The sequence below is a fragment of the Cupressus sempervirens genome, chromosome 7, assembly GCF_028749045.1.
Source record: "Cupressus sempervirens isolate cs-2001-9-10 chromosome 7, ASM2874904v1, whole genome shotgun sequence".
In the NCBI taxonomy this organism is placed as follows: domain Eukaryota; kingdom Viridiplantae; phylum Streptophyta; class Pinopsida; order Cupressales; family Cupressaceae; genus Cupressus; species Cupressus sempervirens.
Window position 1 is genome coordinate 392957235 of NC_143124.1, and position 72089 is coordinate 393029323.

The following is a 72089-nucleotide window of genomic DNA, read 5'->3' on the forward strand; positions in this document are numbered from 1 at the left end:
ATTAAGGCATGAAATTAATGTTGCCCTTGTTCATAATATTTCCTAATGATTTGGAATCATATTCTTCTAGGTACATCATATGGAGATAAGGCCCAATAGAGCACCAAAAAACTTTATAAAATTTGTAGGGGAACGCATCACAACCAAGATCCTTATCATCTAGGCCATGGAAAAAATAGCCTCCTTGAGGTCACTAAGGGTAAGCAGCTACTCACAAAAAGTATGCTACTTAACCGAAAGAAGTTTGAAGTAACAACAATGCACTTCTTCAAGACTTGCTCACACTTCGAAGTGAAATCCCAAGCAGTGAAAACCTTCTCATAGTGGTGAACAAAGGCTTGAAGAATTTCAAGAAGGTTTGAAAGAACCCACTACCCATCCTTGATTCTTTTTATCCCTACAAAGGTGTGACGAGCTCAAAGAGCTTGAAAAAATTCTTTAGAAGCCTAGTCTTCAACCTAGAGCTAGTGAAGGCAGGCTTTCATTTGGGCTCCCCTAGCTGCATAATTATCAACAATTTGCTTTTGACAATGAAGATTGGAAAGTCACACTTGCAGGTATGAATTAAAAGGATTGAAGGCTCGATCATCTAAGGCAATGCACAAATATTTGGTGGTGGCTTCATACAAATGTTTGTGGTACAAAATAAGATGCCTACTATAGATCTGGAGAAATATGGTTGTACAGGTGATGGCATCATTACAACATTGTATCCACCCAAATTGTGTGTGGGGTTGAGGCTCTAAATTCTAAACACATAAAATATTAGCCATAGTGGGATCATGACTCAACAATGACGTGTTGAGAAAAAAATGAGTCTTAGAAGGATGCCTCTAAGCTATTTGTTAGGTGACAGTAAAGAGAATGGGGAAATGATCTAACAAGGTCACATTCGATAGAGGAATGATAGGTAAAGCTCTTTCCTCAAAAAAAGAAAAAAATAATGTGTAGAAATCATCACACAATAAAACCATTTAAAAATTCTATCAAAGCTAGCCCTAAAATTTGACCAAGTGCACCAAATCTCACTAGGTTGGTGGCAATGAGCATTGGGATTAAAAAGACCTAATTTATTTTTCATGTAATACTAGGCCTCCTATTCTGTAGTTATCTAGCAAAATGGTAAAATGCCAACTCAATCATATTAGAGTCCCCACAAAAACCCCAAGTGGCAACTGGAAGAGAATTTGACATTCAACGCCAAAGTTGGGAATGTTCAACAACATCATTTGGAGCATAAACATTAACAATCCCAAAGGGATGATTTTGGAAGGATAACAAAATCCATACAATCTTGTGCATGGGGTCAGAACCATGAGTAATAACAGAAGAAATTAAACGAGATGAGAGAAGAGAAAAAAAACTACCTTGACCAACTTCATATATACTAAGAAGAATATATAGCACTATCTCACCAATAACATGACAAGCAACACTTAACATGAAATCTTAAATCTCAACTTCCTGGAGACAAAGGATATCCAGGATACCAATCATGCATCTAGTATCTTGCACATAATATTTGCAAGAGATGTTGGTGAGACCCCGAACATTTATGCAAACAACCCTTGCATATAATGCTTGTTCCTAAGAGAGGAAAAACTGTTGTGAAGGAATGAACTAGAGGTGACTATAGGGGAGGAGACTCCCATAAAAATGATCCTCTACTTCTCCAAACCAACACCTAGGTCTTTTCCATGACCTTCAGGGCTACACAAGAAACACAAGGGTTGAGACCCATGAGGAAAAACCATAGAAATTGCCTATGAAGTGTGGACCCAAGTAGGTCGAGAAGTGATCATAGTTGAATCCATTCCCTAGGAACTAGGGTTTGAAATGGGTGGTTGGACCACTAGAGTGATAGGTGCAACTGAGGTGGTAATAGGAATAATCTCCAAAGAAGGCTAGGAAGAAGAAGACCCTTGTTTCTTAGGTGGTAAGGAAGTCTTAGTCTTGTGCATCACTATTGTCCACTCATCCTTTTTGTTATTATCAGCAAGTTTTGCCTTGTTGGACTAATCGCCAATGTTCCCCTTCGAGATTCGTGACATGGCTTAATTGCCTCATGTGTTCTATAAGTCTAGTAGTTGTATTGGGCATTAATAGGTCAATCTTTTGGTGCAACAACAACCCTAGATTGTAACAAGTGGTATCAGAGCTTGGTCACAGGTTTGAATCTCCGTAGGTAATGCTGAGGGGGGCATTGTTGGACTAACTGCCTATGTTTCTCTTCAAGATTTCTCACATGGCTTAACCACCTCCTATGTTCTATAAGTCTAGTGATTGTATTAGGCATTATCAGGTCGATCTTTTGGTGCAATGACAACCCTAGCTTGTAACATGTCTATGTCTCCTTAGCAGGGGATGACTTGCGAGGCATGGCCAAGGGGTAGTCCTTGATCTTGTGATCATCCAACTAACACCTGTAACATGTGCTCGACAGGTTCAGGTAAAGTACCTTTTGAGAGAAGGTATGTGCACCAACTTGAATATCCACAAATTCTTTGAGGTCGCGGGAGAGGTCTACCTCAATGCAAACCCTCCTTTAAGGACACGCATTGAAAAATTTTGTTGGCAAGCTACACAAACCACCCTTCCAAGGGTTTGTGCAATAACATGAATAAACTTCTTGCTAGAAACTAGGAGGCCTCAAAACTTGACCTAGACAAGAACTTTTAGCTTTTTATCATCCAACACCGAGAAGTCATGAGAATACTATTGGAAAACTAGCAATGAGGACCTAACTGATCACATCTCGTGGTTGAAATTTGCATTGTCATGGGAGGGGTTTGCAAAGAGGAACAAAAAGAAGCCCTTTACAAGGCTCTAAATGTCGTCAAGCTAGATGGCGGACTCATGAGGAGTCCAACTCTTGGCAACCAATTCTTTGAGCATGCTTTTAGGAGGAGTGTAGCCCACAAAATACCCTATCAAGGTATGATGCTCTAACCATTTGCATGCATCCTCAAACTCTTCAATATTAAGAACAATATCAGGGGAGGAGTGCTTGCCTCATGTAACACTTTCATAACAAACTTTCTTGGCCATTTATTCAAAGGAGGTGCCATGAGCATCAATCGCAACAACTCTAGCACCTACTGGTGCTAGAGTTAAATAGAGTTGTGTAATAAAAAGCCCTATTGATCCTGCAATTAATGTGGTATGATAGGTGTAAAACTAGAAGTGATTTTAGTAAAAATATCGTACAACATGCAAAACCCTAGTAGAGCGATTTCACATCCCAATTATGTCATAATCTAAGTTTTGAAATTAAGAACCATCTCTTATTTTCTTAATTTTCATATCTTTAACTTTGCTTGCAACATATTTAGTCAATCAAATTATATTAATTAAACATAATAAATCAATTTATAAAATTAAGGGGAAAGAATAATATTGAAAGTCAAGGGTAAATAACAACCATTGAAAGAGATCCTAGACTATACACATTTGAGGATCATGTTGCATCTTTAGGCAACTATCATTAGCACGTGAGCTGCTTCTTCATTAGGGTATTCCAATCCTCATTTTCTTCTCTCTTGTAGGGGGGTATTAATTATACTATTGCAATAGAAGTATCCCTTGGGGGCCATGCTGAATTCTTGTTTCCTTCTTTAAATGGTGTATTCATTATATCAACTCTATTTTGGAGATAAGTTCTCTCTCTCTCTCTCTCTCTCTCTCTCTCTCTCTCTCTCTCTCTCTCTCTCTCTCTCTCTCTCTCTTTGTTTTTCTCTTTTTATACATTTTCAAAATAATTATTGGTTTTTACAAGAGTGCCTAACTAGGCCTTATTGTTGAAACCCATCAATTTTATGCTTAGATGTTCTTATTTTTCCCTATTTCTACTCAAGGCACACATGCACATGCATATAGTTGTTGTTTCACACATGTTTTCTCTTGTTGAATATCATAATTGTGCACATGGTCATGCATGATTGCAAATATTTTTACACATGCATGTTTACCTTAATCCCACTTATGAGAGCTTTAGTTTAGTCTAACTTAACCTAGTTCATTCCAGTGGGCCTCTACTTTTCTAGATCTAGTTAGAGTTTTTATTTATTGAGCATGATTGCTTTCTATAAAAGTAATTTGTCTATGTATAGTAATTCATCTCATTATAATACCAGTTTATTTTGTGCAATCAATACATAATGTGTTGAGAAAATTATTTTATTTAATTTCTTGCTGTGACATGTAGAGTGCTTGCAAATAATTCATAACTTGTGGGTTGAAATTGTCATAACATTTAATAATAATCTTTTTCATTTATATAAACTTCAAACAATACCAAAATTTCTTTTTGATTTCTCACTTTTTATAAATGAATTCTTCTTGTTCCTCTCTCTTTATATTTTCATATACTTTATAGTAACTTATAATCATTTATTTTATCAATGCAAATAGTATTCATGTAGACAATTCAATGGGTTATTTTTTAGGGTTTATTTTATGAGAAATATCTTTGAAATAAAAAAAAATTGTGGATAAAATAAAATTTCTTACAACATTTGTTTTTCAAAGAGTATATTTATAGTATAAATAAGTATAAATCTTTCACCTTCTTGATACTCGTATATAACCACTTTTCTCATTCAATTTGATTTAAATTACTTGCATATTCTTATTTAATTTTACATTGCGAAGATCATCCAAATATGCCTTTACAACTAGTATTCTAATTCTAATACAACCTACTTTTATATATATTATTTAACACATATAACATTGATGGATAATTTAATGTCTTTTAAGTAATTTTTATAGTTTATAATTTTTGGATGTATTGATTCACTAGTTTTTATTGAAATAATATTAAAGAAGAATATATAAAAGAAGAGGGCTTCAGTTGAAGAGAAGATGTAATAAGCAACATAATATAGACTACCAAATTCCTTAAATTCCATTATACTCTATAATTTAGTAACAATATTGTCATTAGAACTTCTTAAAAAGATAAAGATCAATAAAAGTACATTTTCTAGAGTAACTTAAAAAGTATAATTTCGAGAACAACTAAAAAGTGTACCTTGTAAGCATTACATAGATCCAATGAGTGCTAAGTGTTTGAAAGATAGGTTTGTGTAAACCACTACTCATGAAACATAGGTCAATGAATTTGACTAAAAGCCTAGAGAGTTGAATCATGAGAACAATATCACAAACAACTATTAAAAATAAAATTAAAAAAATTCAAAATATGAATATTGTACTATATGTTGAACAACACTATCATCTCCTTTGTAAGTGATCTCTCTTTTTCCCAATTACTAGGGTTAAAAAACTATTCCACCATAGTTGGTGTGCTTTATTTACAACAGTACAACGTACCAACTGATGTGGAACGTATGGTCACATAAGAGTCTAATAATACGCTACAGACAAAATACGAGCCTATATATTGTTTACACTCTGCAAAGAAGATGATCCTGGGTTAGGGGGCACTGTAATTTCAACCGTTCCTTCCAGCATCTGGAGCACTCTCTTAATCGACGGCCTGAGAGAGGGATCCTCTTGAATGCACCAAAGCCCCACCAAAACCATTCTTTCCAGCTGCCTTACCTCCATACCTTCGCAATCTTGTTCCTCAACTAACGTCGCAAGTCTCCCACGTTTGAAGCACTCGAACACCCAATCAGACAACATTATCTCATTCTCTGGAACATCCAACTGTAGCATTTTCCTGCAGCAGATAACTTCCAAGAGCACCACGCCGAAGCTATACACATCCACCTTCACAGAAACCGCCATAGTCTTCTGCCACTCAGGCGCCATGTAACCCATGGTGCCACGGGCCAAAGTAAACGTCCTCGTTTGTTCTACCCCAAGCAATTTCGATATCCCAAAGTCAGATATCTTGGCACAGTAATTCTCATCCAGCAGAATATTCTGAGGCTTTATGTCACAATGGATTATATGGGTTCTGCACTCTTCATGCAAATAAAGAATCCCTCTCGCAGTCCCTAAAAGAATCTGAACACGCACCTCCCAATCAAGACCATTCGTGCCTCGAAACAAACAGCCGTCCAGAGACCCATTGGGCATGTACTCGTACACAAGAATCCTATGTGAGCCCTCATCGCAGAAACCATAGAGTTGAACAAGGTTTTTGTGATGACTAGCTGCAATAATACCCATCTCTGTTCTGAACTCTCTTTCCCCTTCTTGAGGATTCTCTTTCTTGAACAAATCGTTAAGCTTCTTCACGGCAATTGCTCTACCATCAGATAAAGTCCCCTTGTAGACCGTCCCAAAGGCGCCCCTTCCTATTTCTACCTTGTATCCCTCAGTTGCGGCGTCTAACTCTTGATAACTAAATGCCCTGAGCCCCATCGGATTAAACCTATGTTGCTCATGAAAGACTTTCAACTTGGGTCTGAATGTAAACAACCAAAGCAATAGAAAAACCACCGCAAAGACAAAGGAACAACCCATCAGGCTTATTCCAACAACTACAAGCCCCGTCCCCTTTTTCTCCTTTATTACCTTTGATGGCGGCTGTGGCACATCCTCAGAAACCCCGCTGAAGACTTTCACATAAGCAATTCGGTCGCTGCTCGCCTTGCCGTTTCTGAGAGGCATGGCCTTCTTCCAACAATTTCCTGAGCCGTTAACAATGGCATAGATTGATACCGTGCAATAGCAATCTTCAATGCATGCCTGCTGACAGGTACTTTGATTTGTGGAAAACATGTGCAAGTAATCGTTATCAGGCCAATCTATGTGCACGATCGTCTCCATTCTTGCACCAGTTGTAGTGCACGTATCTTGGCTGGATGTGTTCTGAAGGCATCCCTTTGACGGGCTATCTTTCTCGACAAAGTCGAATCCCGGAGGACAACTGCAATTGTGGGAAGTGCCGGAGACTCGACAGATTCCGTTGAGCCCACATTTGCCGATCCCATCTGAAGTTCCTTCACAGGGATCATCCTGCTGCCGGGTCAATACACTCATGATCAACAGAAGATATGTAACGCATATGAGATGTAGGAGTGGTCTTCTGAGACCCATACGCACAGACACGGCCATAGCCAAATAATGAATCCAAAGCTTAATTGGCTGATTCAAGATGTTTATTTGAAGGGTTGTTGCAGAGCACAGGAAGAGTCAGTACAGGAAAATGGAAGTCTTGCCGTGAAAGGAAAAAACTTGTGTACGATCCAAGCCCGTCATGGTCCAAAATTATAGGGTTTAGCTGTTCAAATTTTACCCTGCTCGTTATCCCCGAGTCAATGGCTTTTTTCGCGGTCTGTTCCCGAGTCAATGATTTAGTTTACTACACCACGGTAAACTGAGGGGAAGGTTGTTTTAATGGGGATAAAACGTAAGAAGAGGCGGTGGTAGTCTGGTAGTGTACGTGTCACCATTCAATTAACATTTTCCGGTCCATGTCGTGGCATCGTACATTTCATATCGCCACGCACATCATTCAGAAATTTAGCCTTTCAAATTTACCAAAATAGTGCTTTGAATAGGATAGCGATGTTTTGAAACCTTTGCGATAAAGCATGTGACAAAGAGATAAGGTTGTAACAAGAAAAATGAGGTTCGCATTGTTTCGAAAATTGCGAATCTTTTTAAAGGAGATACATGTTGAAAGGAAAGGATTAAAGGAGTCGTAAGTGCTCAGATTTAAAGGTCTAAGTACGAATCTTTTGTTAGAAAATTTTGCAACGTAAGCTTTTTGTATGGGAAAAACTTTAATATTTGAAATTACAATCATTTACTTGGTTTTTTTAAGGAAATTTAAGACATCATCTCTCTTATTTTTTTGCTTGTGTCATGCAATGGATTTTTTTTTTTGAGGGGGTTCGTAAGAACATAATTGTTAATTTTATGAGCTAGTGTATTTTGTTATTTTTATGGAAAAGTTGATGTTGAAAATAGTGTTTTCTAGTCATATATTATATTAGGACATTGATATTCTAAAGTTTATCTGTGACATTATGCTACAATTTAGTTTCTTATACTTGCAGTTAAAGAATAGACAATATAATAGGCATATGGATGAGATCAAGCCCCTGTTCTTGCATCTTCACAATGCAAGTCTGAGATGCAATAGACAACTATAATATTTCTTCAAATTTCAAGGATAATTATGCTCTTCTCTTTATGTTTTATGAGCTCTAATTGTATTTATTCTATCATAGTGTGTTAAATATTTTGTAGATAGTAGCTGGTGGTTTCATTATGTTATTTGTTAGTTGTTTTAACAATGATGTACTTTCATCTTCAGTGACATTGTTGTATATTGTAGACAACTTCTATTGTTATTTATCTTTCCTTATTTTTATTTTTAGTTTTTAGTTTTAAGCTTTGCAAGATGCTTAATTTGTGTTGGAATGTAATCAAATATCATATTCCTAAGAAATTAGATATTGATTATAGTTAGTTTTTAGTTTGTGCATTCTCCATTGAAGATTTAGAACATGTTGTTTGCTTTATGACAATTAATAGAAAACTTGATCTTGATGGACTTTTAGTAGAATTTTAACAAATTATGCGACAACATATTAAGGACAACTTTTATATTATGTATTTGGATGCTTTAGAACTTGGTTTGCTAGGCCCAGATATCAATAGGTGTATTATCAAATTAATTCCTTGAAGGGAAAAAAAATACAAGAGAGAACACCAACGGTACATTTAAGAAGAAAGGTTTTTTAAAAAGTAAACACAAAAAGAGTAAAAGGGTATCCCATCCCAAAGAAAGGGATCACATGTTGACTTTCTATTACTTTATTTAACACTTCTTATTAAATTAATTCTAAAGCTATTTCTACAAGGATTAAACTTGTGACAAAAGGGATTGTTAGAGTAGACAAATTTTCTTGGAGAGAAATATGTTCTTGACAATATAGTCCTTGCATGAGAAATAATAGAATGGCTTCAACATCACTCCAAAATACTACCATAGTCAAGTTGGATTTTGATAAAAACTTATCATGGATGTGGTGGACTATTATCCTCAAAATGTTGCTACACTTTAGGCTTAGCCACAAGATATGTACATTAGTAAATAGAGGTTTAGTCATAAGCTATGCAATTTACTTAATTATATAGACGGAAGAGTAAAATACATAAGTAAATAAGAGAATTAATTCAACAAATTACCTAAGCGGTTTTGTTAGAAAATAAAAGAACAAGATGCTAATTTATTTATTTTTTAATTATTTGATTAGAGATATTAAACCTTTTATAATTTCTTATAATTGCTTGTGAATATAGTTGAAATGTGTCCTCTTCTATGTCATTTTTTTTTCTTGCCTTTATAAGTAGGGTGTTTGTACATTTATTTCATCTTGAATACAATCATCTAACTTGGTGAATTATATCATTTGTCTCCTTTTGTGAAAGTGTCTTCATTCACGGCCCTGACAACTTAGGAGCTTTGCTCCAATGTGGCATTAGAGTTTTATGATCTGCAATATGTTTTGGTCTAAAACCTTAGAGCTTGTTGAGATTTATTAAATTGACGTTTTTCATTTTTCAAAATAAACAAAATAAATTGCATCATTTTATCATTGTTTGACGTCAAAAAATTCAGCTCATTATTATTATTATCAAGAGAGATAAATTGAAGCCAATAATTCTTCTATTTAAAGATGTTATACAAATAAGAATTCAAAACTTTTGTTCTTCCATAATTACATTCAACATTTTTCCTCATTCAAATTGATTCAATTTATTTGACTTATTCTTCGAACTCATACAAATATATACTCCAAAATAATAATTTTAATAAACCTACTTTTAAATATTATTCAATAAACAATATATTAAAAAATAAAATACGCATCTTATAATTGATTTCTCAATTTATGCTCAACAGAGGATGTGATTTCCTATCCCTATTATCATTACAACTGCCCAGACAGTTTAAAATGCTAAATCCGACCTTACTAGCTAGTAACACATGTATGGCTAATCCATATGGGCTATAATTGCTCAAATTTATCGGTACCAAACCATCCTGTCACACCACTGACGCTTTCCGAGTCATAATGTACACATAAAAATGCATAACAGCTAATCTAGTCACATGGGAGTACGCTTCCGACAAGATAGAGGAAATATCAGACTACATTAATGTTTACACTGTCCGACAAAGAAGATCCTGGATTAGGGGGCACTGGAATCTCCACTGTTCCTTCAAGCATCTGAACAACTCTCTTAATCGATGGCCTGAGAGAAGGATCTTCTTGAACGCACCAAAGCCCCACCAACACCATTCTTTCCAGCTGTTTCGCCTCCACAGCTGTGCCCTCCTGCTGCTCAACTAATTTTGCGAGTCTACCACGTTTGAGGCAGATGTAAACCCAATCAGACAACATCATCTGATCTTGATCTGGAACATCCAACTGCAACATCTTCCTGCAGCAGATGACTTCCAAGAGCACAACGCCGAAGCTATAAACATCCACCTTCACAGAAACCGCCGTACTCTTCTGCCACTCAGGCGCCATATAACCCATGGTGCCACGGGCCAAAGTAAACGTCCTTGTTTGTTCTACCCCGAGCAATTTCGATATCCCAAAGTCAGATATCTTGGCACAGTAATTATCCCCAAGAAGAATATTCTGAGGCTTTATGTCACAATGAATTATATGGGCTCTGCACTCTTCATGCAAATAGAGTATCCCTCTCGCAGTCCCCAAAAGAATCTGAACACGCAGCTCCCAATCAAGACCATTTGTGACCTTAAACACACGGCTGTCAAGAGACCCGTAGGGCATGTACTCGTACACAAGAATCCTATGGGACCCCTCGTCGCAGAAACCATAGAGTTGAACAAGGTTTTTGTGATGGCTTGCTCCAATAATACCCACCTCCGTTCTGAACTCCTTTTCTCCATTTCGGGTACTATTCTCTCTTTTCAGCTGATCGTCAAGCCTCTTCACAGCAATTGCTCTTCCATCTGATAAAACGCCTTTGTAGACCGTCCCAAAGGCCCCCCTTCCTATTTCTATCTTGAACCCTCCAGTTGCGGCTTCTAGTTCTTGATAAGTAAACGCCTTGAGTCCCATCGGATTAACCTTATGGTCCTCTTTCGAGGATCTCATCTTGGGTCGGCATATCAACAACCAAACGAATAACACAATTGTTGCAACAACTAAGGAGCAACCCATAAGGCTTATCCCAACAACTGCAAGCCCTTTTCCCTTATTCTCCTTCACCGTTATTACCTTTGGAGGCGGCGGGGGCACAGCTTCAGAAACTCCGCTGTAGACTTTTACATAGGATGTTCGTGTAGCGCTTGCGCCGCCATTTCTGAGAGGCATCGCTTTCTTCCAGCAATGGCCACCGTCGGTAAGATCGGCGTAGATGGCCACTGTGCAGAAGCAATCATCAATGCATGCCTTCTGGCAGGCACTTTTGTTCGTTGATGTTATTTCCTGGTAATCGTTTCCAGACCAATCAATCTGCTCAATGGCCACCATTTCTGCGCCGGTCGTACCGCAGTTCTGTAACTGCGATGCGTTCTGAGTGCAGCCCTTAGATTGTGTTTCGGTGTCCACAAAGTGGAATCCCGGAGGACAGGAGCAACTGTGTGATTGGCCGGAAACTTGGCATATTCCATTGAGGCCACATACTCCGTTAACCTCATCAGCACTAGTGGATGCACAAGGATTGTCCTGAGCTAACAGGCATGTGATCATGAACAGATAGATGACACAGATGATGTGGAAGAGATTTCTTCTGAATCCCATTCTCAGAGAAGTCACACAATGAATGAATGGCGAGTTCAAGTCCCGATCGAATATTGGAACGAGGAGTCTACTTTAAAGGGGAAAAACCTGTTGCTGCACGGCACGGCCAGGTTGTGTGGAGAGAAAATTTAGGGCTTGGCGTGTAAGATTAAGTCGTGTATGATTAAGCCAAGTCATTTTCCAAAAGTCTGTAGTCAAAGTCTTCTGTTTGTCATATAATCTAATTTTCAAATCATGTGATAATTTTTCAAACTTGACCCTTGTCTTTAATAGCGAGGAAGGAACCAGGAAATGACGGTTGCTCAGTTGTCTATTCCTGAGCGACTGACTTTACTAGGGTCTGCTTGAATCTCAATCCGAACGCACAGGAAGATGGTTTGACACGGCATATACATATACTTTCCTCGAGACCATGGTGTTAACCATGTGATTTCTTTGTAGTCAATGCATATACTTTCTTTCTTCCACGTCTTTTTGTTAGTGTAGTTTTTTATTTTTCCTATTTTGCTAGGTTTTTCCTACACTTTTAATAATCTCGCTTATGTTAATAAAGCATGTCTTATTAGGTGAATGGTTATGAGGTGTCATCTTCCTACATGTGAGCATCCATTAGCTATCTTGGGAAGATACTTTGCTATCTTTAGTCTGATAGATGGTTGCTCCTCATTGGTTGGTGTTGCCACCTCCTCCCTCTTCCTAGCCTATATAAGCATGCTATCTGGCTTGTATTTGCATCTCTTGTTTTTGCATCCTCTTAATGCTATTTTGCTTCCAGCGTTTGCATTACTCTCTTGAAAATTAACTCTATGATGCTATTTTGATTTTGTATCATTTGCATTCATAGTTTAGATATTTACTTTTTGCACTAGTTTTCTGGGTTATTAATCTTTTCAGATTCTAACATGGTATCAGAGCTTTTCTATGTGCAAGAGTAGATTTTAGTTTCTTTATTTGAGAGATTTGGGGGGGGCAAATAAACTTTATTGTAGTTTTTTGAAAAACGAAGTATGCTCTTCTCTTGCATCTTTGGATGATCCTGAGAATCAGAAAAGTTTTGACAAAAACAGTTTTTTTTTGGGGTTTCAATCTCAAATCTGACAATCAACTTGCATATTTGGAGTTTTTAATCAGTTTTGCAGGTTCCAGCATGTCATTGATGGACTTAAGAAGCTAATCCAGCATTTGCATGTCAAATTTTGGTTGCTGGGGTCGTTTTCTAATTTTTGGAGCCGTTTTTTACTGTTAAAGGCGTCTGATTTACACTACAACAACATCTTCTGTTCATCAGCAAGAAAAACGTTTTTTGGGTTTTGTTCGCAGCCCCGAAAAACCATCTGGGTATCTTTTAGATTTTGCATGCAAGCTGTATATTTTTCAGGATCGAGCATGCAAAGCTACAGTCATACCCCTCTCCGTTGGCAGCCGCAGATTTGAATGCAGTTTTCAAATGTCTCGTTCTTGCTCATACGGACTTTGATTTTGATGATTCTTGTTATGAACTTGGCTATTTTTTTGTGCTCTATCCACTAGTGGAGTTATTTTTTGATTTTCATGCATGAATTCTTCAGAAATTGCAAATTCTCAGCCGTGACTGTGCACAGTTCTCATTTTGGAAACTTCGGAGGATCATAACTTTCTCATACGACCTCGTATCGAGGCAATTCTTTTTTTGAAAGTGCATGATTTTTCGAGTAGATCACAGTGGTGCTGTTTGTTTCCTTGATTATTGTGCCCAAGTTTCACTTTTAGCATATGCTCTTCATGAGGGTTTGTAATGCATTGAAATCAAGACCACTAAGTATCTCTTTCTAGTGGTAGTTGTAAATGCACTAAAATAAAGTGTCAAATCATATTTCTTTGGGGGGGGTTCTTTGATTGAGTAAAAAGGGGGGCGGGGGGGGGGGGGGGGGGGGGGGGGCGCATTGTCGTGGCTGGGTTCTCTTCTTTTTAGCATTTCTTTGCATTTCTTCATCATGGATCAAACAAATATGCCCATCCTAACTCCATACAATTACTTTGAGTGAAAATCACGCATGACAATTCACTTAAAGAAAGCTGGATTAAATAGGATAACTATGGGACTTGAAACTGAACCTGCTAAAGATGAAGATAAGCCTAAGTGGTTTAACAAATGTGATGAGGCATTTGGAACATTGTGTTTGTCTGTTTCTCCTGACTTGCTATTTCATATTGAGTCTTTGGATACACCAAATGAAGTATGGACAAAGCTAGAAACACTATTTGGCACACAAGATTCAATGAGGGGTCATATGTTGGAAAATGAATTAATAAGTTTGAGTCCAGGCAATTTCAACACAATCCGAGATTTCTTCACCAAATTGAAATCACTAAGGTTGCAGTTAAAATAATGTGGAATTGAAAAGAAAGATGAACAACTGATTCTTAGTATTCTCTCTAAGCTAAGTTCAGAATATTCTGTGTTTGTCTCTACCTTCTATGCTACTAAGGGTGCACTTGGTACTCAATTCACCATGCCATCTTTAGATGATTTTGCTATCAATCTCACTTGAGAACAGGACAAGCTAATCCAGATGGGCATTCTTAAGTCCTCTAAGTCACATGCCTTGGCTGCCAACCAAGGCATAAAAGAACAACAAGGACAAAGTAGTAACAACAATAGTAAGGACAAGAAACAAAAGAATAGCGAGGAGAAGAAGGATCAGATGCCAGTTTTTTCAAAAGCAACTATTGATACACCATCTTCCAAGGGCGATAAACCTAAGAAAGAAAAGGTCAAATGTGCTTATTGTAAAAGACCTGGTCATGATGAACATAAATGTTTGCAGAAACAACTTGATCACTTGACATACATTCTTGAGAAGAATAATATCAGTGTTCCTGAGTCTATCAAACAAAGTTCTAATGAAGGGTCTAACAAAGAAAAAGAAAACACCAAGGGGAAAGGAAAGGGCAAGGCCCTTTTTGTAGTTGCTTCCTCACCATCCACTTGGGTTCTTGATTCGGGTGCTTCACACCACATGGCTTCATCTAAGGAAGAAATTGCATCCTTGGAGCAATGTACTATGCCTTCTATGTTGATGGGTGACAACACTCCTATTGAGGTGTGTGGGAGAGGGTCTGTTGATGTGGGGGATGGCACATTCTATGATGTTCCTTATGTACCCTCATTGTCAACTAATCTCCTATCGGTACACCAAATCACTCACACAGGTTTAGGCAAGCGGGTTGAGTTCACTCCTGATTTAGTGGAGATACGTGAGTTGCACAATGATTCTACAATTGCAGTTGGGAGAGCAGATCATCAGTCAAGACTCTATATGTTTTCTCACCTTGTTCCTGATCCTCCTTTGACTGTTTTTCTCACTCACTCTAATGATGTGAGCAGATTATGGCATGAGCAGTTTGGCCATCTTAACTTCCACTACTTGCATCAGCTTAACCAGCAGAGCATGGTCACAGGGTTGCCTTTTACTTTGACATTGGAGTCACTTGGAATACATGATAGATCTTTTGATGGGTCAGATTCACTTGAGCAGTCTTCTACCTCCACTTTTGATGCAGAGAGTGATTCAGAGGACTCACCTCCTTCCTCTCCTAGTCATCATTCACAGGTTGATGATTCTCCTCTAGATTCTCCATCTTTTGGTCCACTTTGGGCTAGACAGACCTTACAGTTTGCAAGTGATTGGGTTGAGGATCCATCAGACACCAAGCAGACTCGTTCACAATTCCAGGATGCTCTACATATTTTCATTGCTACTGCCTCAAATCCACAGTCCTTTCATGAGGCTTCTGGTATTTTTGAGTGGGATACAACTATGTAGGAAGAGTATAGTTCCTTGATGAGGAACCACACTTGGGATCTTGTCCATTTTTCTAAGGGAAGAAAAATTGTTCGATGTAAGTGGATCTACCGGACAAAATTTGCAAGCTTTGCTGGAGGTGCAGGATGCTACATCTTTTGGGGGGGCCTCTTCCTCTCACTTGGAGTCCTAATTTTCTTTGGGGAGTCTCTTTTCTCTCTCTTTTGGGGGAATTTTATGTACATGGGTACCTCATCAGGCTTGACTTGTCGGAACCCATTTTTACATCCACCTAAGCTTCGCTTATGGGGGGGTGTTAGTGTAGTTTTTTATTTTTTCTATTTTGCTAGGTTTTTCCTACACTTTTAATAATCTCGTTTAAGTTAATAAAGCATGTCTTATTAGGTGAATGGTTATGAGGTGTCATCTTCCTACATGTGAGCATCCATTAGCTATCTTGGGAAGATACTTTGCTATCTTTAGTCTGATAGATGGTTGCTCCTCATTGGTTGGTGTTGCTACCTCCTCCCTCTTCCTAGCCTATATAAGCATGCTACCTGGTTTGTATTTGCATCTCTTGTTTTTGCATCCTCTTAATGCTATTTTGCTTCCAGCATTTGCATTACTCTCTTGGAAATTAACTCTATGATGCTATTTTGATTTTGTATCATTTGCATTCATAGTTTAGATATTTACTCTTTGCACTAGTTTTCTGGGTTATTAATCTTTTCATATTCTAACACTTTTTTCACTCGCTATTATTAGCCCCTGCCTTGTCGAGCAGGAAACTAACGAACGGTCTACGACACTTCGAAATATCAATAAATGGTAAAAAATTATTGTAAATCATATAGTCTTTTATTCAATAATAAAAACATATGTTATTTATTTATGTCCTTAATAAATAAGAATGTTTTTAAATTTAAAAAAATTGTAATTTAAATTTAGAACTTGTTATTAATAATTATTATATTAGTATATAATATATTATACTTTTGTATATATTACTAATTTAGGATATTTAAGTGTAATGTAATGTTTCTATTTTATTTGTTATATATTTATATTAATTTAAAATCTTTCTAAAATAAACTTATACTTAATTTCATTTTTTTGTATGTGTTATAAATTTATAATTGTTTTTTATTTTTTCACTTAGGAAAAAAGTTTCTTTATAACTTCTCTTTGTAAAATAAACTTTTGATTAATTTCATTTTTATGTGTTATAAATTTATAATTGTTCTTTTAGAAAAAAAACTTTTTACATATTATTAATTAAAATTTTTTGAATCTAATTTTTTTTAATATTAATTATTCAAAGATTAAAAATCACAGTCAACTTTTTTTATTCAATATAAAAATAAAAGTATTAAAATTATCAAACCATCATAGACAAATCATATGAGCGGTGGGGGTGACCTCAAATTCAGACCCGCAGTGGCCATGCAGCCATATATTTTCCCAGAAATACTAGTTAAAAAATTGCATTCGGATTCCGGAATTGTGCTGCCCTCTGACTTTTTTCCCCGAAAATCTTGCTAGAACGCGTTTTTTCGCCTTTAAAACAGACTTTCTGCTTGATTTGTCTAAGACGAAGTTGCAGCCTGTGCATTCGTTGCATGGCTATGTCTATGTCTATGTCTATGCCTAGTGTATGGGATTTAAGAGAAGGCTTCTCCATGTCATATATGTTGCGTATCTGCTCTTAGTTACAAGCCTATTTACTGGGCAGCAAGGTAGTCCTTGTGGGTCTGTTATGTGTGGTCTGAATGGAATCTGCCGAGGCTCAGGTAATTGCACTTGTCCTCCGGGATTCCACTTTGTGGTAAGTGACAACCCATCAAAAGGATGCCGCCAAAACACGTTCCCGCTTCAAAGCTGCAGAACTAGTGAGCAAAAATGCATACAATTGAAAAAGTAGATTTTGAGGGCAATGATTACGTGGGATTGAAATTCAGAAATGCAACTTCTTGCAAGCAGGCATGCCTTGAAGATTGCTTATGCGTAGTGGCCGTCTACGCCAATCACAGCAAAAGAGAAGATTGCTGGATGAAGTCACTGCCTATGAAGAATGGCGCTGAAAACAACTTCACAACAGCTTTTGTGAAAATCTACAGCGGAGGCTACGATGCTGCTGCGCCTCCACCCACGCCGTCAAAGCAAGCTGGGAAGGAGGAGATCAAGGGGAAGGGGTTTGCAGCTGTTGGAATAAGCCTCATGAGTTGATCCCTCGTCTTTGCAGCAGTTTTGTTAATAATTTGGTTGTATTCATGCAAACCGAAGGTGAAAGCCTTGCGAGAAGATAGTAAGGCTAGTAATCCAGTGGGGTTGAAAGCATTTAGTTATGGAGAGATTGAGGCTGCGTCTGGAGGATTCAAAGAAGAAATAGGGAGAGGGGCCTTTTGGAAGGTGTACAAGGGCGTCTTATCTGACGGACGGGAAATTGCTGTGAAGAAACTTGAAGATCTGCTAAAGCAACAGCACGATAGAGAAAAGAAGTTCAGAACAGAGATGGGTATCGTCGGGGCATGCCATCATAAGAATCTTGTTCAACTCTATGGTTTCTTTGCCCAAGGTTCCCACAGGCTTCTGATATACAAGTGCATGTCCAATGGATCTCTTGACAACGTTCTATTTAAGGGCACGAGAGATCTCGATTGGGAGCTGCGCGTTCAGATTGTTTCAGGAATTGCAAGGGGACTTCTCTATCTTCATGAAGAGTGTGAAACACCTATAATCCATTGTGATATAAAGCCCCAAAACATCCTGCTGGATGAAAATTACCGTGCTAAGATAGCCGACTTTGATATATCAAAATTGATTGGTGCAGAACAAACGAGAATATTTACTGTGGCCCGTGGCACCATCGGTTACATAGCTCCTGAATGGCATAAGAATGTGGCAGTTACTGTGAAAGTGGATGTGTACAGCTTCGGAGCGGTGCTCTTAGGGTCTGTTTGGAGTGGTGCTCTTAGGGTCTGTTTGGTTCGTGGAATTTAAAAAATTAGGATTTCTACAAATCTTGGTTTAGCCAAATCAAGGTTTTGCAAATCTTCATTCTGATTTTTGGGATTTTACTTGAACCGTTTGTTTCACTCGGAAGATGCGTGTGAAGACACATTTTTATGCATGAGCTTGGATTTGAAAGCAAATTCCAAAAAGTAGTCCAATCTATTGTTTTTACAATCCTTAAAAAACATAACCCGGTTTTGATTTTCAATTCCTACTTGCTAGTAGGAAGTTGGAAAACCCAATTTTGAGCCAAAATTAGAAGTCCGGTATGCTAATTCCATTTTGCCAATTTTGAAACAAACGCAAAATTTTTCAAATCCGGATTTTGGAAAAGCCAATTCTTGACACCTTCCAGGAACCAAACGGACCCTTAGAGATTATCTATTGCAGGAAAATGTTCGAGTTGCATGTGCCAAAAAATGAAATGGTTTTGTGTGACTGGGTCTAAGATTGCTTCAAGTATGGTCGACTTCCAAAGTTAGTGGAGGGACAAGATTGCAGAGGTATGGAGGTAAGACAGTCGGAAAGAATGGTTTTGGTGGGACTTTGGTGCATTCAAGAAGATTCTTCCTTATGACCAACAATGAAAAATGTAGTTCTGATGCTCGAAGGGACAGTTGAGATTCAATTGCCTCCTCTTCTAGAACTCTCTTCTCCATGAAAGTCATACAACCATCGGCTATGGGGCAACTTATATGCACCCATATATGGTGTTAATAGTTCGAAGTATATTATATTATATTTTCATTTCAGAAAGGTACATTCTCGTGACATTGTAGATGACACCACCCATACTTGCTGCCTCCAAGGAATCCGATAACATCTAATTAGAGCTATGTTTAATTTGTTTCTAAGAGTGTGTACGCCATACTATATTCGTATTGGCTAAAAGGTGTTAATTAACCTTTTCTAGGAAGGCTAACTTAGGACCACATTTTAACGACACTTTAACATATAATGTATAACAAGCAATTATATTTTGTTGTACAATGGGTACATCGAAAATGTATGGAAGGGGAGCTTAAATGTGAATCTCTAAATGAATGCAAACAAGGTACATTCCTGTTAATGCAAGGTAGAACTATTTAGTTTTTCATTGGAAAGAAGTAGTATTTTAAATTTTGTTTAGTAGGATAACCCTTTAGCATGTATATGGATGTTAACAATATTTAGTGATGTGACATATCAAAGACTTGCTTTTTTTTTTTCAAGGTAATAATTACAAAACTTTGGAAAGTGGAGTCATTATTAAACAATATACATGTTCTAGAACAAAGACTACAAAATAATTTCATAGTTTGGAGTCACCTATGTAAAGAGAGAGCTTTAAGGGAGGTTGTGAAAAAAACATGTTAGTGCACAATAATACAAGGGTGGAAAATTATAAAATTAAAAAAAAATGATCTTAATTTTTTTAAATATGTAATATTGTAATATTTTAATTAAAAATAATTTAAATTTATTTGAAAAAATAATTGTAGTCTTTTTTCTTTTCTTTTTTCTATTCATAAAATATTTATAATAGACTTTATTAATGAATTTTACATTTGTAATTGTACCACCAATTATTATATATTAATACATTTGATAAAAAATAAAAATGATTTTTATTTATTCATAATTGTTTTACTTATTATTACTATATTTTTATAAAGTAGAGAGAGAAAATTTCAAATAGAATATCTTACAAATTATTATTTAGTAATTTATTACTACCAAAAATAGTATTAAAATAATAATAAATATAAGATAAAAAATAGATTAAAAGAATGATTTGAGTTCATAAGAGCAACAAATCTAACGAAATAAATCAAATTACCATTGCCAAGACATATTTTATTATTATTTTTCATCTATTTGAATCAAGAATGGTCTAAAATAGGCACTTTATGCTTTTAATAACATGATTGAGTTATTTGAATCTTAGAAATCCAATTGGATTATGGCTAGTATCAGCCTAATACAATGACTTAAAGGCTTGGGAGCCTATTTTCTCTCCATTTTTGTTCATATCAATTGGCAAAGTTAGTTGGTGAGCTCGAAGACAAATCTTGGTATCCTTTTAGTACTTTCTAATATGTTGATTTGGGAACCAATAGGATGTAGGATCTAGATGCTTTTGGATTAATTTTCTATGTGAAATGTTATAACCAGTCTTATGTCACAATCAATTTGTGTTATTTTAGGATGAAACTCTGAAATGTTACTTATTCTGATCATATATCTTTTAACCAAAAGGGTCAATGACCATTATTTTGTTAAACTTGATTTAATTGGTCACCTTGTTTTATCATTTATATTGTTCTATATTTTGGATGATTGTATTTATAGATTATCTTACTTTATATTATTTCTATGATCTGGGTGGTTAACTTATGTGTGATGAAGTTGATATTAGAGATAGACAATATTAATGTTGATCTATTATTATGTTAATGTTACTAGACTTTGTGGATTGTTAATATGATTGTAAGATATCCATCATGGGATAGATGATCTTTGATACATTTATATTGAGGTGGATAGTGGATTTTTGTATGAATATGATATTCTTTTATATGCTTCATTATTATAATTTGGTGAATTTTATTATTATTGTTTTATGAGAATCTTTTATGGAATTGATTTATCCTTCTATTTTGGTTTTCTTTGAATGAAGCATTGGGGTGGGTTATCTAGGTGTATAGGGGGCAAGTGGCTTGCAATGGGGGTCGGGGCCCTAAGTGTCTACTAAGGTAACTCATTGTAAGTTGACTTAATATGCGATAACTTAATAAAATTTGGGAATGGGTTCAAATATTAGTAAAATAGTTGTTTTCCTCACTCATACCTTGATTACTAGTATAGCTAGGAATGAAGCTTGAGATGATGATTGATTAAGGTGTTGATGTTAGAGTGATTAGATATTTTCTAATTAATTATAGTTTACTTAAGCTAAAATTTAGGCATATAATAATTAATTATTATCATGCAACCTAGGTTTTACCTCTTAGGGTTTTGATCTCCTTTTATAAGGATTGATCTCTTTGTAATTTTATTCATTCAATTCACTCACTTCTAATAATAGCAATTTCTTTGTTTGCTCATCAAGAATGTATCATCTATGGATCTAGCAATTCCAACCTACATAGCTTTTTGCTTCTCTCTTTCTCTATGAGAAGAATTTGCATGCAAGTGATTCTTGGGAGCTATGGGGTTGATCTTTCATCAACTTCAAGATGGTATCAAAGATCCAAATCTTCATGCCCCTACTATGTTCTTGAGAGATTTGGCATTGGTTTTCATATTTGAGCTTTCAACGATTTTTTATATTGGATCTAGGGGGTCCATGATTTTTGAGGCACTTTGAGAAAAAAATGGACATCACCCTTGAACTTAAAGCACTTTAAAAACTCCATTTCAATATATAATGCATTTGGTTTGGACGATGTTGAAATTTATGGAAAATTTGTTTTGCACCTAGGCTATTTTGACCTAGGCATGCAAAACGAGACGCTGGGCTTTGTATTTGATAAAATGCCAACAATTATTTTGCAAGCACATTTTTTTAAAAATGAAGGGGATTTTTAAGGTATACTGGGCCCTATCCCATCTTGTCGTAGGCCACATTTTTTGGAGGAAGTATTGTTCTTATTTTTGGAGGCCCACATGCCATACTTTTTGATAGTGTGTCAGTACTATCATTTCATTGGGCCCACACATTTCTGTCTTGGCCTTTGTTTGAAAGAAGTACTTTTGACAAGTGACAATCTTAATGCACATGCCCATATTGGATCAACATTACGACCACCCATGCTTTGTAAGTGTTGCGACATCAACTTTAGGTACTGCTAGTTCTTGTCATTAGCATCTACCTTTTGTTTTTTGGAGAGAATTGTGAGTGGTTTGCACTTTTCTGTGGGTTTGGGCCTACCTGTCACCTTCAACCCTACATCAACACTTTATGAGTGGAGGGTGATTTCATTGGGGCCACCTATGATTGATGCAAGAACCTTGATCCATGAATAATTTTTATTACATGCATGATTTTTTGAGCCCATGGAGGATGTACAATGAGTCAACACTCATGAAACAAGGCCCCTTCCTATCAGCAAATTGTGCTTCCCCATGTGATTTGAAGCAATGTGATCCACACATTAAATGAATGATGATATAACACACACAATGAAAGCCGCAGTGTGAGTTAGAATGTATTTCATAGGGAGTTGCATATTTTTAGAGCCTTTCTTAGTGACACCTTTTTGGGATCGACTCCCCCATTAGTGGCTCCAACTTGGTATCAATGCCACATTCATTGCATGCTCCTATTAGCACTTCCAACCCAATAAATGTAGCCTTTTATTTTGGAGACATGACCCAAGATCTCCACGTGGACTATTTTCCACCCCGCTTTGGGAACTCCACTAGTTCACATCAGCATATCTTCTTCTATGATGTCTATTGGAGTGTTTTTGGAGGACCCTCACCTGTCATTGGCCAATTTGTTATTTTTTGGATGGAGTAAAACCTTTTTGCAATTTTTTTAAAGAAGTTCTCAAAATAATTTTTTGACATTCTTGATTGGCCATGGGTATGTGCAGGATCATGGTGTGCCAAAAAGTGGCAATCTGAAAAAAATAGAGTTTGAACAAGTCTAAAAGCGCTTCAAAATCCGCTCTGACTTTTTTTTACCTATCCAAGTACCAAACTTGGAAAGTAAGGCCAAAGCCATATCGGATATCCGATTTGAGATCGGATATCTGATATAAGATCGGATATCGAATCCAATATCGGATATTGGATCTCATATCAGATATCCGATATGAGATCCGATATCCGATATTGGCGGCATAAAAATTGGAGGGAAAAGGCACAAAAATTAGAGGGAAAAATAAATTTGTAAGTGATATAACTAATTTGAGTTATGAAATATGTAAAGATATAATATATAACCTATAAATATATAATATAATAACATAACTATTATATATAAAATTATATATATATATATATATATATATATATATATATATATATATATATATATATATATATATATATATATATATATATATATATATATATATATATATATATATATATATATATATATATATATATATATATATATATATATATAACATAATGTAAAGATATAATATATAATCTATTAATATATAATAATATATTATGTTATTATTATTATTATTATCATATATAAATTATAATCTATAATATATTATTATTATTATTATAATATGTAAATTATAATATATAATATATTATGTTATTATTATTATAATCTATAAATTATATATATATATATATATATATATATATATATATATATATATATATATATATATATATATATATATATATATATATATATATATATATATATATATATATATATATATATATATATATATATATATATATATATATATATATATGATTGTTATACTATATTATTATTATTTTTACTATATTATTTCTAGTGGAGTCATTTAAATGGGTCAAAAGGGCTCACAGGATGACCTATGACCCCTTTCGACACATTCCATGATGACATATGTCCCTAAGGGATCCTATGACCCCTAGGGACATATTAGAATAGTTTATATGGGTCGAAGGGGGTCACAGGATGACCTATGAACCCTTTCGACATATTACAAGACGACATTTGTCCCTAGGGGTCCTAGGACACTTAGGGACATATTAGAATCATTCATATGGGTCAAAGGGGGTCATAGGGTGACCAATGACCACCTTCGAGACATTCCACGATGACATATGTCCTTAGGGGTCCTAAGACCCCTAGGGACATATTAGAATCATTCATATGGGTCGAAGGGGATCATAGGGTGACATATGACCCCCTTCGACAGATTCCACAATGACATATGTCCCTAAGGATCCTAACACCCCTAGAGACATATTAGAATCTTTCATATGGTTTGAAGGGGGTCACAAGGTGAACTATGACCCCCTTCGACACATTACATGATGACATATGTCCCTAGGGGTCCTAGGACACCTAGGGACATATTAGAATGCTTCATATGGGTCAAAAGGGGCGATAGGTTGACTTATGACCCCCTTTGACCCATTAAATGATGACATATGTCTCTAGGGGTCCTAGGACCCCTAGGGACATATTAGAATCATTCTTATTGGTCAAAGGGGCTCATAGGGTGACCTATGACCCCCTTCGACCCATTAGATGATGACATATGTCCCTAGGGGTCCTAGGACCCCTAGGGACATATTAGAATCATTCTTATGGGTCAAAGGGGGTCATAAGTTTCATAGGTTGACTTATGACCCTCTTCGAAACATTACATGATGACATATGGCCCTAGGGGTCCTAGGACACCTAGGGACATATTAGAATGCTTCATATGGGTCAAACGGTGTCATAGGTTGATCTATGACCCCCTTCGACTCATTAAATGATGACATATATAGCTAGGGGTCCTAGGACCCCTAGGGACATATTACAATCATTCTTATGGGTCAAAGGGGGTCATAGGTTGACCTATAACCCCCTCTGACCCATTACATGATGACATATTTCCCTAGGGGTCCTACGAACTCTAGAGACATATTAGAATGTTTCATATGGGTCAAAGGGGGTCATAAGTTGACCGATGACCCCCTTCGAACCATTAAATGACAACATATATCCCTAGGGGTCCTAGGACCCCTAGGGACATATTAGAATCTTTGACCCATTACATGACGATATATGTCCCCAGGGGTCCTAAGATCCCTAGGGACATATTAGAATCATTCATATGGGTTAAAGGGGGTCGTAGATTGACCTATGAACCTGTTCGACCCATTACATGATGACATATGTCCCCAGGGGTCCTAGGATCCCTTGAGACATATTAGAATCGTTCATATGGGTCAAAGGGGGTCATAGGTTTACCAATGACCCCCTTTGACCCATTTAATGACAACATATGTCCCTACCGATCCTAGGACCCCTAGGGACATATTAGAATTGTTCTTATGGATCAACGAGGGTCATAGGTTAACCTATGACCCCCTTCAACCCATTAAATGATGACATTTGTCCTTAGGGGTGCTAGGACCCCTAAAGACATATTAGAATCGTTCTTATGGGTCAAAAGGGGTCATAGGTTGACCTATAACCCCCTTCGACCCATTACATGACAAAATATGTCCCTAGGGGTCCTAAGACCCATAGGGACATATTAGAATCCTTCTAATCGGTCAAAGGGGGTCATAGGGTGACCTATGACCCCCTTCGACCCATTACCTGACAACATATGTCCATAGAGGTCCTAGGACCCTTAGGGACATATTAGAATGCTTCACATGGGTCAAAGCGAGTCATAGGTTGACATATGACCCCCTTTAACCCATCAAATGACGACATATCTCCCTAGGGGTCCTAGGACCCCTAGGGACATATTAGAATCATTTTTATGGCTCAAAGGGGGCCACAGGTTAACCTCTAACCCACTTTGACATATTATATGATGACATATGTCCCTATGGGTCCGAGGACCCCTAGGAACATATTAGATTTGTTCATATGGGTAAAAGGGGCTAGAGGTTGACCTATGATCCCCTTCGACCCATTAAATGATGACATATGTCCCTAGGGGTCCTAGGAGCCCTAGGGACATATTAGAATCATTCTTATGGGTCAAAGGGGGTCATAGGTTGACCTATGACCCCCTTTGACCAATTACATGATGACATATTTCCCTAGGGGTCCTAGGATCCCTAGGAATGTTTTAAAATTATTCATGACCCATTACATGATGACATAGGTCCCTAAGGGTCTTCGATGCATTATATGACGACATATGTCCCTAGGGGTCCTAGGACCCGTAGGGACATATTAGAATCGTTTATATGGATCAAAGAGGGTCAAAGGTTGACCTATGACCTCCTTCGACCTATTAAATGATGACATATGTTCTTAGGGGTCTTAAGACCCCTAGGGACATATTAGAATCGTTTGCATGGGTCAAAGGGAGTCATAGGTTGACCTATGACCACCTTCGACACATTACATGATGACATATGTCCCTAGGGGTCCTAGGACCCTTAGGAACATATTAGAATGCTCCATATGGGTCAAACGGGGTCATATGATGACCTATGACCCCCTTTTACCCATTAAATGACAAGATATGTCCCTAGGGGTCCTAGGATCCCTAGGGACATATTGGAATTGTTCTTATGGGTCAAAGGGGTCATAGGGTGACCTATGATCCCCTTTGAACCATTACATGATGACATATGTCCTTAGGGATCCTAGGACCCCTACGGACATATTAGAATGCTTCATATGGGTTAAAAGGATTCATAGGTTGACCTATGACCCCCTTCGACCCATTAAATGATGACATATGTCCCTAGGTGTCCTAGGACACTTAGGAACATAGTAGAACGCTTCATATGGGTCAAAGGGTGTCATAGGTTGACCTATGACCCCCTTCGACCCATTAAATGATGACATATATCCTTAGGGGTCCTAGGACCCCTAGGGACATATTAGAATCATTCTTATGGGTCAAAGGGGGTCATAGGTTGACCTATGACCCCCTTCGACCTATTACATGATGATATATGTCGCTAGGGGTCCTAGGACCCCTAGGGACATATTAGAATCATTCTTATGGGTCAAAGGGGGTTATAGGGTGACGTATGACCCCATTTGACCTATTAAATGATGACATATGTCCCTAGGTGTCCTAGGACCCCTAGAGACATATTAGAATCGTTCCTATGGGTCAAAGGGGGTCATAGGTTGACCTATGACCCCCTTCGACCCATTAAATGATGACATATATCTCTAGGGGTCCTAGGACCCCTAGGGACATATTAGAATCATTCTTATGGGTCAAAGGGGGTCATAGGTTGAGCTATGATCCCCTTCGACCCATTACATGACGACATATGTCCCTAGGGGTCCTAAGACCCCAAGGGACATATTAGAATTCTTTTAATAGGTCAAAAGGGGTAATAGGGTGACCTATGACCCCCTTCGACCCATTACGTAATGACATATGTCCATAAGGGTCCTAGGACCCCTAGGGACATATTAGAATGCTTCATATGGGTCAAATGGGGCCATAAGTTGATCTCTAACCTCCTTCGACCCATTAAATGATGCCATATGACCCCTAGGGACATATTAGAATCATTTTTATGGCTCAAAGGGGGTCATATGTTAACCTATGACACCCTTCAACATATTATATGATGACTTATTTTCATAGGGGTCCTAGGACCCCTAGGAACATATTAGATTCATTCATATGGGTCTAAGGGGGTCACAGGTTGACCTATGACCCCCTTCAACCCATTACATGATGACATATGTCCCTAGGGGTCCTAGGACCTATAGGGGCATATTAGAATCATTCTTATGGGTCAAAGGAGGTCATAGGTTGACTTATGACCCACTTCGACACATTACATGATGACATATGTCCCTAGGGGTCCTAGGACACCTAGGACATATTAGAATGCTTCATATGGGTCAAAGGGTGTCATAGGTTGACCTATGACCCCCTTCGACCCATTAAATGATGACATATGTAGTTAGGGGTCCTAGAACCCATAGGAACATATTACAATCATTCTTATGGGTCAAAGGGGGTCATAGGTTGACCTATAACCCCCTCTGACCCATTACATGACGACATATGTCCCTAGGGGTTCTAAGACCCTTAGAGACATATTATAATGCTTCATATGGGTCAAAGGGGGTCATAGTTTTACTTATGACCCCCTTCAACCCATTAAATGACAACATATATCCCTAGGGGTCCTTGGACCCTTAGGGACATATTATAATCTTCGACCCATTACATGACGACATATGTCCCCAGGGGTTTTGGGATCCCTCGAGACATATTAGAATCATTCATATGGGTTAAGAGGGGTCATAGGTTGACCTATGACCCTGTTCAACCCATTACATGATGACATATGTCCCCAAGGGTCTTAGGATCCCTAGGGACATATTAGAATCGTATATATGGGTCAAAGTGGGTCTTAGGGACATAAGTCCCAAGGGGTCCTAGGGACTAATTGAAATCGTTCTTATGGGTCAAAGGGGGTCATAGGTTGACCTATGACCCCTTGGACACATTAAATGACGACATATGTCCCTAGGGGTCGTAGAACCCCTAGGAACATATTAGAATAGTTCTTATGGGTCAAAGGGGCTAATATGGTGACCTATGACCCCCTTCAACCCATTACATGATGACATATGTCCTAGGGATATATTAGAATCGTTCTTATGGATGTAAGGGGGTCATAGGTTGACTTATGACCCACTTCGACACATTACATGATGACATATGTCCCTAGGAGTCCTAAGACCCTTAGGGACATATTAGAATGCTTCATATGGGTCAAAGGTTGTCATAGGTTGACCTATGACCCCCTTCAACCCATTAAATGATGACATATGTACCTAGCGGTCCCAGGACCACTAGGGACATATTAGAATCGTTCTTATGGGTCAAAGGGGGTCATAGGTTGTCCTATGACCCCCTTTGACCCTTTAAATGATGACATATGTCCCTAGGGGTCCTAGGACCCCTAGAGACATATAAGAATCATTCTAATGGGTTCAAGGGGGTCATAGGTTGAACTATGACCCCTATGACCCCCTTCGACAGATTACATCATGAAATATGTCCCTAGGTGTCTTAAGACCCCTAGGGACATATTATAATTGTTCATATTGGTCAAATGGGGTCATAGTTTGACCTATGACCCCCCTTCGACCAATTACATGACAACATATGTTTCTAGGGGTCCTAGGATCCCTAGGGACGTATTAGAATCGTTCATATGGGTCAAAGTAGCTCATAAGTTGATTTATGAACCCCTTCGACCCATAAGAATGATTATAATATCTACCTAGGGGTCCTAGGACCCCTAAGAACATATGTCATCATTTAATAGGTCGAAGGGGATCATAGGTACCCCTATGAGCCCCTTTGACCCATAAGAACGATTCTAATATGTCCCTAGGGTTCCTAAGACCCCTTAGGGACATATGTCATCATGTAATGGGTCGAAGGGGGTCATAGGTCAACTTATGACCCCCTTAGACCCATAAGAACGATTCTTATATGTCCCTAGGTGTCCTAGGAACTCTAGGGACATATGTCGTCATGTAATTGGTCGAAGGGGGTGATAGGTTAACTTATGACCGCGTTTGATCCACATGAATGATTCTAATATGTCCTTAGGGGTCCTAGGACCCCTAGCTATATATGTCATCATTTAAGGGGTTGAAGGAGGTCATAGGTCAACTTATGACACCCATTGACCCATATGAAGCATTCTAATATGTCCCTAGGTGTCCTAGGACCCCTAGGGACATATGTCATCATGTAATGTGTCGAAGAGGGTCATAAGTCAACCTATGACCCCCTTTGACTCATAAGAATGATTCTAATATGTCCCTAGGGGTCCTAGGACCCTTAGGGACATATGTCGTCATCTAATTGGTCTAAGGGGGTCATAGGTCACCCTATGAGCCCCTCTGACCCATAAGAATGATTCTAATATGTCCCTACGGGTCCTAAGACTCCTAAGGACATATGTGGTCATGTAATTGGTCGCCTATGACCCCCTTTGTCCCATAAAAATGATTCTAATATGAACCCTAGGAAAATATGTCATCATTTAATAGGTTGAAGGGGATCATATGTCAACCTATGACCCCCTTTGACCCATAAAAATGATTGCAATATGTCCCTAGGTGTCCTAAGACCCCTAGGTACATATGTTGTCATTTAATGGGTCAAAGGGCATCATAGGTAAACCTATGACACCCTTTGATCCATATGATGCATTCTTATATGTTCTTAGGGGTCCTAGGACCCCTAGGGACATATGTCATCATGTAATGTGTTGAAGTGGGTCATTTGTCAACCTTTGACCCCCTTTGACCCATAAGAATGATTCTAATATGTCCTTAGGGTTTCAAGGACCCTTAGGAACATATGTCATCATGTAATGTGTTGAAGCGGGTCATAGGTCAACTTTTGACCACCTTTGACCCATAAGAATGATTCTAATATGTCTTTAAGGGTCCTAAGATCTCTAAGAACATATTTCATTATGTAATAGGTCGAAGGGGATCATAAGTCAACCTATGACCCCCTTCGACTCATATGAATGATTCTAATATGTCCCTAGGGGTGCTAGGACCCCTAGGGACATATGTCGTCATGTAATGGGTCGAATGGTGTCATAGGTCAACCTATGATGCCCTTTGACCAATATGAATGATTCTAATATGTCCCTAGGGGTGCTAGGACCCCTAGGGACATATGTCATCATTTAATGGGTCGAAGGAGATCATAGGTCAACCTATGACCCCCTTTGACCCATAAGAATGATTCTAATATGTCTCTAGGGGTCCTAGGACCCCTTTGGACATATGTCATCATGTAATGCATTGAAGGGGGTCATAGATCAACCTATCACCCCCTTTGACCCATAAGAAGCATTCTAATATGTTCCTAAGGGGTCGTATGACTCCTAGGGACATATGTCATCATGTAATGGGTCAAAGGGGATCATAGGTCAACCTATGACCCCCTTAGACCTATAAGAACGATTCTAATATGTCCCTAGGGTTCCGAGGACCCTTAGGGACATATGTCATCATGTAATGGTTCAAAGTAGGTCATAGGTCAACCTATGACCACCTTTGACCCATAAGAATGATTTTAATATTTTCCTAGGGGTCCCAGGACCCCTAGGGACATATGTCATCATGTAATGCGTCGAAGGTGGTCATAGGTTAACCTATGACCCCCTTTGTCCCATACGAATAATTCTCATATGTCGCTAGGGGTCGTAGGACCCCTAGGGACAAATGTTGTCATTTAATGGGTCAAAGGGGATCATAGGTCAATCTATGACCCCCTTCGATCCATATGAATGATTCTAATATGTCCTTAGGGGTCTTAGGACTCATAGGGACATATGTTGTCATGTAATGTGTCGAAGGGGGTCGTAGATCAAACTATGACACCCTTTGACCCATAAGAACGATTCTCATATGTCTTTAGGGGTCCTAGGGACATATGTCGTCATGTAATGGGTCAAAGGGGGTCATAGGTTGACCTATGACCCCCTTTGACCCATATGAACAATTCTAATATGTCCTTAGGGGAGGACCCCTAGGGACATATGTCATCACTTAATGGGTCAAAGGGGGTCATAGGTCAACCTATAACCGCCTTTGACTCAAATGAACAATTTTAATATGTCCCTAGTGGTCCTAAGAGCTCTAGTGACATATGTCATCATTTAATGGGTCGAATAGGGTCATAGGTCAACCTATGACCCCTTTTTACCCATATGAACAATTCTAATATGTCCCTAGGTGTCCTATGACCCGTAGGGACATATGTCATCATGTAATGTGTTAAAGGGGGTCATAGGTTAACCTATGATCCCATTTGACCCATAAGAATGATTCTAATATGTCCCTAGGGGTCCTAGGACCCCTAGGGACATATGTTGTCATGTAATGGGTTGAAGGGTGTCATAGGTCACCCTATGACCCCCTTTGACCCATAAGAACTATTCTAATATGTCCCTAGGGGTTCTAGGACCCCTAGGGACATATGTCGTCATGTAAAGGGTCAAAGGGGGTCATATGTCAACCTATGACTCCCTTTGACCCATAAGAACGATTCTAATATGTCCCTAGGATTCTTAGGACCCCTTTAGATATATGTCATTATGTAATTTGTCGAAGAGGGTCATAGTTTCCCTTTGACCCATAAGAAGCATTCTAATATGTCCCTAGGGGTCCTAGGACCCCTAGAGATATATGTCATCATGTAATGGGTCAAAGGGGGTCATAGGTTGACCCATGACCCCCTTTGATCCATATGAACAATTCTAATATGTCCCTAGGTGTCCTATGACCCATAGGGACATATGTCATCATGTAATGGGTCAAAGGGGATCATAGGTTGACCTATGACCCCTTTTGACCCATAAGAATGATTCTAATACGTCGCTAGGGGTCCTAGGCCCCCTAGGGACATATGTCGTCATGTAATGGGTTGAAGGTGTCATGGGTCACCCTATGACCACCTTTGACCCATAAGAACGATTTTAATATTTCCTTAGGGGTTCTAGGACCTCTAGGGACATATGTCATCATGTAATGCATTGAAGGGGGTCATGGGTCAACCTATGATCCCCTTTGACCCATAAGAACAATTCTCATATGTCCCTAGGGGTCGTAGAGAAATATGTCATCATGTAATGGGTCAAAGGGGGTCATAGGTCAACTTATGACCCCCTTTGACCAATATGAACAATTCTAATATGTCCCTAGCGATCTTAGGACCCTTAGGGCCCTTCGATCCATATGAACAATTATGATATGTCCCTAGGGGACCTAGGACCCCTAGGGACATATGTCGTCATGTAATGTGTTGAAGGGGGTCATAGGTCAACCTATGACCCCCTTTGACCCATAAGAAGCATTCTAATATGTCCCTAGGGGTCCTATGACCCCTAGAGATATATGTCATCATGTAATGGGTCAAAGGGGGTCATAGGTCGACCTATGACCCCCTTTGATCCATATGAACAATTCTAATATGTCCCTAGGTGTCCTATGACCCTTAGGGACATATTTCATCATGTAATGGGTCAAAGGGAGTCATAGGTTGACCTATGATCCATTTTGACCCATAAGAATGATTCTAATATGTCCCTAGGTGTCCTAGGCCCCCTAGGGACATATGTCGTCATGTAATGGGTTGAAGGGTGTCATGGGTCACCCTATGACCACCTTTGACCCATAAGAACGATTCTAATATTTCCCTAGGGGTCCTAGGACCTCTAGGGACATATGTCATCATGTAATGCATTGAAGGGGGTCATGGGTCAACCTATGATCCCCTTTGACCCATAAGAACAATTCTCATATGTGCCTAGGGGTCGTAGAGAAATATGTCATCATGTAATGGGTCAAAAGGGGTCATAAGTCAACTTATGACCCCCTTTGACCCATATGAATAATTCTAATATGTCCCTAGCGATCTTAGGACCCTTAGGGACATATGTCGTCATTTAATGGGTCAAAGGGGATCATAGGTCAACCTATGACCCCCTTCGATCCATATGAACAATTATAATATGTCCCTAGGGGACCTAGGACCCCTAGGGACATATGCCGTCATGTAATGTGTCGAGGAGGATCATAGGTCAACCTATGACCCCTTTGACCCATAAGAATGATTCTCATATGTTCCTAGGGGTCCTCAGGACATATGTCATCATGTAATGGGTCAAAGGGGGTCATAGGTCAACCTATGACCGCCTTTGACCCATATGAACAATTCTAATATGTCCCTGGGTGTCCTAGGACCCCTAGGGACATATGTCAATATTAAATAGGTCAAAGGGGGTCATAGGTCAACCTATGACCCCCTTTGATCCATATGAACAATGTTTTAGTGTTTCCCTTTGCACACACAAGGACCATTGGCAGTATTATATTATTACAACTATTAGACATAAAATTCTAAATAATATGACAAATAGTAAAATATGGTACTACTAATAAATAATGGTGTTGTAGGTTGTTTCCCCTAATCCAATGTGTTTCTCCATATTGTACAATGAAAATATGAGACTAATGTTCTCCACCAATGCGTCAATATCTTTATAACATCTAAGGCTTAGCAAGATGCCAACAATTTAGATCAAACAAGGGAAATTAGAATTTAGACTTTTCTTTGGTAATGGTTATCTAGCTACATCATTTGATATGTTTGGATGGATACTACATCCATCCAACTACCATGCCTATACCATTGTAGTAGTGCATGTTATGGGACAAAGATAGTACAATGGTTAGAAATGTCATGTAGGTTTCAAAAGACTATTTACACAATTATTTAATTTTAAATTTTAAAAACGTACATAAGATTTTCAAGCTTGTATTATAGTTTTATACAATTTGATTCAATATTTTGACCCAAAATATTATATTAGATTTTTTTTAAATAGTTTATTTTATTTTTTAATTTCTTATTTATTATTTCATTACTATTTTAAAGGTCATACTAATAAATTAATAAATATACTATATTCTAATTAATTATATTTTACTAATTGTTCTTAATATTTTGTATGTTTTAATTTATATTTATTTTGATAAAAAATATAACTTCAAATATATAGTTTATTCATTTTAGAATATATATTATGTATAGATTTTAATAATTCTATTATTTAGCTTTTTAAATTGCATCATAAGGTTTTAGTAAATATTTTTAATTTTGACAATATATATTTCAATATTATTTTCAAAACCAATAATCTAATAAACTTTGCTTGTCTAATTTAAAATAATAATTAATTTTTATATTAATTAAAGTATTATAATATGACTTTAAGATATATATTATATCAAAATTTTAATAATTTAACCTATATTTATATATTTAAAAGTTAACATTACACACATGTATATGTATTTTCATATATGCATACATATGCATATAGTATACACGTGTATAGACAGATACATACATACATACTTACTTACTTACACACACATTTATATGTGTGTAGAGTTTACAATTTTATTTATATTGATAACAATATAACATAATTACATAATCTAATTTATAAAAAAAATCAAAATATATAACTTAATTTTTAAAAATTAAATAATCGATAGATCAAAAAAGAATTTGAAAATTTAGATAACATACCTTCAAGAGGAAGTGCAGAAACAGAGCAAGGATCAGCACCATGAAAATATTTATGAGTGATAATACAAGCCCAAAGTTGATGTTGTCCAGAGCACCATCGCCAATAAAGTTTAGTAGCCAAAGCTTGACTACTCAATAGAGCAGATCGAAGACCAAGACCACCCTCCTTTTTAGGCCTACAAATAGTTGCCCAATTAACCAAACTCCATTTAGTATTACGCAAATTACCACTCCAAAGGAATTGTCAAGAAAGAGCATCAAACTCCTTGAGAAAGTAAATAGGTGCAGCGTGAACCATGCTTCGATAAGTAGGAAGAGCTTGGATAACAGCTTGAAGAAGAGTAACCCGGGCAGCAGTAGAAAGCCATCTATGAGTCCAATGATTTACCTTATCCTGAAGCTTGGTAATCAATTTTTTCCAGAAGAGACGTGGCTGCCTGGAAACAGCAATAGGGATGCCAAGATAAGTCAAAGGAAGTGATCCTATCTAAAACCGTAGGATAGCAACAATCCTGTGCTGAATAGAATCAGGAGTGTTAAAAAAGTAAATGGAAGATTTGTGCTCATTAACTTTTTGGCTTGAAGCTGCCAAATAAACGTCCAAAGCATGTCGAAAGGCTTCAGCTTCCTTGATCCTAGCAAGACCAACAAGAGCAGAATCATCAACAAATTGAAGATGGGAAAGAGAAGGTAAGCCATTACCCCACCGCCAGCCTTGAATAGAATTCTGGGACACCTGATGCTTAATGAATCTGCCCAAGCCTTCAGCCATGATGATGAATAGATATGGGGAGAGAGAGTCACCCTGGCGGAGGCCTCTAGAAGCACCAAATAGTTGAGAAGGTTGACCATTAATAAGAATAGAAAAAGATGCAGAAGTAACACAACTCATAACCCAACTCACCCAGTCAGAGCTAAATCCAAAAGAAAGAAGAATACTCCTTGGGAAGCTCCATTTAACTCTATCGTAGGCCTTAGCCATATCCAGCTTAACAAACATGGTTCTCTCCCTTGAAGTAGCCATAGAGTGAATAGCCTCAGTAGCAATAACCACCCCATCCAAAATTTCTTTGCCAACAACAAAACCAACTTATTCTTCTGAGATAATAATGGGAAGCCACCTTTTCAATCTTTGAGCAATCAACTTAGTAATAACTTTGTAAACCACATTACATAAGGCAATTGGTCTAAAAAACTCCAATTGATTAGTACCCTCTCTCTTAGGAATAAGAGTCAAGAATGTAGAGTTCAAAGCTCGAAGCATCTACTTGCTAGCATAGGATTCTTTAACCACCTCCAACAAATCATGATTAATGATGTCCCAAAATTCCTGAAAGAATTCAACTGGACAGCCATCAGGACTAGGAGCCTTCCCCTTAGGCATGCCAAAGACCACCTCCTCCATCTCTTCCAAAGAAATAGGACGCATGAGATAATCATTCATTTCTTGAGTGATAAGGGAAGGAATACAGGACAAAATAAGATTTTCTTCATTATCAGCAGGAGGAGAGTCCTCAAAGAAGAGGGTAGAGAAGTACCAAATAGCCTCCTGGAACAAAGCTGGCAAGGAATTCAGTTGGACACCTTGAGAATTAACCAAAGAAGAGATAGTGCTCTGATTCCGGTGAGATTGCATTGTTTTATGGAAAAAGGCAGTGTTACGATCACCTTCCTGGAGCCAATCAACTCTAGCCTTTTGCTTCCAAAAAATTTCCTCTCGAAGTTCCCATTCTTCTAGAGCTCTAGAAGCAAGGGATTCAGCCTTGCCAAGATCCTCTGAGAAACCTCGATCTCTAATCTCCCTTGTGATGACATCAAGATCTTCTTGAGCAAGCCTCTTCATAAAGTAAAGGTTCCCAAAGCATTCCCTATTCCATATCTTGAGCTGCCTTTTAATATATTGAAGCCTTTTAGAAAATGAGAACATTGCAGTACCATATGCAAGAGCACCATCTTTCCACCAACAGAAAACACAATCATGAAGAGAGGAGTCCCGAAGCCACATCAACTAGAACTTAAAAGGAGGATGCTTCGGAACATAAGCCCCTATAGCAAAAAATTTGATTGGCCAATGATCTGAACCCCTCCAATGAAGGATTTCTGAAGAGATAGTAAGGGTGCCACTAACCCAGAAGCAAGAAATAAGAAATCTATCCAGATGTTCTGAGATAGCAGCAACACCAGTCCTATGATTATTCCAGGTATAGAGACCATTAGAAGGCTTAACATCAGAGAGATGCAAAAGAGATATATGTTGCCAAAGAAGAGCAGAAGAAGGCCCCAATCTAGCCAAACCACCATGCTTCTCCTCCAGACTTAAAACTGAATTGAAGTCCCCTGCTAACACCCAATGATGATAAGGATGACAATTTCTAACATATTGAATATGTTCCCAAAGTTCCTCCTTTCCCACAAGATCAACAGGTGCATACACATTAGTAACCATGATTACCTCTCCTGAGTCTAGAGCAGAAGCTACCATAGAGAGAGCTAAGCGAGAAGACATCCAACCAAGAGGAGAAATTTTTTGAGGATCCCAAAATATAGCTAAACCACCCGCACTGCCTATTGCCCCAACACATTGGCATTGGCCACAAGACCAAATACTAGAGGCATGTTGGACCATAGACTCCACAGAGAGCTTAGTCTCTTGGATACAAAAAACATCAGGGCTATGATCAACCACCAAGTTATGAATAGCCTTTTGTCTAGGGATGCTATTCAACCCCTTTACATTCCATGAGAGAATAATCATCATTGGGTAGAATTGGGAAAATGAGAATCCAAAGGTTTCACTGAACCAGATTCAATCAATATATCTCCTGTGAGTTTAATCTTCTCTTGGTCTGTTTTGCGCCCATTCCTTAGAGGAGGAGTAGAAGAAGCCCGCTTAAAGGGTCGAGACATCAACCCCAAGGGGAGAGGAGAACCCTTGCCCTTACCTGATGGTAGCACATCCTTAATCAAGTCAGCTAAAACAACATCATTATCCTCCAACACTGCAGGAGTCACCAGAGCCTCTGTCACAGGAGCTATAGGGACCTCACAGTTCTGATATACTACAACTTGGGATGCCCCACAAGCATCATTAGGAACATATCTCTCATCTGGGCAAACTGGATCAGAAGAGATAGGAGGAGGAATACCCTCCTCTAGAACCATACTATCCAACACCTCAAAGCGGTTAAAACCTGAATCAGATAATCTTTCTTTCAAAGGCCTCTTTTGACCATGACCCTTAGCACGAGGGCGAACAGGGGTAAATCCATCCTTATCCTGCATTTGAGCCTTACCCTTACCTGTAGCATCTTGCAGATTCATCCCCTTGGTAGTATTAGCCATTTGAGATTGTCCTTTCCCTGTAGTATCTACCAAACCACCAGTATTGCCAGCTGTAGAACCATCCACTCCTTTGAAACTTGAGTTACGGGGGCACTGACGCAGTAAATGACCATACTCATGACAAATCCGACAACGAAAAGGGAGAGATTCATAATCTAACTGCTGCACCCAAGAAAAATCCCCCATACAAATTTCCAAAGAATCTGGTAATGGGTTATTCAAATTAATTTCAACACAAATTCTAGCATAAGAAATAACCTTTTTATCGAGGGATTGATGTGTGATCGCAGTCGGCTTCCCCAACAAAGCAACAATTTGTCGAAGGATGTCTTCACGCCAAAATTCCAAGGGAAGACGAGGCAAGCGAACCCAAACTGGCACTGTTGAAGGGAGATCCTCAGCAGAATTAAAACCTGAATGCCAAGGTTTGACAAATAACCCCAGATGGTTGTAGAAATAAGGGCCTCCTTCAAAAACACGATTCCAATCAGACATGCAAGAGAATACAACAAAAAAATAACTATTCCCCGCCAACATAATCCCCATATCGCCTTCCACCTGCCATGAGCGGCGGATCCATGCCTCAAGAGCGGATAGGGAAATCTGGATTCCAAGAAATTTGCATATCAAAGCAAGCTTGGTCCAATAATCAATGTCCTCCATTACAGCCGTTGGAGGAATAACCAGAACAAGGCGATCATGGCTACGCGGAAAATAACCATTAACTTTTTTCAGCTTGGAGCTCTCCCCTGAATAAATCGATTCAGATCACATTGCATGCATAGTTGGAGAAGAACCATCTGTTCTCACCAATGGAGAAGAAATCCCAGGCCCTACCATGCAAACAATAAAACCCCAATCCAAAATTGACTGCAGAAGATTTCCAAAAACACCGACGCAAATTATGTCCAGTAGCTAGCAATCCAAACAAAACAAAAAAATAGTAAAGATCAAACACCAAGAACAGGCTAGGGGAAAAACCCTAGCCCAGCTGGCAGCCAACGCTTCTCCACATTCTCCCCATTTGGAAAATTTTCTCTTATTGAACTATTTTATTTGGTCAAATATTTCCATTCAAAAAAAAAAAAAAAAAACACAATACTTCCATTAGACATTGAGAGAAAATAACAATGATGCTTCCTCTTATTAGTTCCTATCGTATGCTAAGAACTATAGGCATCGGCTGAAACTTAACCAATTATTAATAACAAATATTTGAACCAATTAAATAATTATTTTTTCTATATGTTTCTAATAATTTTTTAAAACTTTAAGTGAAGTTGCACATTTTATAACAAAACTTACTTCAAAAAATATTTTTCTAAGATTTCATTGGTTAAAACATTTTAGCGATAATAGCCCTTTTTTCGGAGTGCAGTGCATTCTTTTTTCATTTTATATAGTAAACTATACATTTTTATCATGTTGATAATTTCACACTTATTTTATTTCTATTCCATTCATTCAAGCCTAATTCACTAATGAAAATTGATTGTAATTTAAATATTCCAAATAAACTTAAATTTAATAAATATGAGACTTACATTTTTTTATACATGATATAGTACCAAAGATTTAAAATATCCTAATATTCACAATTAAATGTAAACAAAATTTCAAATAGTTTTATAAGTTTTAATAATGTTTCATAAATTTAAATATTTTTAAAAGTCTAGTGTAATCTATTATTGCTATCTTAAAACATTTCCTAACTCCACCAAGGCTTTGCAATTTTATTTTTTCCCTACTATATAGGAGTTACTAAAAGTTAGCTTAAATTTTTTATAATTATTTTCCACAATAGATCAATCCAAATCTTTAGTTTATTGTGAACTTTTTAAATATCAAATTACTTTGATAATTATGACAAAATCTCACTTGAAATGTATCATCTTAATTTTTAATTTGATTCTAAAGTTTTAAAAAAGTAAACCTACATTAAATTCTACATCATAATTTATTTCTCTCAAGATTTATAGTCCTCACTTGCTTAAAAAATTAATGTAAACTAATTTTGATTTGAAATAATAGACTTTTAATTCATTATAAATATATTACTAATAAAATAATATCCTTGATATTAATTAGAAATAATATTATCTCAATATTATAATTCTATTTAAAAAATAAATTAAATTGGCTTTAATGCACAAAAAGTAAATACAAACTTTAAAATTAATTATATCTATTGCACAGATTTATTTAAAAGCAAATTTTAAACAACCCTACAACTATTTTGGCAGGAACTTAGCTGCATTACAGCCTTGCTACATAAAAATATAATCTAAATGTAATTTAAAAAATCCAAGTTATCTCTTCTTATTTTAAATTTTAATATATAAATAATAATAATGAATTATTTTGTTAGAAAAACATAAATAAAAAATAAATAAATATATTTGGATCATTTATTTTGGTCCATAGTTAAAATGGAGAATGAATACAATCAAAGTTTGACAAATTTGAAATTGAAAAAATGTTTTAAAGAATCTTTTGAAACTTACATATATTTTCAAAAAAAATTGCACCCCTTCAAAATAGAGTTTAAATGCATTCTCACAATTGTCCATATAGAATGATATGCCTGTATAGCCGCTACTTCCAAATACTTTTCCCAATCTAACAATTTAGACTGATGTTTCTTTTCTGCAGCACGCTGCTACACATAGGTTACTAAGTGGGCATTTAGGCCCTGTTTGGTTGCTAGAATAGGACTGGAATTGGAAGATAAAATTAGAATATGTTTTATATTCTCTGTTTGGTACGCTCAATCGAAATTGGGAATAGGAAGACATATTCCAATTTTGCCCCTAAAATGAGCATATGTCTATGCCAAAAAATATCTGTTATTGGAATATGTCTTCCTATTCCCAATCTCATTTATTCACGTTACATAATTTTTTCACATCCGGTTGTTCGCGCGCGCAAATAAGGATCCCGCACAAATAATCCTGTGGTTTCATATTTTCTTGCAATTTGGGGTTGGAAGTTTTCAGGGCCAAGTCTCCATTAGCAATACATTTTGCACAGGTAAAAGTTTATTCATTCTTCACTTTCAGAGGAAGTCGCCGTTAGGGTTATTATGGAAAACACTTCGTATAGGCTGCCATTGTGATCTCTTTTTATGCTCTATTAAACAGGTTCATGTGACAATACCGCGCTTGGGATTCGTCAATGCTGAGTTTCTGCAGGTTTTCTTGTGCTTCGCCCACGGCCTCGTGTTTACCTGCGGCCTTGTGACAATACCCAGTGGTTCAAGATATTACCTGTAGCCTTTGATTGGAAGGTGTGTATATATATAACTCAACACGCAAGAACAAGTATCGTGGGATTATTTTTTGCTAAAGTTTAAAAATTTGAAGGTAGGTTAAACAAAAACCCTGTAATCCAGATCCAAGTTCCTGTCAATGAGATGGTAATGTGACCATGTTGTGCTTGCTGTCTAAGCCACTCTACACAAAGAAATCACCAGTTTTGATAACACAACGCTTATTAAGTAGCAAAACTTGATTTGTGAAAAGCAGAGACCAAAACTAAAATGCGAGATAACACAATGCTTTCCCTTGGTGGGTCTTTCCATTCTCTTTTGTCAGTAATTTTTGGTCCATTTCTAATGGGTTCTCCTGATTGTTGTTCTCGAGCTTCTTATACTGCTCAATATTGGGAATGAGGGGTCCCAAGCACGGCAAGTGGTCATGGCACTTGAGAATGATTGTTTAGCCAAACAGAGTTTGATAAGTAAAATAATCGCTATAGCATATCGAGGCCAATTCCGGCTCGTCCAAGACCTCACTCCAAGAGGCCTTTGCCCGAAATAGCACCATGAGGCGCTCTACAGGTATATCCCACCCCCCCCATATTATTATTATTACTATCGGGGGCCCCCGCTCCCGCCCCAGGGTGTACACCCCCATTATTTTCTTGCAACTGTTCCTCCGAAGGTGTTTCAATCTAACGCTCTGCTGATGCATGGTCACTGTCGTGCATGGATGCACTTCATCACTGTGTGGATGCGTGTGTAGATCTTGGTCATACTCTCCACGCTGGCTATAAGCATCCAATTCATTGTTGCAATCAGGGATAGATTGCTCAGGTGAGTAGTGGTTAATAGGAGATGATCCTAGGGTTAGAGTCGTGAACCCTCAAACCATCATGAGAAATGGAGAGACTAATTCGCTATGTTAGGGCATGCTCTGCCATGAGTAATTTCTAATTTGACTATTTGAACAGAGTGTTATCATCTCTATTTTGTAATATGTCATTAGAAGGAGATTGCATAGAACTAGCAAGGAATTTTGTAAACCAGATCTGAAACATTGAGGATAAATTTTTTAAAGGCATATGCGACAATAACATATGGGGTGTGCTCCATATCTATACATGGCCTCCATGCTTCTGACTATTTACAATGACTATTGAACTCTTCATTTGCCAGAAAACTTGTTCTTTTTGTGCTAGGTCAAATCTTACCTAGTTTCCCTGCATTACATGAACACACATTTTAGTATAATTGTGTTTGAGGAGACAAAAGATCTGATATTTAAAATTATGAATTAGTGAAAAAGTTCTTTGTAGACAGATCTAAGAAAGCACTAATTCTAAGCGACATTAGGTTGTAAAATGAATATTTTAGATCTATCATCAAAATGACAAATCGTCTGAAAATTTTACTCAGAGTTCTTAATATTCTCACATTCCATAAGGAATCAAAGAAAATTACTCTACTCTATTATGAAAATGATGAATGATATGAAAAGTTCTCTCAAACAATTATAATCAAAAGCACACTTAATATTTTGACTGTGACTCTGCTGAATTAGGACAATGATGAATTATGAGAAATATTCTCTCAAATAATCATTCTTGAATCTGTTGACTGTGACTGTGCAAGAGAATTTTTTACATCAATACTCTGACCTACCATAAAAAAATGATGAATAATGTGAAAAGTTCTCTCAAATAATTATAACCGGAAGCATTCTTAAATTTTTTGACCGTAACTGGGCAAAGAATTTCTTATATCAACACTCTGGAATCTGGTCTATTATTTCAAATAACATTTACAAAAAGCATTCTTAAATCTTCTCACTAAAAATATGCAAAACTAATTACAAGCATTCTTTAATTTTCTAACTGTGTGAAACAGGTTTTTACATCAATAATTTGTTGTTCTATTATCAAAATCATGAATTATGTCAATTTTTCATCTATCACTAAGAGTCTCCATAGCATTTAGGATATTCAGATATGTAAATGTTTATTTGGAATACACTATTGATTGTAAACGAATAATTCTAGGGTAGAGTGGATGTGATTTTGACTCTTGAGTATAGTTGTATAGTTGCATTGTGTGAAGAAATGTTTGCTAGTAGATTAACTCCATAGTGTGGTTGTAGGTCATTCGATGGATGAAATTGATGATATTGATGATATACAAGTTCAAGGAGCCATTGTCAAGAAGGTCAAGGTAATGGGCATGCTTGTTGTTTTACTTTCCACCCTTGCAGCATTCATTGTAGCATCTTCCGAAGAAGCCAGAATACATAAGTGTAAGCGAAGAAGAGCTGCATATCCTTTTTATAAGCGTATTATCCAATCTAGTAACACAGATTGTCATGATCAAATACGCATGAGTCGAGCAACCTTCTTTTGTTTGGCTGAAATTCTAAGGCAACAGGGGAACATACAGGATACGCTAAACATTACATTACAAGAACAACTTGTAATGTTCTTGCATACACTTGGCCACAATCTAAGGAATCATAAGATTGGCCATAACTTTGGTCACTCCGGAGAGACAGTGAGTCGACACTTCCACAAAGTATTGAACACTATCTTAGCACTTCATAAAGATTATCTTTTACCCCCTGCTCCTACAACTCCTCTTGAAATTTCTAGGAAGGATCGTTTTGATCCTTTCTTCAAGGTAAATATCCGATTATGAAGTATTTTGTTGGTAGAGATTTAAGAGTATTAATATGTATTTGATAAAAATATTCTTATTATAGGATTGTATTGGTGCACTTGATGGAACGCATATACCAGTTACTCTTGATGTGGACATTCAATCAAAATATCATAATAGAAAGGGCAATTTGTCACAAAATGTATTGGGTGTTTGTTCATTTGACTATAAATTTCAGTACGTTCTTGCTGGTTGGGAAGGGTCTGCTGCAGATAGTCGGGTGCTTGCTTCAGCTCTCTCTAGAGCAAATCCACTTGTGGTTCCCCCTGGTATATTATGACATATTTCATATTATTCTGTTATGATTATATTAAATCAATACTTTTATGCTTGTTTTTGACTATATCTTAATTTCTATTTTGCATAGGAAAATTCTATTTAGTTGATGCTGGGTACCCAAATGTACCAGGGTTTCTTGCTCCTTATCGTTGTACGCGTTACCACCTTAAAGAGTTTTGTAGAGCAAACCCAATCAATACTCCCCAAGAGTTATTTAATCACCGGCACTCCTCTCTTCGAAATGTGATAGAGCGCACATTTGGTATTTTGAACTATCCTGAAGCATGCCTCATCCTATAGTATCGTCACCCAAACAAAGATTGTTTTAGCATGTGGCATACTACACAATTTCATTATATCTATATATATTACGTTATTAAAGATATATATATATATATATATACGTCTTTACATAATAATATAAGTGAAATAATTTATAAATCATAAGCTATAACATTTAAACCCAATTTTCTCTCCAAAATGGGTTGGGATTTGAAATTTTCCAACCGCAGCATATCAGATATTCGATTAGGCTTGGTATTTACCAAGCCTACCCAGTCAACCCAAAAGACGTGTTTGAAGAGGGTTTTAGTGATACTCAAACTTCAGGTAGCCGTCTAACAACGTTATTTTGATCAAAATTGAATAAAACGAAAAGGGTTTTTTAATATCACTCTCTAGATTCCATCAATATAATTTCTGTCAAATTCTAAGTTCGATAAGTATTTATTAGTTGATTATGAATGAAGATTATTGTAAAGTTTTGATTGACATACTAATTGAAAAATAGCTATAACTTTCAAACGGTATACCATTTTTTAAATCTAAAAGTTGCGTCACATTCTATACTTTGCCTAGTATAAGAAAAAAAATAAAATTTAAATTTGGTAAAATTTTCTATTAGTTAGGGTGGTCAAACACGAGACTTCTTTTTTTTCAAAATTTTTTTGGTAGAAAATTCATATTTAATTATTTATTTGGAATAAAATACCGAAAAATATGCATCACATCCATGCATGAGTCTACTTTTCATATCTATAATTATATTTAAAAAAATTATGATTTGATTTTGATTAAGGTGGTCAAACATACACCTACTTTTTATTTTCGCCCTGAAATTTTCTTAGTACTACATTAAAATTCAATTTTTTAACCAATTAATTATTTTTTTCTCCTGATAAGGCCTAATAGTTTAGAAGCTACATTCAATTTCCTACAGATTATTTTCTTACAACTTTTTTCTATAAAGTCCATAACCACTTCAAAATTATGTGTCAAGTTGACATAAACCTGATTTGCTGATTTTTCACTGCCACTTAAGGCCATAGTTTGGTACACCATGATCCTGCACATGCCCATAACATTGTGTGCTCCTTTTTTGTGGCCATCCAGGGGGGAAAATTTTTATTAATAATTAAAACTGGCCAAATAGAATATGTTGTTCTAAGATCTCCAAAAGGATTGACACCATCCATTGCTAGAGAAATTCTTGCATTCCTTGGCTCATTTCTCAAATGTGGCAATTTTTCCTCAATCTCTTTCCAACATTTTCTATATGCATCCATACACATAACACCATCTTGGCTCCTCCCTTGTGCATGATAATTCATATATTTTGCCAACTCCTTGCATTTGAACATCCTGTCAAACCTTGGCTTTATTGGAATATGTCTTAGTACTTTATGAGGAACCTTCTTAGATACTTGAGCTTCATGATACCTACCTATGTGACACACTAGGCATTGTTGCAAATTTACATTCTTTCCATAGTACAATATATGGTCATTCGAACATGCATCATATATATTGTACTCCATTCCAATGTATTTCATCATGGAAGATACTTATCTATGAGAATGAGGCAGCTTATTGTCCTTTGGAAGTATTTTTTTGGCCAAAAGCCTATAAGATGTAAAAAATTATTTTTATTTGTAACTTATAGGAGTATTTTGTCGGCCAAAATCCTACATGAAAATTTAAAGTCATCTAGATAATTAACTTATAGGAATATCAAATCCTACCTTAATATATTAGTAAAGCATGTGTTTGTCAATCCATGTGTAACCTTCAAGTTCATCAACAACATAAGTGTTGCCAATATGGAAGTATTCACATTTGGGTAAAGAGGCATCCTAGCCAGTTGTGCTAGGGGTGAATCAATACCTTCTTCAGAAGATGTGTAGAAGTCTTGGATAAATTCATTCACACTAGACTCATTTATCTATGAAGTGATTTCATCCATAAATGTGTCTTCTTCTTCATCTTGGGATTGGCTATCATCAATGACGTCCATTGGTTCTTCAATAATATTTGAAGTTGGAAGCGGCTTTTCATCAAAAAATTGATATTATCAATAATGTATTAAATAGTATGCAATTTACTTATTATAAGAATACTAATATATCAGTTATAATGTACCTCTTCTATAAAAACTATATATTTCAATATATGGATACCAATAAGTCGTCGCTTCTTTAGTTTCCTATTTTAGCATCTATTACAAGAGCAATATATCTTTTCATTGAAGTATTCATTTGTATCTAGAGCGAGCCATGGTGCCCGCTCATCTAAATATTCAGATGGTGATGATGTATTTCCCTAAATCCACCATGTGCTATCAAAAATAAGTGTACAATTTTTAACTTAAAAATGGTTAAAGCCATGAAGTACAGATTCTTGAGTATTAGAAATAGGTCTAATGGTTAAAGCCATGAAGTACAGATCCAAATTTTTTTGTTTGAATATGGGGTTGTTGCAAAGAAGAGAAAAACCAATCCCAAAATTGGTTCTTTGAAGATTTTATATTGAATGCATCTAATTCACATTTCAATCAAAACAAAGTCAAAATAGCAAGTAGGAATATATTGAATAATGAATATCAATCTTTTGGAACGTTGATTAATGGTAGACCTTTTTTAATGAACACATTTGTTTCCAGATTTCTCTTGGATAGTTTAAGATTGAAATCTGATTTGAAGATAATACGATTGCTCTATTTTATGGACATAAAGGATATCTTCACAAATGTTTTCAGTTCAAAATGTTTGGTTGAATACGGTGTCTCCTAAAATTTTGTTTTGTCTCTCGATTCCTATGCAAAATCCTCCATCCACATTAATTTAAAAGTTCATTAATATTTATTAGCATATTATTTTTTCTATTATAACAGAAACTGAAAAGCATATATGGTAAATCATTCTTAACATTATGAGGGAATGGTCACCAAGATTGAACTAAATTTAAAACTATACAATGATAATACATGGTATACAAGATTTTAAGGAACTTTTATATTGAATGTAATGATTTAATAATTATGGGTTTGCCCAGGATGCAACATTGGACTGCCTATAGTCATATCTTGTATCCAAAAAGATGTTGATAATTGGCTAAATTTGAGAGCAATATTCTACATTAATAAAATTGAAAATATATGAGCAAATTAATAGAAATATTCCGCATCAATAAAATTGAATAAATATGAGTATATTAATGGAAGGTTTTAGAAAGAATTTTATTATGAAGAAAATTTGAGCAGAATCGAAAAAGAGAAAGAACCCGATTCAGAAAAGTTTATTGTGAATGAAAATATTGATGAAAATGCTACGAGAAATTTATGGAGAATAAATAAAGATTTGGGAAAATTTCATACACACAAAGTAGAATCTTATTAAGGAATTAAAGGGGTCTAGACAGGCCTCTAGACATATAGTAGACACATATGCCCAAAAGGCCTGTACAAATATACACACACAAAAGACGTCTACAACTTATGAGATCAATAGTTTTATTATTAGTATATTTAAAAAAACAAAAAACTCAGGTTGTTCAATTATCTGAAAAAAGAATGTAATCAAAATGTTGAAGATTACAATATGTTCATAATGACACAAAATAGAGGATGCTCTGTTCCTAAAGCTTTAGCTAGAAATATAAGAAATATCATGACGCAAATATTTTAGTTGTGTTTTGTTACAGCGAATGGTGGTTTCTTCTAATCCATGTTGAATCATATGTATTCAGTATAAAGTAGGATTATAGGATCCGATACAAATGTTTCACACAAATATGTGTTGTATTGTCTTTCATGACTTGGGATTGCTTAAGAAAGATAGGAAGGAGACATATTAAGTTCTAAGGCTGATGTGCTTCAAACAACATCTCATTAACTATGTTTTTTAGTTGGAAATTTCTACTTTTCAGATAAATATGCAAAATAAGACTAGATTCCAACAAAGATACAACTTTATAGGCAAGGTACAGATGTACAGAGAGATAAAGTAAACAATGATAGGTGTTTATTATTAAAGAAACATTCCCCCATAAGTAGGTAGCATCACAAAGGAATTTGATGAGATAATTTATGGAGCTGATTTATGAATGAATGTGATAAAGTTATGGCAGATCAGGTTTGAAAAGAATGGGCTTGAAGTGTTAAAACCCAACTCATAGACCACAAAATTTGTAATTTTCCCTAACTAAAAGTGTTGAGGCAAACTAAACTTAAAGTAGACTATATTTGAAGGTTTTGCAAGTAGCTTTTTAAATAGACATTGCATTCCAGTGTGATGCATTACTTGAGTATTGAAGAAAAGGTTCAGGTGTAAGGAAATACCGTATTTGTTTCATCCACTTTATCTTTCTAGATTTCTTGTTGGTTGTCATTGGTTACTATTAAATCTCTCAAAGGTTGAGCATAATTCAATAGACACCTCTGTCATTAGTTACTATTAAATCCCTCAAAGGTTGAGCATAATAAAATAGACACCTCCTATGAAATATGGCATTCAAATAGTAGGCTATGCTAAAAAGATATAAGAAAGTTTCCATTGGCCTCTACAAAAATTAAAATAATATGAATTTACTACATGCACAACAAATTAAGAAAATCATGTAGGTAAATCTTAACTCACCTAAGTCTCTTGAATTCATCAATAGAATCCCCAAACGATACAAAGCTCCTACATAGGTCTATAGAGATTTAAAAAAATTAAGTATAAGATTAAAGCAAAGCAAAGTTATAAGATACTACCATTGCAATAAGAAAAAATGCAGGTTTAATGAACATTACACCATATATTATCTGGAACAAATGCTCTTTTAAATCAAGTAGAAAAAACCCTCTTATGAAATTCACGATTAATTAAACCAAAACAAATGTGTTCAATATGTACTATTATTATAAAAACAAATATCTAGGGAGAACCCTGTGTAAATTTTGGTAATATGTCTTTTTCCTGAAAAATTGAGTATGTATAAGCACATGGGTTCTCCATTTGAGACTAAGTATAACCCCATAGAATAGAATAAGGGGTTAACAAAGTAATCCAACATAAACTTAAACAACAAACCAACAAAGGAAAGGGTTTCTTTCTTGAGTCAAGTAAGTTGGTGGACTCATTAGACATGAGAGACTTAAGAGCATGTTTCCATTAAACAAAGACGCCATCTATGAAAGAAATAGGAGCTAATCCCTACCAAACCCAACCAGACCAAGCATGGAGGTGACTCCTATGACAATGGTTGGCTAAACTACAAAAATATTTTATTCAGTTTTGGCTATTTTTATGGCCCAACTAGCATATAAAATGGATGAATATGATTAATCCACAAAGAGTGTAGAATGGCTAGAATGCTTGTATGCCATGGGAACATCGAACAAGTGACCTTAAGTCTCATAGAAAAATGAGGGGACAAACTAATAGAAAAATGAGGCATGCTTATATTTATGGTTGGCTGGCATTAATAGAGCACCAATGATAATAGGGAAGAGGGAAACACACAGTGATTTAAGGGATGGAGAAGTGTTGTGGAAAAAATGGTAGAGAAAAGAAAATAAATCAATTAGTCTGCTCCGAAAAGAAAACAAGCAACAAGCTACAATGAAGAGATAACAGAAAAATACCCAATTTCAAAGCAGAGCACCCAAAAAAATTAGAATAAATCAATCAGCCCCCCCCAAAAAAGAAAACAAGCAACAAGCTACAATGAAGAGATAAAATAAAAATACCCATTTCCAAAGCAGAGCACCCAAAAAAGTTAGAATAAATCAATCAGTCTCCCCCCAAAAAAAAATCAAACAACAAGCTACAATGAAGAGATAAGAAAAATACCCATTTCCAAAGCAGTTGCATCCTATTTCAATGCCAGTGCTTTGAACCAATAACCTTGATCGCTCTATCCAAAGTCTTGCACGGAATGGACAATGTCTAATATTTAACATATTTCACATTCTAAAATTACTTCCCACTATTCCTCATTCTCTCACTGCTAAAATGCATGGCATCCCAGCTAAAATGCATGTAATTTTGGCTTTGTTGCTGTTTGCTGCTAAAATATCTTTTAGTCTTAATTTTCTAGTTTAGACATTTAAAATATTGTTATTTTTTAATTAAAAATAATTTAAATTTTAAAGACAAAATATAAATTGTGTCTTAAATAAATGTGTAAAAATGCAATCACGTGTAGTAGTGAGATGATGGTCAATTTTAAGATGGTAAAAGTTTTCTCATTTTATATGTATTCATTTCTTTGTTTATGCTTTTCTTAGCTACGAGAAACTAGACATGTTTACACTAGTGATTCAAAAATAAACAAATTGTACGCTTGACAAAGGATAAGTTATGCACGTATAGCTATTACACATCATCTTTTATTTTGCATGGGGAGCATTGGAAAGTGGAAGTGCATTATAGCACACAATTGTATCAACTAAGATCAATATAAATTGAATGCATTTTTTCATATTAAAGATCGACACTGTATTGACCAATGTATGATGTTTCTTGATTTGATTATCTATGAGATTTTTGCTTTGATAATTTTGAGAAATTTATTTATATTTTGTAACTTCCCAGTTTCATATAACTTTACTTATTCACTATCCTTGTCTAATTCATTTTTTATTGCAATGTGCCTTCCAAATTATATTGTCATGTGATGAAGATATTGCAATAATTTTATTTTCTTACAACACTTTATATGAAAAAATCACTATGAATAATATATAATTCATTATTTAAAAAAAAAAACAATAATAAGTTTAGAAATAAATTAAAAATTATTATTTTTTGATCCAAAATATTGTCTTGAATATTTCAAGGAAAAGTTCTTTGTTCTCAAAATTTGAGTCACATATATATCTAAACAATAATTATGAACATAATATTTCTAAAATAAATAATATAAAAAAATATTTTTTCTTATATAATATTTTTAAAAAAAATAGACCTCTTTTCTAAAAATAATTAAAGATATATATTGATCTAACTTATATTTATACAACTAAAATTAAATTAAATAATTTAATTAGTAAAAATAATGTAATTATATTATTGGCAATTTAAAGATAATTTTTTGTGTTTGTTTGCTAAAGAACTATACATGTCTATAAGTTAAGGAGTTGAACAAAAGTAGAGATTCTCAATTTAACTACTGAATTTTTAGTCTAGATCCAAATGTGATTTCCATGGTTAGTAGGCCTTTTGATGATGGTTGAATATGGTTTTTAATTTGTTTTAGCATGTGGCATACTACACAATTTCATTATATCTATATATATTACGTTATTAAAGTTATATATATATATATATATATATATATATATATATATATATATATATATATATATATATATATATATATATATATATATATATATATATATATATATATATATATATATATACGTCTTTACATAATAATATAAGTGAAATAATTTATAAATCATAAGCTATAACGTTTAAACCCAATTTTCTCTCCAAAATGGGTTGGGATTTGAAATTTTCCAACCGCAGCATATCAGATATTCGATTAGGCTTGGTATTTACCAAGCCTACCCAGTCAACCCAAAAGACGTGTTTGAAGAGGGTTTTAGTGATACTCAAACTTCGGGTAGCCGTCTAACAACGTTATTTTGATCAAAATTGAATAAAATGAAAAGGGTTTTTTAATATCACTCTCTAGATTCCATCAATATAATTTCTGTCAAATTCTAAGTTCGATAAGTATTTATTAGTTAATTATGAATGAAGATTATTGTAAAGTTTTGATTGACATACTAATTGAAAAATAGCTATAATTTTCAAACGGTATACCATTTTTTAAATCTAAAAGCTGCGTCACATTCTGTACTTCGCCTAGTATAAGAAAAAAAATAAAATTTAAATTTGGTAAAATTTTCTATTAGTTAGGGTGGTCAAACACGAGACTTCTTTTTTTTCGAAATTTTTTTGGTAGAAAATTCATATTTAATTATTTATTTGGAATAAAATACTGAAAAATATGTGTCACATCCGTGCATGAGTCTACTTTTCATATCTATAATTATATTTTAAAAAATTATGATTTGATTTTGATTAAGGTGGTCAAACATACACCTACTTTTTATTTTCGCCCTGAAATTTTCTTAGTACTACATTAAAATTCAAATTTTTAACCAATTAATTATTCTTTTCTCCTGATAAGGCCTAATAGTTTAGAAGTTACATTCAATTTCCTACAGATTATTTTCTTACAACTTTTTGCTATAAAGTCCATAACCACTTCAAAATTATGTGTCAAGTTGACATAAACCTGATTTGCTGATTTTTCATTGCCACTTAAGGCCATAGTTTGGTACACCATGATCCTGCACATGCCCATAACATTGTGTGCTCCTTTTTTGTGGCCATCCAGGGGGGAAAATTGTTATTAATAATTAAAACTGGCCAAATAGAATATGTTGTTCTAAGATCTCCAAAAGGATTGACACCATCCATTGCTAGAGAAATTCTTGCATTCCTTGGCTCATTTCTCAAATGTGGCAATTTTTCCTCAATCTCTTTCCAACATTTTCTATATGCATCCATACACATAACACCATCTTGGCTCCTCCCTTGTGCATGATAATTCATATATTTTGCCAACTCCTTGCATTTGAACATCCTGTCAAACCTTGGCTTTATTGGAATATGTCTTAGTACTTTATGAGGAACCTTCTTAGATACTTGAGCTTCATGATACCTACCTATGTGACACACTAGGCATTGTTGCAAATTTACATTCTTTCCATAGTACAATATATGGTCATTCGAACATGCATCATATATATTGTACTCCATTCCAATGTATTTCATCATGGAAGATACTTCTCTATGAGAATGAGGCAGCTTATTGTCCTTTGGAAGTATTTTTTTGGCCAAAAGCCTATAAGATGTAAAAAATTATTTTTATTTGTAACTTATAGGAGTATTTTGTCGGCCAAAATCCTACATGAAAATTTAAAGTCATCTAGATAATTAACTTATAGGAATATCAAATCCTACCTTAATATATTAGTAAAGCATGTGTTTGTCAATCCATGTGTAACCTTCAAGTTCATCAACAACATAAGTGTTGCCAATATGGAAGTATTCACATTTGGGTAAAGAGGCATCCTAGCCAGTTGTGCTAGGGGTGAATCAATACCTTCTTCAGAAGATGTGTAGAAGTCTTGGATAAATTCATTCACACTAGACTCATTTATCTATGAAGTGATTTCATCCATAAATGTGTCTTCTTCTTCGTCTTGGGATTGGCTATCATCAATGACATCCATTGGTTCTTCAATAATATTTGAAGTTGGAAGCGACTTTTCATCAAAAAATTGATATGATCAATAATGTATTAAATAGTATGCAATTTACTTATTATAAGAATACTAATATATCAGTTATAATGTACCTCTTCTATAAAAACTCTATATTTCAATATATGGATACCAATAAGTCGTCGCTTCTTTAGTTTCCTATTTTAGCATCTATTACAAGAGCAATATATCTTTTCATTGAAGTATTCATTTGTATCTAGAGCGAGCCTTGGTGCCTGCTCATCTGAATATTCAGATGGTGATGATGTATTTCCCTAAATCCACCATGTGCTATCAAAAATGAGTGTACAATTTTTAACTTAAAAATGGTTAAAGCCATGAAGTACAGATTCCTAAGTATTAGAAATAGGTCTAATTGATAAGAAAAAGTATACAATCTAGTGGCATCGAAATAGATAACCCATGAGCTACTACCAAAAATTTCTCTTATACATATAAGTCCCAATAAAAATAGCAATGTGCGACTCCAAATACTTCATAGGAATTCAAAACTAATGTTAAAGACTAACTAGGATACTTTATGTGCTCTATGTTAAGTAAAAAAGGTTCAATTGTTATTAGATTTTATGGATTTGATTTTGACATTATTTTATTGGTGTATTGGTGGATACATATATGATTGAGCACACTTGTGTAATGCCATTGTAAGATAGATAGGTTTAATGGAATGATGTTTCAGGAAAGACTGAGATGCTAGAATGCTTTGACAAGATGAGTACGGATAGGCTTTTGCTTTGGTAAATGTTGTATTCTTTACATAATACACAGATCTTATTCATGAATCTCCTTTAGTTAGTCCTAGTTATTAATTTAGATGTTTGGAATGGTTACATGTCACATTTTTAACCAAATGACCAACATCTATAGATGTTGTCCATGGCAAAGTGGGAAGTTTGTAGGCATCATGTTACTGTATGGAGTTTATATTATACAAGTAGAAAGATCCTTGTATTTGATTGCTCTTAGATGCAAAGCATGCAATTGATTCCCTTGTGAAGGACCCTTCATATTACAATGATAATGCCATTATAGAGCTCATTGGAGCTTTTTGAGTGTTTGAATTTTCCTAATTTGAAGTTTATGTTTAATATCCCAAATTGTGTTTAAACAAAGAAAGATTCTCACAAAAAAAAACAAAAGTATGAAGCGATCTGAAATATTTATAAACAAACTTTAAGGTGGTAATTTTTCAAAAACTTTCTAAAAAAATGAGCAAATCTGACAACTACTAGACTTAAATTTTAGCCAACTTGTCTTTTTTCCTTGTGTTTTTAGTGCAAATATCTAGTGATTGTACAAAGTTTCCTAACTGTGTGCTCAAACGTGCTCAATGTTATGTGTGTCATATGGACTTGTTTAGGCATTAGTTCTATCATAATGGTATTTTATTGAATTAAATTATCAACTTGGTTATTGCTATGCATAAGTAATTTTTACAATATTTTTTCATTGAATTAATTGATATTATAAGTACAAATAAAAGAAACATAAATACCTGGTCTTTCATTTTGTATGGACATCAACAATATGTCCTAATATATATATATATATATATGTGTGTGTGTGTGTGTGTGTGTGTGTGTTAGTGTCAATTAGAATCAGTACAAAATTAGTTGATTAATTATATTAAAATATGTATCCCAAAAACTAGAACTCACTTAAAATATCCCAACAAAAAAAAGTTATATTTAGAATCTTCAACTTTAGCTTTATATCAACCCTACAAAAACTAAACACTAGTCAACAAGCTTGAAGAGTAAATGTGTATCCTCTAGCATTTGAGTTTTTCACTCACACATTTTACATACTTCGTGTCTATTCACATTCTAAATTATTCACATTCTTCCAATTCAAAATAGCTTTAAAGTTTGATGTAGTATTGAATTTACCATTCGATTGTACAATCAGAGTTTGAATTCCATGTGCTTAATTTTTCTTATTTGCATTGAAATCTTAAGTCATATTCTAGTTAAATCTGATTTCATTGAGATTGGTTTAAAGAACCATTTCAAAAACATTGCATCAAGTTATTGAACCAAGAAAAAATGATAGAAGAATTGGTTTATAATTGTTTATAGAGGCTGATCCAAAATCAATGCTTTTTGAGTTATTTGAAAACTAAATGACATGGAAACAGTTTGTGGTCTAATTTCTGGTCACTTGACTTCAATGGTTTCAAGTTTCTTGTTTAGAAAAAGAAAAACAGATCCAAATTTTTTTGTTTGAATATGGGGTTGTTGCAAAGAAGAGAAAAACCAATCCCAAAATTGGTTCTTTGAAGATTTTATATTGAATGCATCTAATTCACATTTCAATCAAAACAAAGTCAAAATAGCAAGTAGGAATATATTGAATAATGAATATCAATCTTTTGGAACGTTGATTAATGGTAGACCCTTTTTAATGAACACATTTGTTTCTAGATTTCTATTGGATGGTTTAAGATTGAAATCTGATTTGAAGATAATACGATTGCTCTATTTTATGGACATAAAGGATATCTTCACAAATGTTTTCAGTTCAAAATGTTTGGTTGAATACGGTGTCTCCTAAAATTTTGTTTTGTCTCTCAATTCCTATGCAAAAGCCTCCATCCACATTAATTTAAAAGTTCATTAATATTTATTAGCATATTATTTTTTCTATTATAACAGAAACTGAAAAGCATATATGGTAAATCATTCTTAACATTATGAGGGAATGGTCACCAAGATCGAACTAAATTTAAAACTATACAATGATAATACATGGTATACAAGATTTTAAGGAACTTTTATATTGAATGTAATGATTTAATAATTATGGGTTTGCCCAGGATGCAACATTGGACTGCCTATAGTCATATTGTGTATCCAAAAAGATGTTGATAATTGGGTAAATTTGAGAGCAATATTCTACATTAATAAAATTGAAAATATATGAGCAAATTAATAGAAATATTCCGCATCAATAAAATTGAATAAATATGAGTATATTAATGGAAGGTTTTAGAAAGAATTTTATTATGAAGAAAATTTGAGCAGAATCGAAAAAGAGAAAGAACCCGATTCAGAAAAGTTTATTGTGAATGAAAATATTGATGAAAATGCTATGAGAAATTTATGGAGAATAAATAAAGATTTGGGAAAATTTCATACACACAAAGTAGAATCTTATTAAGGAATTAAAGGGGTCTAGACAGGCCTCTAGACATATAGCAGACACATATGCCCAGAAGGCCTGTACAAATATACACACACAAAAGACGTCTACAACTTATGAGATCAATAGTTTTATTATTAGTATATTTAAAAAAAAAAAAACTCAGGTTGTTCAATTATCTGAAAAAAGAATGTAATCAAAATGTTGAAGATTACAATATGTTCATAATGACACAAAATAGAGGATGCTCTGTTCCTAAAGCTTTAGCTAGAAATATAAGAAATATCATGACGCAAATATTTTAGTTGTGTTTTTTTACAGCGAATGGTGGTTTCTTCTAATCTATGTTGAATCATATGTATTCAGTATAATGTAGGATTATAGGATCCGATACAAATGTTTCACACAAATATGTGTTGTATTGTCTTTCATGACTTGGGATTGCTTAAGAAAGATAGGAAGGAGACATATTAAGTTCTAAGGCTGATGTGCTTCAAACAACATCTCATCAACTATGTTTTTTAGTTGGAAATTTCTACTTTTCAGATAAATATGCAAAATAAGACTAGATTCCAACAAAGATACAACTTTATAGGCAAGGTACAGATGTACAGAGAGATAAAGTAAACAATGATAGGTGTTTATTATTAAAGAAACATTCCCCCATAAGTAGGTAGCATCACAAAGGAATTTGATGAGATAATTTATGGAGCTGATTTATGAATGAATGTGATAAAGTTATGGCAGATCAGGTTTGAAAAGAATGGGCTTGAAGTGTTAAAACCCAACTCATAGACCAAAAACTTTGTAATTTTCCCTAACTGAAAGTGTTGAGGCAAACTAAACTTAAAGTAGACTATATTTGAAGGTTTTGCAAATAGCTTTTTAAATAGACATTGCATTCCAGTGTGATGCATTACTTGAGTATTGAAGAAAAGGTTCAGGTGTAAGGAAACACCGTATTTGTTTCATCCACTTTATCTTTCTAGATTTCTTGTTGTATGTCATTGGTTACTATTAAATCTCTCAAAGGTTGAGCATAATTCAATAGACACCTCTGTCATTAGTTACTATTAAATCCCTCAAAGGTTGAGCATAATAAAATAGACACCTCCTATAAAATATGTCATTCAAATAGTAGGCTATGCTAAAAAGATATAAGAAAGTTTCCATTGGCCTCTACAAAAATTAAAATAATATGAATTTACTACATGCAGAACAAATTAAGAAAATCATGTAGGTAAATCTTAACTCACCTAAGTCTCTTGAATTCATCAATAGAATCCCCAAACAATACAAAGCTCCTACATAGGTCTATAGAGATTTAAAAAAATTAAGTATAAGATTAAAGCAAAGCAAAGTTATAAGATACTACCATTGCAATAAGAAAAAATGCAGGTTTAATGAACATTACACCATATATTATCTGGAACAAATGCTCTTTTAAATCAAGTAGAAAAAACCCTCTTATGAAATTCACGATTAATTAAACCAAAACAAATGTGTTCAATATGTACTATTATTATAAAAACAAATATCTAGGGAGAACCCTGTGTAAATTTTGGTAATATTTCTTTTTCCTGAAAAATTGAGTATGTATAAGCACATGGGTTCTCCATTTGAGACTAAGTATAACCCCATAGAATAGAATAAGGGGTTAACAAAGTAATCCAACATAAACTTAAACAACAAACCAACAAAGGAAAGGGTTTCTTTCTTGAGTTCAAGTAAGTTGGTGGACTCATTAGACATGAGAGACTTAAGAGCATGTTTCCATTAAACAAAGACGCCATCTATGAAAGAAATAGGAGCTAATCCCTACCAAACTCAACTAGACCAAGCATGGAGGTGACTCCTATGACAATGGTTGGCTAAACTACAAAAATATTTTATTCAGTTTTGGCTATTTTTATGGCCCAGCCAGCATATAAAATGGATGAATATGATTAATCCACAAAGAGTGTAGAATGGCTAGAATGCTTGTATGCCATGGGAACATCGAACAAGTGATCTTAAGCCTCATAGAAAAATGAGGGGACAAACTAATAGAAAAATGAGGCATGCTTATATTTATGGTTGGCTGGCATTAATAGAGCACCAATGATAATAGGGAAGAGGGAAACCCACAGTGATTTAAGGGATGGAGAAGTGTTGTGGAAAAAATGGTAGAGAAAAGAAAATAAATCAATTAGTTTGCTCCAAGTAGAAAATAAGCAACAAGCTACAATGAAGAGCTAACAGAAAAATACCCAATTCCAAAGCAGAGCACCCAAAAAAATTAGAATAAATCAATCAGTCAACCCTAAAAATGAAAACAAGCAACAAGCTACAATGAAGAGATAAAATAAAAATACCCATTTCCAAAGCAGAGCACCCAAAAAAGTTAGAATAAATCAATCAGTCTCCCCCCAAAAAAAATCAAACAACAAGCTACAATGAAGAGATAAGAAAAATATCCATTTCCAAAGCAGAGCACAAAAAAAAAACTAGAATGATACAAAATATATTGCAAAAATTCAGAAAAATTAAATCTTTTTGCTGAATTTGTTTTAATCAAACCCTCAAACACATTTTTACAGTCACAACATGAAATAGAAATACATCTAGACATGACAAAGAAAAGCCCGATTAAATGAGAATTTGTAGAAATATATAGGAACGTTAGCCATGAAAAATATATTGGAGGAATGTATCAAAAAGAAATACCTACACATTTTGTTGTTCACAAAAAAAACCCAGATTTGGAATGTGGAAACCTACAAATTAAATTCAATTAAAAAAGTTTCTCTTCTATCTACCTTACTGTACTACTCATTGCAGTTGCATCCTATTTCAATGCCAGTGCTTTGAACCAATAACCTTGATCGCTCTATCCAAAGTCTTGCAAGGAATGGACAATGTCTAATATTTAACATATTTCACATTCTAAAATTACTTCCCACTATTCCTCATTCTCTCACTGCTAAAATGCATGGCATCCCAGCTAAAATGCATGTAATTTTGGCTTTGTTGCTGTTTGCCGCTAAAATATCTTTTAGTCTTAATTTTCTAGTTTAGACATTTAAAATATTGTTATTTTTTAATTAAAAATAATTTAAATTTTAAAGACAAAATATAAATTATGTCTTAAATAAATGTGTAAAAATGCAATCACGTGTAGTAGTGAGATGATGGTCAATTTTAAGATGGTAAAAGTTTTCTCATTTTATATGTATTCATTTCTTTGTTTATGCTTTTCTTAGCTACGAGAAACTAGACATGTTTACACTAGTGATTCAAAAATAAACAAATTGTACGCTTGACAAAGGATAAGTTATGCACGTATAGCTATTACACATCATCTTTTATTTTGCATGGGGAGCATTGGAAAGTGGAAGTGCATTATAGCACACAATTGTATCAACTAAGATCAATATAAATTGAATGCATTTTTTCATATTAAAGATCAACACTGTATTGACCAATGTATGATGTTTCTTGATTTGATTATCTATGCTTCGATAATTTTAAGAAATTTATTTATATTTTGTAACTTCCCAGTTTCATATAACTTTACTTATTCACTATCCTTGTCTAATTCATTTTTTATTGCAATGTGCCTTCCAAATTATATTGTCATGTGATGAAGATATTGCAATAATTTTATTTTCTTACAGCACTTTATATGAAAAAATCACTATGAATAATATATAATTCATTATTTAAAAAAAAAAAACAATAATAAGTTTAGAAATAAATTAAAAATTATTATTTTTTGATCCAAAACATTGTCTTGAATATTTCAAGGAAAAGTTCTTTGTTCTCAAAATTTGAGAGTCACATATATATCTAAACAATAATTATGAACATAATATTTCTAAAATAAATAATATAAAAAAATATTTTTTCTTATATAATTATTTTTTAAAAAATAGACCTCTTTTCTAAAAATAATTAAAGATATATATTGATCTAACTTATATTTATACAACTAAAATTAAATTAAATAATTTAATTAGTAAAAATAATGTAATTATATTATTGACAATTTAAAGATAATTTTTTGTGTTTGTTTGCTAAAGAACTATACATGTCTATAAGTGAAGGAGTTGAACAAAAGTAGAGATTCTCAATTTAACTACTGAATTTTTACTCTAGATCCAAATGTGATTTCCATGGTTAGTAGGCCTTTTGATGATGGTTGAATATGGTTTTTAATTTGTTATCCTCACAATTATCCTAATAAATGTTTGAAATCTACATTAACTAATGTTTGGATAGTCCATTAAGATGGATATAAATTTTCCTTCTATTATGAATGACTAGGTTTTAATCAATATGCTAGATCTGTTGAATTCAATTAATCTTAATTATTTGTAGATAATGTATGAACTAAGTAATTGCATGTCAAAAACAATAATTCTTTCTATTAAGAATATGATGTTTTTCATACCCAAAATTTATAGATGCTCTTCAAATCAAATACATTTAAAATGTATATGTATACAGATACAAGTAAGATATTAGAATGGTTAGACTTCGCAACTACTCGCAAAGTAAAGCACATGTAGATAAAAAATGTCATTTACTTAAAAGAGGATATTTGATATCTGTAGCGACACAGACCACAATGATAAATGTGTCAATTCTATATTAGGGCATGGTATTGGCATGGTATTGATTATTAATGCTCAATCTTAAAATATTATTTAACTACCAAAAATTAATGCACAACTAATATTGAAAAATAACACAATTGCAACTTCACCAATAAAATAAGTAAAGAAAAAAGAAAAATAATAAGCACAATATTTTCTAAAGAAGATAAAATTTTCATTCCTTGATGCCTTAGTCAGAATGTCTACTACTTGCTCCTTTGTAGTTATTTACTGTAGCTAAATAATCCCTCATTGTACATTAATTTTAATGAAGTGATATTGTATGTCTGTATGTCTATATGTCTAGACCTATTGAATGAAATACTCAATTCTCAGACAACTTTATGCAACCCTAATTATTGTAGTGTATCATAGTAGTTTCAACGCTCTGACCAAAAAAGGCTATGACAAACTTCTAAATCCATATAACTTCACATGTCACCATGCTAGCTACTATGTATTCCACTTCCCACTAGACCAAGAAATAACTCCTAATCCCAAACTGAAACAATACCCTAAAGTGCTCCTTTTGTCCATTGTACTTCCTACCTAATCTGCACTATATAGCCTATCAACTTGATTCCTTCACCTAAACTATATATGATCCCATATCAAATATACCACACAAATAACACAATACATGCTTAGCCGCTCTCCAATGCACCCTCTTTGGTTCAACCATGAATTGACTAAGAGAGTTGAAGTGTTCATACCTCTATCTCTCAAACTATTATTGTTCATTTCTCTCCTCTTACTAAGAAAGAAAATTATCCCATTTTCATTGATCTCAAATCTTTCTTCCACCTTTCCTAGTTTTTCCATGCATCCTAGGGAACCCAATTCCAATCTTTGCAACTATAATAGAAAACATAGTGATTAAAGAAATCTTATATCTAATCTATCTTTATAGAGATAAGTCCATGTATAATTGTTTATGTTTTTCATCCCTTTGTTCAGATCTCCTTTCTTACTCTATCTAAATATTTATGTTTATATATCCTATCTCTTCCTCTACCTCTTTAGAAAGAGAATCAGAGATAGGAATATACCACCGCCCTTTTCCTTCCCATATTTCTAGATATCTCCCTCTCTTTCTCTTCGTATTTGTCGTCCCTCCCTCTCTCTATTCCTAGAATAATTCCTTATATATGCATTCCAACTCTAATCCTAAATTTTCTTTTTCTCCTTCTTCTCCAACAAACCATTCACAAAGAACACTTTTAAACAACTTCATCTAATACTATTTTCATCAAGCAATATTCCAATTATTATTTTCCTATGTTATCTCTTGTCCATGATGAAATAACAACAAAGGCTAACCTTCACACTATCCCACTTGTGTGAATGCTAGATACTCTAATTCCCTTCCTTGGGGTATAATGCAAATCTTTTTTCCAATAACACCATGTTCCTATATACCTTATTGAATTTTATACGAGGTTAAGGAATATGATCTATTATCAACAAATATTATTGTGCTCTATGGTAGATCGATGGCCCAATTGAGAGAGAGAGAGAGAGAGAGAGAGAGAGAGAGAGAGAGAGAGAGAGAGAGAGAGAGAGAGAGAGAGAGAGAGAGATAAATGTAGAATGGATTAATGGTTTAGATCATGGTTAGTATTACAATTAAGATTTAAGGTTTTTTAGAGTTAAGATTTAGAGTTGGTATTAGCATTAAGGTTTAGGGTTAGTATTGGCATTAGTGTTTAAGATTAGAATTATTGCTAGAGTTTACATCATATTAATATTATAACTTAGGATTTAAGGGTGAAGATTAGGATTGTGATTAGGATTGTACTTAGGATTATGGCTCAGAGTTTAAGATAAGGATTCGGATTTATGGTTAGGATTAGGATTATGATTACAATTAGGGTTAGGATTATGATAATATAATTGGAGGGTAAAAGTTTTCATCATGGTTAGTATTATGGTTAGAGTTAGCATTTAGGATTAAGGTTAGCATTAAGGTTTAGAGTTGAGGATTAAGATTACCATTGGAGTTATGGTTTACATCATTCTCAATATCCATGTACTATTGGAGTTATGGTTTACATCATTCTTAATATCCATGTTAGAGTTTCCCATTTGATTAAGGAGGGTTAGGGTTATATATAAGATTCCATCAAATGGTACCCATCACATTTTCCATCATTTGTAAGTTTAAACATTTTTTTGTCATAGCAAGGCCAAAATATTCAATGTATATTGTGATATTGCTATCAAGATTTAACTGTGTGATTTTGAGTCAAACTCATTGACCCATGTTTCATGAGTAGTGATTCAACATGAATCCATCTCTTATGAGAATAAATGGAACATTTAGAACTCATTGGATCTAGGTGATTCTCACAGGGGTGAAGCGCTAGGACTTCCAATGCACTTAACTACAGAGTTTCCTCCATGGTTAAACCCAAAGCTCGCAACCCCATATTCAAATGTATAGCTTAAATTAAATAACATGCATCATATGTCTCTTTTAATATCAAATTTTCAACTACAATCATAAGAATACAATAGATCATGGTTAATAATAAATAAATAAAGCACACAATAATCACATTGAAAGAATATATTTTTGTTTCAATGCAAATTGAAGAAGTCCTCCATGATTCCATAAATATAAAAAGAAATTCAAGATATTTGATGTGCAAAAGTATAGTATTTAACCAAGGAAGCATTGCCCACTTCCAACAACCGAAGCCACCAAGAAAGAAGGGAGAGAGAATATCAAGCATGAAGAATGAATTTAAACTAAATCCTTGCTTTCCTCTTCGTTCCTTATTTTACTAAAAATCTATTATTTATGTTGCATAAACAAATGATGCTTTTATGTTATGTTAACAAAGGTAACGTAAGGATCAGATAGATTGGAAAAAGTGTGACTTAAGAGAGGTGATGGAGATGAATCCAACTTTAATAAGATTGTACTATTTTTGGATGTATAATTGTATTAAATAACATCTTTAAAAATGCTTCAAAGTTAAATATAAATTGACATAAATATATAAAATTCATTGTTTGATAATAATAATAATGAATGCATCTTGTGGAAATCCTCCAATATGAGTTTCAAAAAGACCAATTATTTTTGGCACACCCTGTCAAATAAATTTCTTTAACGCCAACCCACAAATAGTAATGGGAATGTTTAGGTTATGATTTTGGGAATGGAGCCTATCAATGAAAGAAAATGGGGTTGAGAATCATTTACTCAAAGCCTATTATCTCAACTTTTGTCCCAAACACATAGATTGTGATGTTTAAGTTAATGGAGAAAATAGAGATGACTAGAAACATTAAATTGATAAAAACTTCCTAGTAATACAAGCTCAATGAAACTAAGGTCCATCACCAACACCAGCCTCTGATGTTTTGGTGTTTGGATGAACCTTAGAAATAAGAAGTCTTGAGTCTCGAGTTCTTATTATCAGAGCCTAGTTTCGATCTAGGGGCCTGTGGGTTCCGGGCCTACCATTCTTCCAAACTCTATTTATCTATTTAAAAACTAAAGCAACGTTAAAGAGAACACAATTTGTTTAATCAAAAACCAAAAGTTAACTTTTAGTAGGAATGAAAAGAGCTACTATAGTTTTCTGAGCCTAGGTACAGAATGGGAACTAGCTACAACACCTAGACTGCATGGGAGACATATTGTGTTGTATCCGCGGTAGAAGAAATGAAAGCAAACACAAACAAACACAATGGGGACCATAACAACTCAGAATCTAGACTTAATTACTAAAAAAATTTCTAAAAATAGTTTGGAAAAAAATATACATTACTAACATTTTACTTAGACAACTAAAAAGTTTGAAAAAATTACTACAATACTTCATTTTACTTGGATAACTAAAAGGTTTGAAAGAATTACAAAAAATATTTTTTTGGGTACAAAATGTCACAATAATTGTACAACTTTTGTACAATGTGCAATGAACTTGGACAATTAAATTGCTAACTTTTATATGAATTGTTAATTTGCAATTATCTAACAATAATTTGATTAACATCTTATTAAACGGGATCAGTACGCAAACCAGGACTAAGTAGTCTTTGTAGAGTTTTGAGTTAATCATTACAGTCACTACGAAGCTATGTTTATCATCTGTCCCGCTTTTCTTCACATAATCATTGCTCAAAATTGTAAGTTGGTATCTGTCTGTCATATGATAGATACCTTACTGATAAAGTTAGAACAACTCAAATCGCATTAAAATAACAAATATGTAGTCACACGGAGCTTTATTAAAGGACAAAGAAAATAGCATTATTAGGGGACAAAGAAAATAGCAATATTGACTTCGGCACCGGCTACGGTGCAACATATTTGCACCGTGCCGTTTGCGTTTCCGTCAGTCTCCCCACTCCTCTGACGGCTTCTCCGACATGCACGCTTTCAACTCTCCCGTACTCTGTTGAAAGTGCTGGACTTTCTGACATGTACTTTTACATCCCTCTTTTATTATTATGATGTTTATATTATTTTGTTTTTGTAAATTGTAAATGTTTAAATGAGTAGAATATGTATTATTTTTTTATTTTAGATAAGTAAAAAGATTTTAGATACATGTAAATTTTAAATTTTAAAAATATAGAAATAAGATAAAAAAACATTTATTTTAAATAAGTAAATTGTCTATAAAAAAATTTGAATTTTTTTAAATTTATTTATTTATTATTATTATTTTTTAATTAATGGATAAGAAATCGAAGCCACAAAATTTGAATATCTTAATTAGAATGGGAGATTAAAAAAATTCAATAATTTCTTATATTTTATAATCACATTATTATCAATATATTATAAAATTTAACAATTTTTTATATATTATTAAATAAAAAATACTTTACCAATAAGTAAATTTTAATATATTTAAGATTTCTAAAAATCTTTCATTTATTTTATAAAATTTAATTTATTAATTTTATTTTATTATATATTCTATGTTTGTGTACTTGTGACTCTTTTATTTTTTATTTTTTTTAATCTTTATACTATAGTTGTGCATCATCTTTAATTTTGAAATAATCATAATGTTAAGATATTAGATCATGACCATTAGCTATGTTAATTTGTTACGTTATTATTCAATTTTATTTTTTAAAAATTATAAATGAATTTATTTATGAATATATTATAAAATTTAATAATTTTTTTATATATTATTAAATAAAAAATACTTTATCAATAAGTATTTTTTAATATATTTAAGATTTCTAAAAAATTTTCATTTATTTTATAAAATTTAATTTAATTATATATTCTATGTTTATGTACTTGTGACTCTTTGAATTTTTATTTTTTTATCTTTATACTATAATTGTGCATCATCTTTAATTTTGAAGGATAATCATAATGTTAAGATATTAGATCATCGTCATTAGCTATGTTAATTTGTTATGTTATTATTCAATTTTATTTTTAAAAAAATTATAAATAAATTTATTTAGAATTTTATTAAATGAATTTTTTAATTGTATTTGGGCATATCAATCACTATAATTATTATTCTTAAATTCTGAACCTATTGTCTATTGCATTATTGCATTTATTGGACATCAGAGATTAATTAACACAAGCATAAATTTTTTACTTTTTTTACATTTATTTAACTATATTATGTTATAGTTATTTCATGAATGTTCCACTTTAGATTTGGGATTCCTTTACTTGTATTTTATTTTCATGTTAAATGACTTAGATGAATTAGAGGAGTGGAAGTCACATTTTAGTACTTAAATGAATTAAATGACTTAGATGAATTAGAGGAGTGAGAGTCGTAATCTTAAATGAAGGAATTACTTAGATGAATTAAATGACTTAGGTGAATTAGATGAATTAGAGGAGTGAGAGTCTTTGAATGACTTAGATGAATTAGATTAAATGAATAAGTTGGTATTCATTTTTAGTATTCATGTTAAATGACTTAGATGAATTAGATAGATTAAATGAATAAGTTGAAGTCTCTTTTAAATTGAATTTAAGTTGACCTTTTAACACTAAAGAATGACCTTTTTTAATATTCACGACTTTCACTTTTTTTAATACTCATGTTGTTTAATATGACTTTCACCTTTTTTATTAGCCATGTTATTTAATATTACTTTCACCTTTTTTATTACTCATGTTATTTAACACTTCACCTTTTTTAATATTCGTATTATTTTTTAATACTCGTGTTATTAACATGACTTAAATGAAATAAAATTAGAGGAGTGATCATTCTAAAAGAATTAGTGTTAAATTAATTAGATTAATTAGAATTAGAGGAATGATCATGTTAAAGGAATTAAAGGAGTGAAATGAATTAGAGGAGTGAGAGTCCTCATCTTAAATGAATTAGAAATCATGTTTGTGAGACACATTGTACGTTAAAATTGTTTCAAAGAAGATTTTAGATATATTTTTTAATTTTTTAATTTTTAAAATATAATGATAGAATAATTTTTTTTGGAGAAGTAATTTTCTTTTAGTGAAATTTAAGTATTTTACTTAGAATGGAAGATAGAGAAATTCAATTTAAATTATTGTTAATATATTATAAAACATAATGAAATAATTTTATATATTATTAAATTAATTAATTATAAATTTAATAAAATATATTTTAAAGAAGTATATAATATGAAAATAATTATTTTATTTTAGATATTAAAATAGATTATTATTTTGATTTTTATATTGTTGTAAGTTTTAAATTTTTGAAATATAGTAATTAAATAAATATAAGTAAAATAGTTATAAGAAAAAAATATTATATTAATTAGAATGTGGATAGATTAAACTCAATGATAAGGTGACTTTTAATTTTAAAATTTTAAAAACCAAGTAAAATATATCAATTAGTGAACGAAATATTAGAATAAATTTTTAAATATTATTGATATTTCAATCTCGTAGCACACACTGTAATTTATCATGAAAATAAGATATGGGTAAAGAAATCTGAATGGAACATTCATGAAATAACTATAACATAATATAGTGAAATAAATGTGAAAAAAGTAAAAACTTTATGCTCATGTTCATTAATCTCTGACATCCAATAAATGCATATGAGTATAATAATTATAGTGATTGATAGGCCCAACATACAATTAAACAATTTATTTGACAAAATTCTAAATAAATTCATTTATAATTTTAAAAAAATAAAATTGAATAATAACGTAACAAATTAACATAGCTAATGGTCATGATCTAATATCTTAACATTATGATTATTTCAAAATTAAAGATGATGCACAACTATAGTATAAAGATAAAAAAAATAAAAAATAAAAGAGTCACAAGTACACAAACATAGAATATATAATAAAATAAAATTAATAAATTAAATTTTATAAAATAAATGAAAGATTTTTAGAAATCTTAAATATATTAAAATTTACTTATTGGTAAAGTATTTTTTATTTAATAATATATAAAAAATTGTTAAATTTTATAATATATTGATAATAATGTGATTATAAAATATAAGAAATTATTGAATTTTTTTAATCTCCCATTCTAATTAAGATATTCAAATTTTGTGGCTTCGATTTCTTATCCATTAATTAAAAAATAATAATAATAAATAAATAAATTTAAAAAAATTCAAATTTTTTTATAGACAATTTACTTATTTAAAATAAATGTTTTTTTATCTTATTTCTATATTTTTAAAATTTAAAATTTACATGTATCTAAAATCTTTTTACTTATCTAAAATAAAAAAATAATACATATTCTACTCATTTAAACATTTACAATTTACAAAAACAAAATAATATAAACATCATAATAATAAAAGAGGGATGTAAAAGTACATGTCAGAAAGTCCAGCACTTTCAACAGAGTACGGGAGAGTTGAAAGCGTGCATGTTGGAGAAGCCGTCAGAGGAGTGGGGAGACTGACAGAAACGCAAACGGCACGGTGCAAATATGTTGCACCGTAGCCGGTGCCATTGACTTCTTTACATACTGTGAGGACAGAAATGATGTTCACCAAATAAAAATCTTGAGAGGGTAGGATAAGACAAAAAAAGAAAAACGCTATATGCGGTACTGTCCCTTCAAAATTGTCAGCGGGTAATTATAATGTCATGTGATATATGTTTTTCTGCTTTGAATACAACGTATCAATGCGTAAAATAGTCTAGTCACACTGAAGGCCGCGGAATGACAAAGAAGATTGGTCATTTATGTAGAGATTTTATTTAAATAATAATTGCCTGGAAATCTGATATGATTTGAAATAATCATTATTGTATTCTGGTCATCAAAAATCATTACATAAATAAATAAGGTAGTCATATAGCAGTTTAATAATTGCTATAAAATAACTGTTATAATTAAAATATCTAACCTAACTTTTAAACCTTAATGATTAATATATTAACATCCCCTCTTCATCAGAAATTACATTAAGATAATTTATTTTCTTTTTTGTAATTGTAGTTGTCCTTGCAAGGCTTTACACTTATAGATTCTCTAAGTTCTCCACACTAGAAATCTATCAAATCTTCTGCTATATATTCTTGAGAGTGTTATCCTACCATCCTATAGATTGTGAGAAGTTTAAAAAAAAATTTAATACACATTGGCTGAGTTTATTGGAACATTTAATAGGTGCTTTCAATAGTAACAAGAACAATATCTTCTCTATGTCCTAAAGCACATAAATAAAAACCAAACCAAAATACCATCCTCAGATCCTTCACTTGGATGGTTTTGGCTGTACAGTCAGAGAGCCATCTTTAATCACATATTGTCCCCTCTCTCTGTTATATCAATATTCTCTTCTCTGATACCACTATTAGGCTGGGAAATCTGATATAATCTGAAATAATCAGAATTTTATTGTATTGTGCTCATCAAGATTCATTCCGTAAATAAGGTAGTCATATAGCAGTTTAATAACTGCTAGAAAATAACTGCTACAACTAAGATATCTACCCTAATAATTAATACATTAACAAATTTGCCATTTATTTAGATTCTGGAAAGAAGATATTAGGTTCTGGAAAGAAGATATTAGTCACAACAGTAATCTTCTTATCAAAATTGTTATGAGAACACTGTTAAATTAGCAACCAACAATTTTAATAAGAAGATTGCGGTTGTGATTACTATCTTGTTGTGAGCTCTTTTCTCTGTTTAACGAAATAGAGCAAAATATGTCTCTTATTCAACTTTCAAAAGCAGATTACATTGTGCGTCAGTAGATTTGTAGATATAGCCAATTAAATGGATTAACAAAAGTAACACTAAAATTACTTAGACATATAAAAAGAGAAAGGATTGAAGATTTTAAGTTATCTTTCTTATTTATAATTATTTTTAATGTTTTATCATAACTTAGAATTAATTATAATTCTTGTTAAATTAATATGTAAACTATTATAATGAGATATAATAGATAACTAAACATTAAATTTATTTTTTATATTATTTATAAAATTTTGATATTAAATTTTTTTTATCTTTTGAAGAATTTAACAATAAATTTATAATATTTAAATATAATTTTTTACACTTCATATTTTCTTTATAATTTTAATTCTGATTTATAAATTTGAATATAATATTATATTTGTCTCATATTTTAATTAAATGAAACATTTTCAATAACCAAAATAATTTTTTAGATATTAAATAATAAATATATATTTATTATCTATTAAAAAATAAATAAATATTTATTTTTAAATTTGAAATAGTTAATTATTGATGTCCAAGAAATTATTTAAAATGTTCAAAAAAATATTAAAATATCCATTTACATAATAATATGATAAATATTAGAAGTCCTTTAAATACTTTTTAAATTTACTCATGTTAATT

At 33.9% G+C, this 72089-nt stretch overlaps 2 protein-coding genes and 1 pseudogene across 2 annotated transcripts; 1 reads left to right on the forward strand and 2 right to left on the reverse strand.

Moving 5' to 3' along the window:
• Positions 1-5186: 5186 nt before the first annotated feature.
• LOC149547168 (G-type lectin S-receptor-like serine/threonine-protein kinase LECRK3) lies at positions 5187-7736 on the reverse strand. Its single transcript, XM_089791534.1, has one exon. The coding sequence runs from the start codon at positions 7030-7032 to the stop codon at positions 5398-5400; it is 1635 nt and encodes a 544-aa protein (XP_089647660.1). The 5' UTR covers positions 7033-7736; the 3' UTR covers positions 5187-5397.
• A 2046-nt stretch (positions 7737-9782) lies between these two features.
• On the reverse strand, positions 9783-11866 carry LOC149547169 (G-type lectin S-receptor-like serine/threonine-protein kinase LECRK3). The gene has a single exon (XM_089791535.1). The coding sequence runs from the start codon at positions 11712-11714 to the stop codon at positions 10080-10082; it is 1635 nt and encodes a 544-aa protein (XP_089647661.1). The 5' UTR covers positions 11715-11866; the 3' UTR covers positions 9783-10079.
• A 5287-nt stretch (positions 11867-17153) lies between these two features.
• Positions 17154-19172, forward strand: LOC149547170 (G-type lectin S-receptor-like serine/threonine-protein kinase LECRK3; annotated as a pseudogene).
• Positions 19173-72089: the final 52917 nt, after the last annotated feature.

Bases quoted from the DNA above. Each gene is read 5' to 3' on its own strand.
- LOC149547168 (XM_089791534.1), bottom strand. From the start codon at position 7,032: ATGGCCGTGTCTGTGCGTATGGGTCTCAGAAGACCACTCCTACATCTC.
- LOC149547169 (XM_089791535.1), bottom strand. From the start codon at position 11,714: ATGGGATTCAGAAGAAATCTCTTCCACATCATCTGTGTCATCTATCTG.